At 40.5% G+C, this 72,089-nt stretch overlaps 1 protein-coding gene across 2 annotated transcripts; it reads left to right on the forward strand.

Annotated features, from left to right (window-relative positions):
• The first annotated feature begins 6,251 nt into the window (after positions 1-6,251).
• On the forward strand, positions 6,252-54,479 carry LOC112560705. Of its 2 annotated transcripts, XM_025232718.1 has the most exons (3): positions 6,252-6,576; positions 51,519-51,695; positions 54,234-54,479. In XM_025232718.1, exons 1-3 carry the CDS (start codon positions 6,331-6,333, stop codon positions 54,420-54,422), a joined length of 612 nt encoding a protein of 203 aa, XP_025088503.1. In that variant the 5' UTR covers positions 6,252-6,330; the 3' UTR covers positions 54,423-54,479. The 2 variants fall into 2 exon arrangements, 1 of the variants encoding a protein (XP_025088503.1); XR_003098575.1 differs by lacking the exon at positions 6,252-6,576 and adding an exon at positions 36,942-37,076 and having other exon boundaries at positions 51,519-54,479.
• The last annotated feature ends 17,610 nt before the right edge of the window (positions 54,480-72,089 follow it).

A 72,089-nucleotide genomic window follows, 5' to 3' on the forward strand; every position in this document is an offset into this window, starting at 1 on the left:
TCGAGGATTTTAGTAAACAACTTCCAGTGAACTGCACTCTGCTCACAGCTTTTTATTATCTCCCCCTACTACAGTCTGCTTCAGTAGCAGGAAGCGGTGTACTCAGGTAGTGACTCCAAATGTCTCGAAACTTTACAATAACCGCGGTTGTAATGTTCCCACACCCCACTCCACCCCACCCCACCCCCAACAATCTGACAAAAAAATCAGGTACTTATCGAAAGGGAGGTAATCAGTCCATTTTGTTAATTGTTCCGAGGAAATGGATGCTGCTGCCAGAGTAATGCGGCCACCTCACACTTTGCAATGAAAACCTATCGCTGACATGTTACACCCTTTGTCGAGCCTCCCCTTGTGCCCTGGGGACGCTGTGGTGAGCGGATGCTCTTTAGATATAAAAACCTGGCGAATGTTATGCTTCAACCATCATCGGGCTTTTTGCTTTGGAAAAGTTTTATTTTTATTTACGCCAAGGACTGGGTGGCGGTCTCGGGTGGGTATGGCGATATCACTCAAACGTGTCCATGGGGCTACACTGAGTAGACAGTGACTTATGAGGCTAGAAATACTATGGTAATACCATAATCATAACTGTAAGCAGTTCTCTTCATATGGTTTTAATTTAGTAGGTTGGATAGAGTACAAACAGGAGGACGTGTTGTTACTTTTCATAAGACAAAGAGACACCCATCATGGAGTTAGATAAAATTCAATTCATTACAGTAGAAATTCCGAAAAAAATTTAGTGATACGTAGGTTTGAAATCGACTATAATGTGGGAATAGAGAGATGAAGTTCAAGTTCTCAGTAAAGTAACTCTTAGATGAGATATCTAACTTTCTATTTGACATTATTTCTCGAACTTTGAGGCTGTAAGCAATCTCTAAATACACTAGAGATACTGTTTCTTCGTGAGAACTTTATATTCATTCAATATGTCACTCTTCACTCTATAAGGAATCTGAATAAATAACAAAGTTTAATAATAATAATCGTGTAAGCAATGTATCCGGCAATAAATAGATAACATGTCCGTTATCCTTTGTAATCCTATTGCTCTCGGCGATGTGGCATCGAGACAATGAGCTCATTCATTATCTTCATCAACCCTCTCAGGGGCCTGTTCTCGGTTTAGAATTGATGTTTCAGATATCAACTGTCACAGAAATCGCTTTGCATAATATGAACCCATCATCGTCCTTTCTTGGAGGAGGATTAGTTTCTCCCCTCACCATGATGACAAGAAATAAAAATTTTAAAGAACTCAATGATGATCAAAATGGTCTGAAAATATTGTTTTGCAGTACAAATGAAAAGAAAATTATGCGATTTGGTCTTTTTATATTGTGGATTTAAAAAAGGAGGTTAATATTAGCTTGAATTGCTGGCTATCGTAGCAAGGGCTTTTAAGATGTGTGTGTGTAGGGTGTGGTGTGTATAAATTTATTTATGGATTGCTTATTTAGTACCTCAGATATATATATATATCTAAAATAATATCTATAGTCTATTTTTTATTCAAAAGCAAGCTTTTATTGGACTTGTGTATTGGCGACAACTACACAAAATGTCAGTCACGTGTTGTACAATAACCTTGATAATATTTTTGTATCCTTGTTGGAGACACGGTGTGTAGCATCAAGTTTCAATCAATGTATTTCTCTTTCTCTCTCAGTTCGGTTCTAATTGTTTTGGTCTGTTAGCTTTGTTGGGCAGAAGCCTTGAACTCTGTGTGTGTGTGTGTGGTTTTATTTGGAGATGTATGAATGGTGATTTTATGGGGATGGTGTGAGAGCTGGGAGATGTTAGGATGGAGGAGGATGACGACAATGGCCTTGAGGATTGTTTCTCTTTGTTTCTTTTTATATCTATTTTGTGATGGTGTACAAGTATGAGTCTGTGTTTGTACGAGTGGATATATCCTAGATGCTGTGTTGTGATGCGTATCCATATAGAGAGCTCTTGATGAATGTCAGTTTTAAATTGTTGTTTATAACTGGAGTTTGTTTTAAGATGTGTAGTTATAGTGACAGATGCTCACAGCTTGCTGAAGCAAAAAAGAATCAAGCAAGCAACCAACCAACCATTTCATTTGGTTAATCAAATATTTGTCAGCATCCGTTTGACAGTTGTGTTTCTTTCAAAGAGGTGGAGGACGAGCTTTGTTTTCAGTTCTGAATCAGTAATTACAACATTTACTTGCTAACTAGCTTCTGATATTTTATCTTTGCTATCATGAATTCAACTTTTTACTGGGTATTGTGCTACACTAGGAGTAGCCATCTCCAATTCGGTTGTAGTCCACGAGCCGTGAAGACAGTGACACGGTCTGCTGCACAAACTCCATGTAGTCCTCCATGCTTTAAACCTTTGTCCTCATCATAAGAGACTTGCACTTTTAATGTCGTCTCATCAACAATGATCACACAAACATGTCCCTAGAGAGAGAGTAGTGATTTCACCTTTTTAGATACAGTTGAAACCAGAACTCGCATATGAACATTTTGTAGCAGGTTTTGTGTTTTTTTTCTCCCAAGAAAGGGACAACCCTTTACCTGTTAAGTCTTGCATGACAGAGTGCAGGTCAGAGTTTTCTCATTGTCTGTCCACTTCACACCATGGTTTTGTTTCGTCACAGTATGCTGCTGAGTCTCGATAAACGACACAGTTACTGGATGTAGAACAGTTTTCTTACCAATAGTTGTGCTGACTTTTGATATTTTTCTTTAAAGCCTTGTTTTTCTTCATATTTACACTCTCTTGATACTTTTTGTGGAAGTCTTACTTTTTATTTTTAATTCTCGTTCATTATTATAACACATCATGTGGCTGTGAAACATCAATGAGTTAGTTATGGGTTTCGGATAAAAAATATAAATATCAAATTTCATTGTGCAACAGTACCAACATAGCAGTGCTAGGACATTTGTATTCGGGGTCAAGCAGTATAGATATACATACCCGGCCCCTGACTAAAGATACAACATCAAGAACAATATCTCAGGAGGCATCACATATTCATTTTCGTGTATGACTATTACCTCCTGTTAAGAAGTTCAGAAAAGACATTATTTTCCTAGATGCGCAGTTCCAATGCCACAGTCCTGCATACAAAAAAAGGTAAATCAGTCAGCATTAAAAGCAGGACTTCATTTTTTACGGACTGTCAGTCTGTGTATCTATGTCGCCGGGTGATAAAAACCATTCCAAGTGGCCGAGTGTTTTCTTTTTTCTGACCCAAGCGTTTCCGCTGCTGGGAGCTAATAGGCTTTTCTGTGCATACATCGCAGCAACAAGTATTGTCACTGCAATAACTCTCTCCCCACCCAGACCCTCTGGACAACAGCCAACATGGCGGCTTTTGTTGTTCTTGCCCATTGAGACTCTCCATGTTGTGCGGCATATGAATCGCCCTTGACACGCATCTGGAGAGTTGCACGACAACAAAGGAAAGTTTCTTCGATGACACAGAAGATGGCAGACACAGTGTTCCTTTATGCGATACAGAGAGGAACAGACGAACCCAGATAAGACGATGCATTATTCTTGCGCGACTTGTTTGGGTGAAAACAGTTAGTTTTAATTATTATCGTCGTCGTCGTCGTCATCATCACCATCATCATCATCGTTATCATCATCGTAATCAAATAAATTGTTGTTATGTTCTTAGGGTGTAATTATCTGTATTGACATCAACAGAGGTATCAATGTTTCATTGGTAATATTATCACTATTATCCCTGTTCTTATAAATGTCACCATGAATATCGTTAACGTTATTTATTATCGTATTCATCAATATCAAAATCAATATTCATTAATAAATTCTGTTAAAAGCTGTTCATAGATATGCATGCACACGATAATCCCACTAGCCAGCCTCCCTCGCCGAATGCTGATGATGTGTACACTGAAAGAGGACGCCGGTGATTCGGTTGGCCGGTGTCGGATGACCACAACGAATTCCATCGAACGGCTGTGATGTATAACTACAGAATTCATGGGGTCCCTGGACCATTCCGAAACGAGACACTCCCCTTTTTTGTTTCGTTGCATAAACAAGCAAGAAAACAGCACGAAAAAGTGAGTAATTTCGGACGGTTTGTGGCAGGCCATTTCAATGTGTCGTGAAAATGCATTTTAAAGGTTACAAGATACTCCACTGAGTGATTTTTCAGGTTGTCTTTCTTTCAACATTTATTATCGCAGTCTGTTCTGAAAACTTCATATTAGTCAAATGTTTATTAAATAAAACACTTTCTAGTTAATGCGATGGATTCATTACAATTTTACTTTAGTACCAAAGTCTTCTTACACTTTGATATTACCAATTCGTTATAACCTTTTAATGATTCCGATGTGAATTTCTGAAAATATAAATATTTCCGTATTGTTTCCTGTTTTTAAAGAGTCCTTGGTCTACTAGTATTAGGGTCCTCTACACTTCACAATTCCCGTCTATAATTATTGTTTCATTTTGATTTCTACATTATTATTTCTAGTATAAGTGTCTTACAAATTTAATCAACGAAGGACATTTTTATGTCCATTACCGTATTGCATTTGATAAATTAGTGTTTACACTTAATTACATGTTTCCTGCATGATAATTTTCATGCATAGGAAAATGGAATTTATGACCCAACCAGAAAATAAAAATAAACAACTTAATCTTCGATGACGGGAGTTCATTTATAAAAAGCATGTATTCTGTCCCAGAAGCTTCCAGTTAATAACTGGACACAACATAAACAACAACGCTGGATACAAAACGAGGACACAAAGTTGTCCATCCCCTTTGTCTGAGAAAAACAATGAATAGTCTATTAGAATTCGCAGCAGTCTGAATATTTTTGCTGAATAAACGCGCTGGTCTGCGGAGAAATAGATAACACGAGATTTGGACAGGAAATAGTGAATTCCTGCCGCATGAAAGATTTAGAGAGTAAATAAATAATGAATGGCATTGCTGGCCGTCGGATGGCCTCCTGAATATTCATACAACAGTTCTGTGGATGAGCCCTGGACGTTGCTATGATTGTCTTGTATTTCTTCATCATTGGCGAGGATGGAGTTAATTGCAAATGTCATGACAGAACACAGTGTTACTAGAGTTGCATCTTTGTCGTAAAGCTTGTCAATCAATGAATCAACAACTCAATGAATGAGTCAAACAATCAATCGACCACAGACAACCATCCAACCAACCATCCTCAGTTAGCAATTCAATGGCCTGGAAACCAATCGTGGTGCAGGACACTGGATTCAGTGATGACAGATCCATTGCCCCATTGGCCCTCCGACAAGTCAGGATCATGAAAATTGCAGAAGATGCAGGTGATTGTAGTAATTCCTCTCTCGTCAGCTGCTGGTAAGGATGGATTAAATGTTATAGGCTGGTTATCCAAAGGGCGTGTATTAATTATTAGTAACTTCTCCATGAGCTGATATATTTTAAAGAATTGATATGCACCATCCATTTTGAAAACGGATCGCTTCTGGTATCTGTCTGTCTGTCTGTCTGTCTGTCTGTCTGTCTGTCTGTCTGTCTGTCTGTCTGTCTGTCTGTCTGTCCTAGTAGCCTGCATACTCTTTTCATACTGTTTAATATTGCTACCCTGTAGAGTCGGCACAGTAAAGTGGAATATCGTTGGTAAAATGTTGATTATTTGTTCTGATATTAAATGTATAACGAAAAGACTCACAAAGAAAAATGGTTAATATAAAGTCTCTCTAGGTAGCAAAAAAAAAAAAAAAAAAAAAAAAAAAGAGGGGGTGCTAAACAAAGGTCGAGCCAGCACTGGCACCCTAATTTTGTTAATGTTTATGTCACTTGGGTGAAAATGATATCCATGACCTTTCAGTCAGCTTGTACATCACTGTAGCACGATGCAATGACAGATTTGTTGTTATCAAATTTTCCTTGATGCGAAAACATTGAATACTTCACTTTCCTCTGTTTTTGCCTTTGATGGTTTATTTATAGACATAACGATTTGCTCGTTATGACCTGTGATCATGCCATCTCTGTCAATACGAGGATTCATCAGGGACAACATTTTTTTTCATCTAAAATTAAAAATATGAAATATCTATCAAAAAAGTTTCGCTTAGCCTGACTGTTTGCATAAAACCATTATACTTTTCGCTAAAACAAATTGCAGGATGTTCTGCTGCTTGAACCTCTAAAGCCGATTCTTTCCAGGGAATCTCATTTAGCTTCTCTCTGGACGAAGATCGATGGTTTATGCGACTACATGGGCCCCGCAAAATGGTTTTCATACGCAGGCAGCGCCACTACACGACAAGACACGCTTCAATGTTTAGCTAAATGTCTGTGGACTGCTTTTTCTCGTGTAGCTGCGTGAGACAGGCTACATACCCGGAGACCTGTTCACAGCCGAGGTCAAAGACATCGCCAACCATCTGTCTTCACTCTTCGCAACTTTGTCCAAGAAGACGGAGGCGGGCGAGAGGTGTTCCAAGGCAAAGCAACTCTCCAAACTTCTCGCTAAATGTGGAGTTGTCTTCCCATAAACAAGCATCTTGGGGGCAATCAGACTGGTGGCAATTACAGGTAGGTAATCACAGCAGGGTTCATTTTGACGAAAGAAACGGGCTCCCTGGACCGTTTGGGTGGGAAAAACAACGCAAGAGCCATCATATAAATTCACTGCGTTCGTCCTTTGACGCGTCTGCGCTAATATTTGCATACAGTTTATGCTAAAGAGAAGAACAGCACGCTGGGGACTGACGTTGCATTTTCACAAAACCGTAACCGGAACCTCCAACAGGAATACAGCTGACAGTTTGGAGAGGAACACTCCTTGATGGTCTGGGACCCATCTGGGAAAAACATAACTATGTAAATATGTATCTAGGGTGGAAATGGTTCTGGTTGTTACATATCTCAAAATGATGAGGTCGTTTTTAATCTAAAGAAATTCAGCACATGCACGCACGCACACAAACACACATGCAAACAAACACATACACATAAAAGCACTTTCAGAAACAATCATGCATGTGTGTACATAATCACACGCAGAAACATCAATGGCAAAAAATAGTAGAAAAGTCGATTTATTTATTCTATCACAAGCAACTTGTGTGTGAAGGATCGTTGCTACACTATTTGCAATTGTTGTAAAATAAACCTAAAGCCACAAACACACATCACCGACAAATTAATCTCAAGAACATCTTTACTCTTTATGCAATTGTTTTGAAATAAAATAGACTGAAAGCTGCTGACATGGGAAACGAATATGTTTTCACACAAAGTACCCACCTGTAACAGTTGTTTGACACTTAGTGAGAGTTCAATACAAGGTAGATGCAACAGGCGCCTGAAATGTAGGTAAGTGAGATAATTACAAATTTCGAATATAAAAGACTATCTCTTAGCAACATCTGAAAGAGATCAGTTTCTCAGTGGGAGGTCAGCAGCTGTTCAATGTGTTATACAGATTCAAGAGATGATAAATACACTTTTACTTTGCTATGAGAGTAGAGCTACAACCATCTCCAAGCTTGAGATAGTGGTCTCGGCAATATCAGAGATATTCTTTTTAACACACAAAAAAGATTGGCCAGACACTTACCTAAAATAAATGTTTGATCGTTGTGAACACGAGAAACATTTGTTTTCTTTTAATGTCTTTGATGTCTAATATCTTAATTAACCATCTCTTGTGAACTAGTGGAAACTAGAAATTGGCTTGTTCCTAGAATGTTGTGATTTAATTTTCAGTGGGTTTGCACAGAAACACAATTTTTGTCTCCATAACTGACAAAAACTATATGTAGAACATGATTACCTTCTGATGTGCACAGACCAAGCCACATACACGCGAACACACACACACACACACACACACACACACACACACACACACACACACACACACACACACACACACACACACACACACACATACAGACACGCATCCACATTCATACAGACATACACGCAGACGTACAAACGCATGCATACGCACACGCTGGAGGGCGCGCATGTGTGTACCTGGACCTCGGCGATCAGCTAGGTCTCCAAACAAACAGCCCAGGGGGAGCTGTTTACTCTGTGGAACGCTTGATCAATCCCAGTGAAAGCGTACGCATGTAATCGAACTTAATTGGCTTTGTGTCCGGCGTGCCTCCCTCCTGTGTTTGCCAGTCAGACGGTGAAAGTTGGCCAGTAATCCAAGCACCCAGGTGCTCCATCAACCTGTCCGAGAAGCCCAGGTCAGGACTGGCCGTGAATCTTTTGGGAATGTCAGGCTGCCAGCCTGGAAAAAACTACTTTTCAGTCATAAGAGAGTACTGTCTCAAAATGAATTGGTCTTGGTTGTCTACTTCTGCGTGAGAAGGTATCTGGTATTCCAGGTCCTTATTTCTCTAGTTTCCAGCAACCAATCCTTTCTTGCCTTAATAGCTAAACACGAGACATCCTTACAGTACTTATCCTTATCGATAAAAGCTCACAAAGAGTAAACAAGCAAACAAAACCTCGAACTAATAAACAAAGGAACAAACAAACGAACGGAAAAAACTTTACTTTTAGGCCTTCTGTTATCACAAGGAATATATATGTATAATTTATACAGGCATACAATGTATGTCTAAGTACAATCTTACATACATAAGTTCATTTATACGTTGTTATTTTAAAAATCTGGCTTGTGTCTATGCTGATAAGTAACATTGTTTACTAAAATATTGACGGGCGTCTACAACATTTCGTAGCGATGTTTCTAACTTAGGTAAAAAAAAAAATAATAATGATTGTGAAGGATAGTCGTTATGGTTAAAACTAGCGGTACATCATCTGCGAAAGCAAAGCAAATATTTCATTAATTTCTGTTTACCGCCATTAATTGGATCATTTCCTCACGTGCTGAAAGTGATAATAGAACAGGGTTACACCTGCTTTAAGCCCTAGGTTATAGAAATGTCTGATAGTACTACTAACCGTTATTTTAACATTCACACTGTTATACATTCCTTGGGTGGCATGATACATTTTGTCTCAACTTGTTTTTTTTTATAAATTCACTCAAAGTCTTTCTTGAAAAACTGAACCAACAAATGCTAAGTTTCTTGTGGTTTATGAGATGCTTCTAAGCCATCGTAAAACAAAGTGAAATGGATTGTATTTTTTTAAAACAAGAAAACAAATCTCTCGGGTTGATTCTCGGTCCTCAGTAGTTTGCCTCTTTGTCTTGGCAGAGGTTCTGGTGTAGACGTGGCGTGACTGGTGTTCATCCAGCATGCGGCGCTCCATAAATAATCGCCTCGGCTTTCCTGACATCGAAATCAGCATCATTTGGAGTGTACGAGACTCACCAAACTTACAAACAGCTACCTGCATTGTATTCGATGTGTCAAGATTATTCATTTTATATAGAGGGTCAACTAGATACCTTGCTCAGTGATACATCGCCAGGACATTTTCCACTAAAGGAAAGCGGAGACTGGCATGCGGAGCCTCTACCTGGCACTGAAGTCTCCGAGAATGAAGAACTTTTCAGATGTTAGGACATCTGCAGTAATGGTGTCGCCTTCTTTGTAGAACTTGTCCTTTGTATGATCTGAGTTGGTCATTGTTTGGGCATAGGCATTGACCCATGGGACCAACCTCTGGCTTCCCATTGGTAATTGAAGGATCTCAAGGCGGTCGCTAAGGTTGTCAGGGAAAATTTTTCGGTAGATGAGAGCTGGCAGCAAAGACGACACTGGTCTTATGAAGGTCCTTTCTGCTGTTGGCATTCCAGAAGGTGCAGCCACTGCCAACCTCAGTTAGCTGTTCTTTGTCAATTAACCGTGGTTCACTCAGGACAACATGCTAGCTCCTTCATAACTAATGTCCAATTTTTCTAACATATCTGCTTTGGTATTGCTTTGCAGAGTTCAAACATTTCATGATGAGGGTAAGTGCCGTGAACTATCTACCTTTTGGGGTTCGGACTTCTGTTGAGGATCCCCACCAGTCGGGGTATTCTGGCCAGGGTCAATTAAGCAGGCAAATATTCAGGACACTTTCTAACCCCCTCCTTCTATTTGAAGGTGAGCAGTGTGATCCCAGTTAGGATTGCTAAATCCCCCATAGGGACTACTGAGCTTTAATTTCTAGGTCCAGTAGAATGCAGCCCTGTGCCCTGAGCCACCTGTGTGCAGGTTTGTGAGTGCAGCTTAAGTATATATACCCTAGCTGGCTCGCCATTGCCCCATTGCCACAGGGCTTGGAGGTGGCACTGGGATGAAATCCTCGCTGGCGCTGGACTCAGATTGTGGTGAGGGTTCGGTGAGTGATGTTATCCTCGCTCTAGACAACTTTTGCAGAACATAGGTCTTCTTGTTGCGGAGAAGGTTTCGAAAGATGCATCCTCCCTCCTTGCTACCAAGTCTCACCCAAGCAGCTATTGTCTCTATGTATTCTGTCAGAGCGACTAGAGCCGTACAATAAGCATACAATAGGTTTATTCTCTTGAAGAGACTGTATAAACTGCGATCCCGATACTCTTTTACTGCCTGTTGTATCGTTAAGTCGTCTGCCAATGTAAATTCTTTCTTCTAAATCGCTTTTTCCTCCCGTCAATAGAAGAGTTTTGTGCGGCTACTGAGAGAACTTTATGGTGATAGGTCGCAGGTTGAGGTTGCGTCCAGTTGTCTCTATACTCTGAAACAAGTAGTGTAGATGAATAATGTATGTAAGCGAACATCATTTCTGAGAAATACAGCTCCAAAATATCAATATACGATGTGCACATGTTGAAAACGATTTGTGGTTTCCGGGATGCCAGAGAATTCAGATTATCTCGTTGACATGCCAGTGCTAATCGATTACGTTTGTCATGTAACGGATTCCCTAATTCTTCCAGTTTATTTACTAAGGCATACACTGCAGTCTTGCATTCATGCACTCAGTATGAAATTCATGCAGATCCCCTTCAAGTTTGTGTCCATTAGCCGGCTATGCCTTCACCAACACTAGAAGGAACAGCATGGACTTCCTCCACTTGGCTGAAAATTCGCATCGAGGCTCTTGTATGCGCTGTTAATGGCTTGTAAACATCTACTTTATAATTCGACTGTGTCAGTTCTCAAGGCACAAAGGTGAAAGTGCTCACAACAGGTCAAGAGTTCGTCTCTATATCCCACAAGGACTGGGAAATGAGGCAGGCAATGACAACACCAAGGGCACACATCGTGAATACATTGTCCTCGCCTTGTGTTTGGTCAAGAGGATCCATGCACTCAAACATGAAAGCCCAAAATGTCAACACAAATCGACTACAAAAAAAACCACCATAAAAAGTAGGCATTCCTTATGGTACATATACTTTCAAAAGAAAACTAAATAAATCCATTAGTTTTGTTTAAAGAGGAAAATTAAGTTTAAATCCAACACTTACCAAAAACCTAATGAATACCGCTCGAAAGAAGATCTTACAATCCTATGCCAATAGTATAATTCTATACAGTTAAATAGCATACATCCTGTAACATTAAATAACACAACAATCTATAAAGTTAAATGCAAAATAACGAAAAAGCAGATTATTGTCAGCTTTAAAGTAAGTTGACTGAAGGTTGATAGTAATTGTCCTATATCAGTATTTCTGATTGGTCACTCCACGATTTCTAGTCGGTACCTTGACCAGAACACAAACTATAAAGGATTTCTTCTTTCTAAATTTAAAGAGTTCATGATAATCTTTAGAGCAAAATTACTTTGTTTGGTGTCATTTTAATGACACTCTTTGTTTCATAATTTTGGAGTTCGTCGTCAGTGTTTGCTGCTCTACATTACAAGAGGAATGGTGAGGCGAGAAAGCAAGGACAAAAATAAATAAAAATATTCTAGGAAAAGGTGGAGGACATTAATTCAGTCTAAAAGTGCTGCGAGGTTTTAAGAACATGGAAAATTAGAACAAGAAGGACACAAAAAGTGGAGAGCTATGATAAAGTAGTTTCAAGAAGACTTTAAAAACAAAAGAAGTTATTAAGCCGGAGTGTGCACCCATCGCTCCCTCGTTTGTTCCAGTGCACAGGATTATCACCGTGCTTCGTTCCTCATTATTCTAATGGCACTAGCCATATACACTGTTTGAGTTGGTCTGCTTGAAGCCAAGGCCCAGGAGGCATTCCATCTATAGGAGCTGTAACTACAAAGACAGGATGGGTGGTGCAAACCTCTACAAAGAGGTTGACCGGCACTGCCCTTTCCTGGCGGTAATGATCAGGGTGATGATCATTGCGATGAATCATTTATAAGATCAAAGAGGATTATTTATGGCTTCGTGCCATTACTTCTAATCTCGTCAGAACTAAATGATGACTGCGGTGAGGATAGTTGTTTGCCTATTGCATTTTGTCTGACCAGCTTCCCCTCCTGGCATAATGCACAAGCCCTTTTATTAAAACAAATTGATTTCTGTCGAAAATCAGTCAAACAAATCGTGCAATGGTTTCAGTGGACAAAGCCGAGCTCTCAAGGAAAAAGTGTAAAGATGCAGAGACTAATACTAAAGATACTAAATATTTTTACAGTTTGTCCATCTCTCTCTCTCTCTGAGCGAGTGTTCCCTCTGCCTTTCTCTTTCTAAAAATCAGCCTGAACCTATCCATCTGTTTTTGTTTCTGTCTTCTCGCTCTCATTCAGCCTTTCTTTCTTTTCTGCTTCAGTCCCTGCCTTCATGCTTCCGAATGTGTTTACAAGAAATACTGTGGGAAAGATTGGATAGGAATTTGACCCGATATCACAGTCTATAAAGCCCCAAAACACGATGAAATTTGTATGAGAACAATTTTGGTCTGGGCTTGTATTAGCAGTCACACGTGTCATCTCCTGTATACTGACCCAGTCTATATATCAGTGAGTGTCATGAAATAAAATATTACCAACACTAATCCCTGCTGTGAATAAATTAACGAAAACTACCCATTGAATTATCAAGAAGTTAGGAAAGGAAATGTAACAAATTAATCGACAAGAAAACTTTTTATTTACAGCACAGTAATGATGGCTTTCTGATGATTTGTAGATGGCTCTGTATAGTATTTTTTTCTAATTTCTATTGGTGTAGTTAAAGTATTTAAGTTACAGTTAAACAAGACGCAAACATTACACTTTATAATTTGCGATTATATTATTTCACCTCAATGAACAAAAATAAAGGAGTTGAATCGTGGCCTCACCATATATCCAGAAAAACATTTCAATTCCTGACATTAACTTTAACTGCACAGAAAAATCTCTGGCAGAAACCTTTTTCAACAAAGTAAAAAAAATGAACACTCTATGTCTGAAATCTTTATTGTTTTTGTTTTTGTGGATTTGCTCAATGTTTGGATTTTTTGTGATTATCGTCAGTTTATTTGAATTCTGTTTCCTCTCAAGGTTTGGCTTAAATTTTTCAGCACCATTTGTTTCACGTGGTTTGGCCTGGCTACCGTAATGGCTGCAATTACATCACCCTTAGGCGTCTACAGCTGGCATGCCCGGCCCCCTCAAGGGACGCCACTCCAGCAGCGAAGAAAATGCCGATTAAATGGAACTGGGCGCAAGGCATTAGCCAAGAGGAAACGCCAGCACAGCTAAGCTCGGCCTAATCGTCCAATCATAAGACGGAATCCTGGAAATAAAATCTGTTTTGCGTGCGGCACACGTGCTGCTTTTCCGTCGCAGCTGCTGGCGGAGTGTCAGAGGCATGCTGGGTAAAACGTCCGCGCCAGTCCACCCCGGAGAAACTATCTTTGTTGCCCAGGCAACGAGCAAAACATGTTCATTTCCGACACATTTTCAGCGGAAAGTGTTCCCAGGATGCATCCATCAACCCGACTACCTCGCTGCAAACAAACAAAAAAAAAAACGACTCAAAATATATATATTTTTAAAAATATTGTGGTTGTACATGTGGCCATTATGTCCAGCAAAACTCATTTATTATTGTTTGCTTGGGATATTAATCCTGCTCATAGCACAGCTAATCACAAACGGAAGGGAGCTAGATTTTTGATGGACGACGACGATGTCTGCAATTGTTGACTTTCTTGAATCAGACACCCCCTTAGGACTTTGAGCGGGTGTTTGTGTTTCTATCTGGTCGAAAACAAAACATCCGTTGAAGAAATTGTGGATAGCATCGCCTTAGAAAAAAAAAAAGGCGCGAACACAGATAACATGCAAAACGAGATGGATTCGGTGACAACGATCAAGGGCGTTGGCTTCACCGGCACCATCACTGTTAAATGCTTCAGAGTTTGGCCAAAGCCATAGAAGACATGTTTGTTTATGTGTGCAACTGTGATTTTGTACACTCCTCTTATAGTCGTTGTTTGTGTGTGCGTGTGTGTGGCTGAAGCGACAGAAGTGCGTTCGCATGTTAGTACAGACACGTAGCCAAGACTCTTCCTTCGGTCCAGAAGACCTTCCACACGCGCCCTAATTATTGAGAGCTGTACCTTGTCCAAGAAGAAACTAAGAGAAACAAACATAGCTCTCATGTTTATTTATGAGACCAATTCTGATCAGATCGGGATTCTGTCCTAAACATTTCTAGTTTCTTTTGTCTCTCATTTGAATAAATAATGAACTGGTACTAATAGTTTTTGGCACGCCAGGCTTATGGCCCTTTACTTGTGCAGGTAGAGGAACCTGGTGCTGATTGAAACTCAAATCGAAATCAATGAAAAGTAATGCCATCTTTTTTTTAATATTCGACCTCGTTTCATTAGTATTGGTTATTCGAGTTGGTGCACTCGCTTGCGTGAATAGTTGTGTGCGCGTTTGTGAAGATAAAAAGAATAAGAAAAGAAGAAGCCATAAAAATACAAAAGAAAGCTATAATAGTCTGCAGATTGACTGATTAATTAAAGTTTGTTTTGTTGTGTGCCATTTCTCATGCATAGTCATTAGTTCACATTTTGGCTGTTTTTAAAAATAGAAATAGTGCAATGTATCTTAATGTATAGAATGACAATTTTATTTTATTCCCTCCGGTTGAAATGATGTCAGCTCACCTTCTCGTCTAACGGTAAACTCAGCTCAGCTTCCGCAGCTCGTCCATCCGTCGATTAAAAGTTCTCTTTCAGGAGACGGCTTATCTTGTTAGCAAATTCCAAAGTCGATAAAACGGACTGAGCTTGATGACAAAGTCTTGGCGACCACGACTAAAAATATCCCTATCAGAGCCTGTCACACACCTGTCAGCACTCTCATATGTTTGTCAAGATCATCGAACATCGCTGGTTGCCTTGACGATGCTGATAAAAACTGTGCAGTTTTGAAATATGTGTTAAAGCGCAGCTCGGAGGCAGGAAACAGTTGCAGTCTGGGTAGTTTTAGGAGGGTTTGGGACTTGTTGCGTGGTAGCGTTTGTTTGTCTCGCTGTTGTAAATTATTTGAGGGAAATGTTTCTCCCTGTTTGAGTCTTTGCAGATGCACGAGCCAGGGATCCAGATTTAAATACATACACAATCGCATATCAGAGGAAACCCACTCCCACCCCTTGTCTCGCACACCATCCACCCGTATCTCTTCCTCCCCTGTATCTCACAATCTGTCTGTGTGTTTGTTTATTTTGGGGGGTTTTGGGGGTTGTGCTTGTGTGGGAGTATTTTCTGCACGCTCCTACCAGTGAGTGGATGCTTTCCCACCCAACCAGCTTCCTTTCTTGAAAAATATCAGGTTCGTGCACCTAACTTGGATAGAATTACAAAAATATGTATTTTGTTGTTAAAAAAAAACTTTTCAAATAGCTCATTAGCATAATTGCTAATTCACGTCTGCTCACGTCTGACCGAGGGCACTAGAATACAGCTGTGGGCTGAAGCCGAACAAGTGAGATGGCTGTGATTGCTAATAACCGATTCCAAAGACAGGTGGTAGAACACCGCCCTCGGCCACAACACGACACTTTCTCTGAAGCAAATTGCTTGTTGCTGAAACAAATTGTCGACGAAATGGCCGGCTTCGGGGTGCAAACAAACAGCGATAAGGTGCACAGCAAAACAATGCAAGTTCCTTCTTATCGCCTCATCGTTGTCCGAGGCACTATCGAGAGAGAGAGAAAGGGAAAGAGTCTGCTTGCCATCGTCCAGGCGAGAAAGAGGCAGTTAACGGTTGGAAAACAGCAGTGCTGATGGTGATCTGATGATCAATTTATGTTCTGAGAGAAAAAGAAAAGAAAAAACACAGAGAAAGTGAGGGATGAATGAGCATGCTTCATAACGATCGGGTGTTTTTATCGAAACTTGAAACATCAAACGAAGTCAAGCTGCGCCGCGACTGAAGCGTTTCGCCTCCATCTTTGTTTTGCTTCAGTGCCGACGTGCAAGTTCAACAGAGAAAAAGGGAATCACGGCGACAAATGACTGAGGTGCGACTTTAATATTCCATTTAGAAACCATCAGTTGCTGGGGAAAAAAGATACAAAGCAAAGAATTCACATTGCCAGTGCAGGGGAACCACGAAACACTTCATGCACACTGTTGCTATCTCTCAATCGCCACTCATCCGCGAGGTCCCAGCTCTTAAAAATAATTAAAAAAAAAGAGTCGACGCAGTTTGAAACCCAACGGTTATTAAAAGTTAAAAGAAAGTTGAGGTCATTAGAAAACTTATCACATGTTGTGAAAGAAGTTGACGGAAAATATTGTTTCTGCAGCAGCTGTTGAATTCAGGTATCCCTAGTAGGATAAAAAGTTTCAAAACACTTTTCTTCCATTTTCGATCTCGGCCGTGACCTGTCGTCAACATCATTGTTGATGCAAGTCTGGTCGCATTGACAACGGGTTTATTCTCCCTCAGGCACAGAAAGAAACAACATGTTTCGCTTTAACATAAAATTTTAGCAAATATCTTTATTTTCCCACTAAGTAACAAATACTTTTTCGATCTGTCACTCAGTCGTCTATTTGTGTTTGTCTGTCCACCACCTGTTGTTCTGGATGAAGGGATGAATGAGACTACTTGCTGCCATGGGTCTTTCCTTTTTCTGTCCATCTGTTAGCCCACTTACCCATCCTTCGTCTGTCTAAGATCTGCTTGCTTGGTTCTCTCTGCCTGGCTGTTGACAATCGTTGAACCCGTCTGTAACTAATTAGCTTTTATAAAATATTTTACAGCACACCACACCATTGCACACGACATAACATTAGAGAGAGAAGGAAGAAAGAAAGAAAGGATTAAAACTCGATGATTCAAAAATATATTTAAGAATCACATAGCAGTAGAAAAAAGAAACCAGCCCCCATACATTGCAGCTAAAAATAGAACAATAACAAAACAATCCTCAACTCGGCTTTTTTAAAAGTAACAGATCAAACCGTTATTACAGTCCAGAAAACTGCTGTAATTTATAGAAGATTAAAGCAGCTTTTGTGTTGGCAGACCAGTCAAAGCCGAACACCTCCAGACTTCATGGCGAGTATTTAAAGAATGAAAAGCAGCAGGAGGTGAAAGTTCAAGACTGACGCGGTTGTCTTGCCCCCTTCCCTTACCCCCAACCCAAGCCCCCTTCTCTCCTACAGACAGACCTTGGAGCTTAGAGGCAGTGAATGAAACCCCCGTATCCCTCTCACCCCCCCCCTCTCTCTCTCTCTCTTCCCTAGGGGGCGCTGCGCTGGGGGGAGGGGATTAAGTACCCCAGGGGTACTGTCTTGCCGTCAAGAGTGGCTGCCGCACATGGGACCGGCTATTTTTAGCTCGTTCTCAGCAGTGTCCTGTCCGAGGGTGGGGGCGGAGACTTTTCCTCAGATTTGCAAGCACCTGTGCATCCCGAAGCCAGCCAGCCAGTCAGCCAGCCAGCAGGTCCCAGATAATGAGATGACTACTGCTCGTCATTTAAGCCCTGTCATCAAAATATCTTCAGGTGCCGCAGAACTATTACACTTCTTTTTATAACATCTCCTCCTCCTCCAATGATGATGATGATGATGATGATGATACTTTTTTGATAGTAGCGGTGTGTATTTGAATTGGCAGTAGTAATATCTGCTTCTACTAATTCTTTTTCTCTTACTCATGCAGCTGGCTGGGAACTGAAAATGGAGGGGAGCCATAAGGGGGTGGGGAACCACCAAACTATTTAAGGAATTCGGAAGTTTGACGCTTTGTGACTTTTGATATCTTGCGATTCCTGCGGGTAAAATAAATCTTACTGCAGACAGGAATTAGATTGTCAGAATCGATGCAAGTTTTTTTTTCTCCTTTGCGTTCTTTATACCACCATTGGACTATTGTACATGCTTATGAAATGCTTCTACAACATACCACTAATGCAAACTATCAACAAGTAACCTGATAGTCCTTTTTTCCCAGCTGCATCACATCTGTAAGCAGAAAGTTACTAACTATTCAACAATTCTAACGAAAAAATATTTCAGGGTTATAGACAGTTTTTTTTATTAGTTTGATTGTCAACAGCGTTTACAGTTCGGCACAAGTTCACTTTTATGCCACAACACTATCAGTTACAGTCACTGGAGCCTGATGTTTCACTTGATCCATGAATATATATATTTTCCGCGAATATCTGAAAAATCACTGACTCCTGTAGTAGGTGACAGACGGAAACAAATCGTACTGACTCTTGGGGATGAGTAACCACATTCTCGTCTTTCATGGACGCCGCCTCTAGGGGACAGACTTGTACACCCTGACCCTGCCTCTTGGCAACGAGTGACCACAACTTCTTGCTGTCTTGCTGCTCTTGGTTAGCAAGCTTCTCATACTGGGTAAATGGCTCCTAGCTGGTTACTAGGGTCAAATACTCCAGACAAAATCTACTGTCTTGTCAAATACTCCCAAATACTCCATGGCATCTGCCAGGCCCATCACTTCCATGGCATTAACCAGGCCCAAACACTCCCGGCCGTATGCTCCCTGGCATACTTCCAGCCCTAGACTGCGCCTATTGACAGTTACAAAAAATTATTAATGTATATATAATATATATATACACACACAAGAATATATTCAACTTGTAGAAAATTCTAATTATGAAAGAAATGTGAATACGCGTCTTTCTAGGAAGACGCAGCTTCATCGCAGTGTCTTTCTGGAAAGTGAAGCAAGACAACGCAGCAGCAGCAGCAGCAACAACAACAACAACAACAACAACAACAACAACGACAACGACAACGACAACGACAACAACAACAACAACATATAACTCATTCAATAGGTGCAGCCCGGCCACCCACCTTGTATCGACTCGTTAACTTCATGTTGCCTTCTATTACAAGCTGAAACCCAAAGTGTTTCTAAAAATCCTGTAAATGAGAAGCAATACAGCCGAGACCCAAGTGTTTCTAAAACTGTAGGTAACTATCCAAGTGGCATTAATGTCTTTCGTCGAGATTATTTCGACTGTTCCTTGTAATAAAAAGTGGCTTAAATTTACATAAACATACTCACGATGCCCACTCAGAAAACATAATAACACAGTGATTCAATTTAGACCTGTTTGTTTTTCTTTCTCTCTTTCTCTCTCTCTTTCTCTCTAGCTACGTTCCTTAGATGAACCATTTCTACTTCCCCTCATGTACGTGCTCACACACACTCGCACTTTCTCTCTCTCTCACAGAGGCAAGAAGACAAGCACATGTCGATGCTGTAACACAATGTATGTAAATTCGCAGCATGGAAAAAAAAAACAACAACCAAACAAACACTAAGTCAGAGCCCGCGGCGTGCCTTAAAAATAAAAGCGAGCTTAATAAGTGGAACTGCACGTGCAACACAACGCTTGTAACTCCTAAGCACGGCGGTTAAGGCGCTCCTCGCTTATTCGGCCGTTAAAATAAAAAGACCGTTTACTGCTAATGCCCTTCATGTTGGGCTCCCCCATCGCGACAACCACGCAGTGCATCCCATCGGCTCTGCGAGGCAGAGGGAGGCAGAGGGCATCCTCAACGAAGAAGGAAAGCCTTGGCTCGTGACGCCACCGAGGGGATTGGCCGCGAAATAATGGCGCGTGGTCTGAAGACGAAGACACACGACCGAAGACGAGGCCGCTGGGGATGGAGGCAAAAAGCGGGACTTGGGGGAGGAGCTTGACCTTTCACCCACCCCCCTTCCACCTTCGCTCTCGCATGCATGACATTTAAAGGGGGATGACGGGTGTAATGAATAGGAATCACGGGAAGGATCTGAACAGGAGGTAATGTTGTGAGTCCAGAAATGTGCGCCTTCCTAACCAGGTCCTTATCCACTCTGAAAACATGCATTTTATCTCAAATTTTGTAAGCGGAGATGGTGCTTCAGGATGTGGATGCTTTATGAAGGAAGATTATTTTTCCAGAAAGAAATATCTACTTCTTGTATTTATTCCTTTCGGTAAAAAAAAAAGTCGCTGATGGAATCCACCCTTCAGTATGTTTGACATCACATCGTCTTGTTGGGTGTTTCCTATTTTGAATCGAGTTTCATATTCTCAAGATTGTTGATCTTCAGTTGACTAGAAAAAACGACCATACACGGTGAACGAGGACACAAAGACAACCAGACGCTCGGGAAACGGACGAACAGACAACCAAACACTTCGGTTGCGTGCTCAAATCCATGCATGCCAACCCTTCCTGCTGGCGAAGAAAGCGCTTTTCATCGTATTCACCTAATCTTTGGTTTCACCCTCGTCAAAGTAAAGAGTCAAGACACGATATTAATGGAGAAACCATTGTGCAAGTCGAACAAAATCCGTCCATGCCCCCGGTGCGTGCAATCTGTTCGTGTTATCAAAAAGTTAAAAAGATCTTAGTTCCCCTCCCTCACCACCATACGCTAAATCATCCTCTTTGGATAAAATTACATTAGCGCTCTTTTGATGCAGATGCAAGTACAATCCAATTTCTGCGAGAGCGGTCTGTAGTGTATGAAGGTCGGAGATTAAGCGATGCGGTCTCTGGCTGCCTCCACTCCTTTTGACTGATTTGTATCTCTCTTGGAGACCGAGGACGGGCTACCCTATTGCCTCTGTGTCGCGTACGTCGCGGAAACCAATAAATATTCATGCGAGAGGGCTCAGCAGTTGGGATAGGTTGCTCGGGGTGTAGGCTAAGTCTTGTGGTGCGTTAGAAGCCTAGGAACTGATGCTGGAGGCACCGAGCACAAATAAACTACAAAAAAAGCAAAAATCCTGGATGGTTTTTCTGTAAGGAACAAGACCTTCTTCTTCATCAACAAACAGCACACACAAACGTGGATCGTGAATTTGCGACTCTCAAGAAAAAAATCGTAATTTGAGACAACATTTCCTGATGTTACTTTTATTATTTAATATTAATTATTTAATGGAAAATATACTTGATATTATTATTGATTTAAAAAATATTATTTTACAAATGTCGGTTTACTTGTGTTTTTTCGTGGCTTTTTTTAGTTTGTTTTGTTTTTTGTTTTTGTTTGTTGTTGTTTTTTTTGGGAGGGGGGTTGCTTGATTTGTAATTGTTTGTTTACTTATTTTGACAGTTTCGTTAGTTTATTCGCTGTTACTCTTTAACAACTCTACAGGAATTTTTAGTTGAACATCACCCACCTGATTGAACATTCCCATGCCAACTCAAGCGTGCAGTCGCAACTACACACACCTTCTACGACAGCATCGTCCCTACAGCAGTGCTACCCTCTCCCCTCCATCACACCCACTCCCCTTCTTCAGCGTCACTTATCTTCCCTGACCTGGCTGGCCTAATGTCCAGCATAAATGGCACTCGAGGTTTCCTGAAATGTCTAGAAGTGGGCGCCATTAGCCAGCCAGCGTCGGGCCGAGTTCCACCTTATCAGCTCACCATATGGGACCGTCGCACGAACTGTTTGTTCGCTCTTACATCTCCATCACCGGCACTGCAACAACTGCCGGTGCTGAGAAGTTAACGTTGCCCCCTTTCCCTACCCACCCCTCTTAAAAACAATCCCACTTGACCGCAGGCGGTTGTAAATTCATCCTTGCCATGGTCCGCGTAATTACGCTGGCGCGACCTGAGTGGTTGTAACGTCCTGCTGGATGGCTCGATGGCAGGCTTGCCTTGTTTCTCGCGTCCACCCAGAGATCTGGATCCACCGGTAAACTTGTTCGCACTCATGTCCACTCTGTTCAAAAACACAGATCCCTGTTTACCCTTTGCACCTTGCAATACAAAGGACTTACGATGGAATATCAAAATAGTTCTCATTCAAAATACAGCCTTCACATCAAGATGTTTGTCTCTCCACCAAGAGGATGCTTTTAAGTTTATTCTGTACCAAAAGCTATCCCCGAAAAGATAAAATTACAAACCCTCTGCAAAATCCTCCATTCAGTAAGGGTTAAATAAATCTTTGATATCGTTCTATCAGAAATTCCAAAGGTAGAGTCCAGAGTCGGGTACGTCGTATTGATTAGCAATGACAATTTTTTTCTGTTTGATTCACCTATTCCAAAATTAAATAAATACTTTGCATTGTATGATTTCTTCATTTGTCAATATTAAACAGCTTTAAATCACATTTCTTTTTCCAAGACAGAATGCATAAAACAGTTTAGATATATAAAATATGTTAAAATAGTTAGCAGAAAATTGGAAATTCAAATGCTACTCTTTGCTACGATATTTAAGGTAAATTCACTTTGCACTCTCCGAATTTTTTTTTTAGTTTGCAACACTAGAGGAAAAAATATATAAATGGTACAATGTTGTTTTTTTTATCTCCCTCTTTCTTTCATTTTTTTTGTGGTTGTCCTCTGGTTCAGTCTGGAAAAATCTGGACTAGATGAAGGCGTCTATTTGGCATGTCCTTGGACTAAAGACGGAATTCATGTTTCCCTTCATCCCATTCTTTTGTTGCCAGGGGGGGTACCTACACCCAGACTATTCATTATGGGTGACCACTCACGCCACCTCCCGTCCACGACGAAAGAAGCTTGTCCCGGTGCTAAGTCTGAGGTTCACCGGTTAATCGAACCAGTAGCTGGTGGGCCGGTGACAATGGACAGGTCTGCCTGTGACAGGATACGGAACGGATTAAGTTCTAAGGTGCTTGACGGGAACCGTGGGTGTTTTTGCGGCGCTGTGCGACCCTCAGTCGACCCGCGGACGCAGGAAGCACGCCATCTGCTGCAGCCGTATCTGTAAGGGTCCCTCTCTGCGTCGCCACCATGCCAGCATGGTGAGATAAGGCTGGGTCCTGTAGAACCCCACCCCCACTCCACCTTCCCTTCCACCACCCATCCACCATCCACCCTACCCCGATAAGACAGTTGCGGGATGACGCAGGCGGTGACAGCTTCACCGGGCGTCTTAACAACCGGGGGTTCGTGAGAATGCTCCAGTCGAGGTTTAGAGGTTGATGATCCCCGGTTTGTTTGGCCGTACTGCTCGCCGCTAGACAGCCTGCCGGATTTATGTCGCTCTTCGATGGGCAGACTTTGTTTTCTCGATGTTTTTCAGAGATTACGCTATCTTCCGCCGTAAAACATCGTTCACAGTCGTCGGAAGACACCCTGCTGATCATTGCAGTCGGAAGTTGCAAAAGGAACATTATACTTTGTACAGCACCTCAATGTGGTTGCCTAGACGGCGAGTCTCATCCTGAGGTCATGTCTACATGTTAAAGGTCTAATAGGGTGCAATTGTTTGCCAATGACAGGTGTCGGACTCATTTTCTCAAAATCTCGATGAATACTTCACCTCTGTTCTCGAGATACAGGTAAACGTCCTCAAGCACAGAAAGAGGTTAAGACCAGAGATATCAAGAACACGAGAAATATGTTTTTGGTGTCAGACTTTTAGCCAACGAGAGCTGTAACAGTATGTTAGTAAGACATCTTTTTATGTACATTATGTTAGTAGAAGTGTATGTCAAGAGGAAAAGTATAGGGTGGTGGGGTGTGGGTGGGCAAATATAAAATTTTACCCAGAGATTTGAAATTATAGTCTCTTGCAGCAAACTTTACCAAGTTATTGAAAATAATGCAGACCTTTAAACAAACAAGATGTCCGTGATATTCTTAGCATTTATTCTCTAGTGTTGTACCAATCCTTTACTTTTCTCTACGTAAATGATCGGAGACAAAGCACAGGGTTAATTGTGTCAATAATTCTACCAGAAACATCTAACCCAAAAGAATCTGGTGTTGGTGCATATTCGTGGGGCCAGATTGTGCTGAAATCCACTTTTATTTCCAGATACGATGAGACATTTATTCCTCATATTTGAATTTCATCCATATTCATTGCAGGCTTTGGCGTGGTGAAACAGATGGTAGTCTTTTTTCATAAAGTTCTGGCGGCAGGTTATCGGTTCCTCAGATTTTAAACTTTTTTTTTTTTGGAAGGGGGAAGGGGAAGAGAGAGGGAGGATGAATGTGAAGGGAGAGAGGGGCAAAAATTGCAGGGATGCGAAGCTATAGCCAGTTGCGGAGATGAGGAGCCTCCTTTAGGAATGTCATATGAATATGCGTACTGAAAGCTGAATCCAATTTCCTCATTTCAGTCGAGTCCCGACATCGATCTCTTCATTGTGTTCTGCATTCTGACGCGAGGCCGCCAGACGTTCGTCTCGATGATAATGTCCAGAGAGGAGTCAGCAACTGTGGCCATTATATGTAATAATGCGAGAACTGGATGGATTTAGGGAACTACTCACCGGATTTCTGGATTCCTATCTCTTTTATGCGAAGAACTCACGATAACGAGGGACGGTGCTGTGTGTCATTACAAAGAACAAAGAGGATGCTAGGTTTAGTTTCAGAGTTAGAGGATAGTGGCATGATGACTTTTATTCTAAGGCTGTTCCTTTAATGTTTAATGACATATTAGGGATTCAAATTACTACTCGTACTTGTAAATCATTACACGTTTTCCTAGAAGACCAGTCTATATAAAAGACAACTACATTTAAGGGTGAAAATATTATCGAAAAAAAATTATTCTGAAGTTATAGACTGATGTCCACGTTTCATTTCCTTCATTATTATTGTTTTTGTTATAATTATTATAGTTACTTTTTGGTTCAGTTAAATTTTATATATTTTACTGTTAATCCACATTAAAATAAACTTAATTTTTATTTTTTTCTTTCTTTTTTTTCACTCTTTTACGACGGCTAGGCTAGAGGCAGTTTGACATGATTTTCCCTTTTCCAAAACATTATTAAATAATATTTTCACGGACTTTCAGTCTCTCACAACATAAGACCAACAGGAAGGGTGTATATTTTGTTCAAACGTGAATTTTTAAGCAGTTTGTCTCTGACATGTTAGAATTATAGTTTAAATGAGTTTATTGTGAACACTTTTTTTTCATTAGTTAAAGTGCGCGTGTGCTCGGGACCTAAAACTATAGAACCTGACCTTAAAATAATCCCTGCAATATTGTTTCTGATGATGGGGATCAATGCCTTCTTGACATATCCTTCTGTTTGAGAGAGGGCAATCTCACTAGCATGGTTCCAGCTAGGATGTGTTGAAGACAGCGCCCTTGGCCAGGGGAGGAGATATGGGTGTTGTCGCACAATATAACTTTGGATGCTCCTACGGCTGTTATTGGAAATTTCATATAACGGGAAAAAGTGTGTCCCTCTATGTGTATCTGAATGCTAGTCTGTGTGTGGCCTGTCTGACTTTTGCTTCCAGCCTGTTCGAGTTCTGTGCTTGGGTCTACCAGTCAGGCTGGTCGGCTGGCTGACCAGTCAATTTGTGTCTTCTGTCATAACTGCCTTTCTTTCGCGAGTCGTCTGTCCGTCTACCTAGCTTCATCGGTACTTTGTCTGTTTTAACATTTAAACCAAAGTTGACATTAAACTCAAATTTACCGACAAGTTTGTCATTAATTAGTGTAAAAAACACAGGTTGAGGGAACCACACGTTAAATTAAATTATTCTCGACACTGACGTCAGTTTTTGCCGCAGCCGGTTTAAGAGTTTTAATTATATTTTAATTAGGATTGTCCAGTAAATGAGAAGAGAAAGCAGCGGGGAAATAACTTCTAGTCCTTTCTTCAAAACAGAGGTGGACACTGCTCATTTCAGAGGTCTGTACCTTACAGACTGAAATTCTTCGCTAAAATGTTGCAATTTAGTATCTTCTATTGAATTAAAACAAAATGCTTTCAAAAATATCTTTTTACTCGGGTTTGCAGATACAGTTTGTTTTCGAATCTTTGAATAATTTGAGCAAATTACACAAAAGTAAAAATGCTTGTTTACATTTGAAGTCGGCATCCCTACATTGGCCTCGTTTTTGAAACCTACTTTGAATTAAATATTTTGTTCCACTTTTTAATAAAAGCCTGTTTGCCCTAAATAGTATGCAAGAACAAAAATAACTATGTAAAGTAGTGTTGTTATGAACAATGTCAGGACTTGATTGTTTTGTCGTTTACTATAACATATCTGGCAAGGATCGTGACCGTTCTCAACCAGGGAAGCATTTCGTTTAACTAGACCCGGACTTCCATGGCATGACTGCAAAAAAAGCCTTCATGTGTCGAGATTTCTCGAGTAATCTAGAGAGCGAATGCCTCCTCGAATCTTTTTGCAGAAGTCAAGCGGGTTCTACCGTTCTGTTGCCAGTGAATTCAGAAGCAATATAAATGCTGTAAATTGAGTTTCATTCACTGCGTAATCGATATTGCCAGTGGTGACCAACACGTGGTCAAAAAACCGGAAGAGGCAAAGGACTGACATCGAACGAAACAAAAATAATAATTAAAAAATGAGAGAACGCGAATCATGAAAGGAGGTAGCGGTAAAGAGGGGATGGATGCGTTGCAAAGCTTGCTGGACATCGTAGAGGGAGGGGAAATGAAAGGAAGAAGTATGGGAGCAATTTGTTACGTGAGTCCCGCACCATAACGGTGTCATTGCAGAGGCCCTGAGGTGTCGTACGAAACAGATCACCCGCTTAAACCTGGCCTCCCCCCGGGCGACAACGGGAATGCTTCCCTAGTCCAAAGCCCAATACTCTCCACCCCTTTCCCCACCTTTCGCAAAAAAGTGAGACCAAACAGATGGAAAGTAGATGCAGATGGTATGGTAATAAATTGCGCGGGCTGACCCTACTCGTCCGCAGGCTCGCGGCCCGTAGAGAAGCGTGTCACGTGGGGTCATCAGAGTCACGTGGTCGCGGCGAATCTGTGTTGATCCTGGCTGGCCTTCCGCGGACTGCAGAGACGTTCGTGAGGACGCGGTGAAGAATCGTGCGTTTTGATTGGTTAGTCTTGACAATCTGATGCTGCTTTGCATATTTCGTGTGATCTCGATTGATTATGCAGAAGTGAAAGTGAACATATATTTGTGCTTATCTTCCCGAACCCACTTGGCGATAAGGTTACTCGCAATTGCAATGTGTTTGCAGCTGTCTGTCGCATGTTTATTTATCGATTTATTTATTGTTTTGATGTCTTCAATATCCATACAAAATATATTTATTTATTGCTCTGTCGTTAGTGTTACCTTTTTGGTTCTGGTCTTGATATTCCCAATGACCTATCAGGCATGTTGTTTCTGTGGCTTATATCTATGATCCTAACATTGAGAATTGTACACTTGGAAGCGAACAACTACTCTCCAACTGAACAACAGTCGTGGGTCAACCTGGTCATGACCATGGAGGCACTGGACACTACTGGAAACTTACAGGAATTAAATTAGTAAACGTATTTACAGTATTCTTGGATGTAGAGAAGGCATATGATATTCTGCCAAATTCAAAAACTGTGTGAAGCAGGCGCTCCTAACAAGATACTGAACTTAAAAAATCTTTTTGACAGGCAGCAAAATATTTGTGAAGGATGAGGAACAAACATCCAAAGAAGCCCCAAATTGTAAGAACCGTTTAAATTCCGGAAGTCCTCCAGCAAAATAAAAAATATGGTTTCAAAATAATGGGTTTAAACATTCTCCAACCAAAACACTGGTAATAATCTTCATCAAACCAATCCAAGAAATAAAGTATCCTAAACTAACATTAAGCCAGGCAACTAGAAAAAAACTGGTCAGCTTACATACACAAAATAATTAAAGCTGCAGAATAAAAATAAGAAAGGAATAAACTGAATGACGGCAATCACTGTAAAGAATTGGGGCATGAAACTTATATCAATCTTATTTATTATCTAAAATATTGTAACCTTATTTTCCCTTGGGACAACTGGAGTAGCAATCGGTCTAAAATTGTACTAGGAGTACCATTGTTTACTCGAAACCTGGCAGTGCTGGCAGAGACAGTTCAAAGGCTTCTGTGAGTAATTATTAAGGAAAGGGCTTCTACTATTACAAAACACAAAGTCACCCTTCAGACCGCCAACTTAATTAAATCCATACTTAATCTCACAGACCCATCTTTCAATAACATACCCTAGAAAACTAAGTGGACAGAATCAAACATAATAGCCCACACAATCATCACATCACAAAAACCTCCTTGGACGCAGATAAACAAGTACCTCGACTAAAATATAACAAATAAAACATCATTAGATAATCATTGCGAAATTCCACAATTGCAGATACAAATTTACAATGACATACACAGGCCCCTGGCCGATACACACGAATCTGATGATCCTCACCCACTCACATAGACGGTCTGGGTGTTTACTCAACCAACAATATAACTGTCTCAGCCAGACTCCCAAACCATGTGTCAATAAGTACAGATGAACTAACTTCTATATAAACAGCACTACAGACAATCCTACACACAGTTCAACAGACGAAGGACTGAGAGTATCTTGTAGCATCCAACTTGCTGTCAGCATTCCACACCCCACTAAAACCAAGCCTCCTAGAATAGACAGAGTGTGTAAAATATTAACTCTCATACCTGTGAAATTAAGGAAAAAGGATAAACTATCTGAATTTGCAATAAAACGAAACCTTAACCTAACATTATAAAACTCAACGTTCATTTTTCTCCGTGAAAGTGAAAAAAAAAATCTTAAGCAAGTATAAACTTACATTTCACCTACATAGCTTTCTCAACCAATGAACTCAACTAAAAAAAAAATCTATGGCCCATTGTACTTGTCTTTAACTGTAAATATGATCATCCGAAGTCTGGATGCCGAGGAATAGCAATTGGAAGAAGACAACAACAGCAGTAACCAACACCTGCGACATCACGGAACAGCAACTCACACCACCTACCCCCCAAACACACACACACACACAATACCCATATCACATTATTCGTTAGGTGATAAAGATCTAGGGTATGGAACAATGAGGGAAATAAAAAGACGAGGGAAGTAGATTACAAGTAGAAGCTTTTTTCCCACCCAGCAACAAGGAGACAGCAGACCTGTTGGTGATCTGTTCGATGACACACAGAAAGAAAAAAAAGAGAGAAATTTTTTCACTCGTTAGTAGACGATGAAATTTTGCTGTGGAGAAAACGCATCCCCGCGGCATTTGTTGAAGACCATTCTAATAAAAGTATTGGGTTTGCTGGCTCCCTCTGCCTCTTAGTAGTTGAGTGTGTGGCAAAAAAAAGTTGTTCTTACTTGCACCATATCTCCACCGCTCGGTAACAGCTACATTTGAAAAAGTCTCCAAAGAGCTAGCTCTTGGTTTATCTGAATTTTCAAATATAACTTTGGAGATGCTTGATACACATGACTACAGTAGCAAGCAAAAAACCTAGAATAAACTTTGAGAAGAGTTAGTGGAGAAGTGGAGAGAGGCTGAAATATTTTTTGCGCTGGATTTTTCCGAGTAAGTTATGTTTTCCTTTCAAACGCTAGTATCATGAAGCGATCATTTGAGCCTGTATCATTCACAACACTGTGAACAGCCTGTAGACAGACGGTTTCTGTGGTGGTTAAGGGTAGAGGTGAGACAGCAATGGTAGAAATTGTGCTGTGTGAATGGACTATGCCTTTGAGAAGTCTGTTAAGACTAGAGAATGGTTGTTGTGGTTACCAGGTACAGCAACGAAATCGGTGAAGGAATCTGCATTCAGACATTTTCACTTGTCGCATCCGATTGCCTTCTCGGAATCCCAAGGGAGATAATTAAACGCAAAGAACTTTCCTCCATCTGCAGCAATTTTCACGCCCCCAGCTGGCCTCCCCTAATTTGTACTCAAAGCCGTAATTGCGAGTGATAATATTTGCAATTTCCGGTTTCGATCAAGAGATCGGTGAGTCAGCTGCTGCATCGCACCCTCTCTCTTTTTCTCTCTCCCCCTTCTCTCTCTCTCTCTGCTTCGATCACTCTTATGCTCGCTCTCAGGCCGTCGGGGGAAAAGAATGCATGTAACCAGACTTGAAAGAACTATAAATCATGTACTGAAATTTTATATGACTGTCTCTCTTTCCAGAACGATTGCAGTAGGGTTAACGGTTCTTTCGTGATTCTTTGTTTGTGTTTATTTTTCTTTCTCTGTGTGCTTCTCTCTTCTTTTCTTTCTTTTGATGGGGGAACGTGATAATACTTTCCTATTTTTTTTATAGCAGAGAAAGTTCATATTTTTGTCTGATTGTTATGTAGAATTTATGGATTAATGTGTAATTGTAGTAGTTATAAGTTGGTCTTGCGTATATAAGTACACACGTGTGTATTCACCTGTATGTGAATGTGTGTGCGCGCGCGTGTGGGGATTTCCTTCATTTCTTATTAGCATTGATATTTTTGTTTACAGAATCAATCCTGAGTTGTCTAGACGGTTGATGCACAAATGAAAATTTAAAATGGCTTTCTCAAAAGGCCTGGGTGGCTGATGCAGATTTAGTGTCAACAGGAGGCTTGTGGGGGATTACTCCCCTCCATTTAAGCTACTACATTCCGCTCCACTGACCCCAGTGAATAGGGCTAAAAAACCAAAACAACTTGGGAACCACATGTTTTTATTGATAAGAATTGCATGAAAGTGTTCAGGAGGAAGTTGAAAATGAATAACCACGAAGACATTTCACTTGAAGCATGAACAGTTGACCTTCTGGAGCTGGAAGGCGTTATAAAAAAAAGGAGAAATGAAAGTGTGTGCAAGTGCGAGAGCGAATATATGTGTGTGTGTGTGCTCGTGTATGTGTGTATGTTAAAGTGCAAAAATGTTCACATGTATTCTATTATTAATAAATTTTAACAAAGCATAAACTTAGTGAACGTCACTACTAATCTCAGTTAGTAAGCTGTGCGGGTATTAACTTCGGTTGTAAAGTAGGCTTTGTGAAGTAATATTTGTGTTTTAAGCTTTTTCTTAAATCTTTTCTAGGTATACTTAAAGTGGGAATAAAATATCATGTAACATACACTCTCTGTTTCCTTCTAAAGTTTTGTTGATTGCTATAGTCAGTTCTTGACTAAAGACTGGCATCTGAAGAATTCTTGGTCAAGCTGCACGAGCGCTCATCATCTGGAGAGCTGACACTCAGTCCAGTCGTATTTGTCTCTGGGTCATGATAAATATATATACATGTTTAATTTAAAATCTTATTTTTAAAATGAATTGGTGTTGATGTTCTTCTTTTCTGTATTTGGTGAGGTCAAAGCATATGTGGTTTTGGTAGAGTCCAAGGTTGTGTTTGTATGTTGGTATGTAGGTAAGGTATTGTAATGTTTACTTCTACTACCTTAGTGTTGTAAATAAATCAAATTTTCTGCTTCAATTTGTGAAAGCCAGCGACGATTTAGAGAGGGGAGAGAAAGGAGTGGGGCGAGACCATCAAATAAACGTATTTTCACTATATTTTATGAATATATATTTTTCTTTTTTTTATTTTTATTATTATGATTTCTTTCACGTTAGAATTATTTAGCAGATGATTTTAGCAGGATGCGTGAGTAAAGGATATAAGTTGTCCCTCATTTTCAGTCTTTACGAGGTCAGAGGTCCATTTCCACCAAATATACTCGGTATGTGAATGTGATTTGTGACAGTGCTGTAACTTTGATGCCCATAATTTGTGTGGTGTAGTATGTATTAGTGCGTGTGAGTGCATGTGTGCGTGCGTGCGTGCGTGACGTTTTCGTGAGTGCATGTGTTTTTCGTGTTTGATTGCTTGTGTGCGTGCTTGCGTGTCTGCGAGTGCGGTTACAGAAAGTGCGTGTATTTGGTGTGTGAGTAAAGCCTTGCACATCTGCATGCTATCAGTCTGCGAATTCAGAAAATAATGCCTATACCAGTCAGAAGAAACAATAAAAAATGGCAGTTATGGAGTACAGCGAAATTTGATTAGTAGTGCGAGGTCCCGGCAGGAACATTTCTCCTGTCGCGCGAACCCAGACAGCCATGAGATCGCACTGATAGTGATAGGCAGGTTCAGACCAAATCGACAGTGTATTCCTACGTTTACCCAAACTTGATGCATCCTATTTTACAGACAACAACCAGATCAAACACTTTGGGTTCTCTCTCTATCTCCTTCCCTCTATCTTTGTATGTATGTACGCGTGCCTGCATGTGCATAGGTGTGTACGTGAGAGCGCGTGTGCATGCATTGTTACTGTATGTGAAGATATTTTCAGCCAACACATCTTCATTTTTTCTGTATCAAGGCGTTTGAGTTCGTAAAATTTATTACAAAGATTCAGTTTGTTTTTTTTAGCTTGACAAATGCAATCATTTTTCTCGGCTACAGACATTCTGGTGACAAATATCAGAATAAGCTGTTTGCGGCATCAAGTTTCAATAAAATTGGACCTGCTATATATATATCTAAAAGACACCCTGACAATCTCAGATTAATAATTTTCAGAGAATAATGCTGAAAGATTCGGGTAAGCCTTCCTGCTCATCATCTTCGTAAGCAGAAAAATATTGTTGTAGTGATGTTCATCTGTTTAAAGATTGTTTGAAATCACTAAGGCGTGAAGCGAATGGTCCTCGTGTACTCGTACATAGAGTTGTTTAGACATTGTTTGCTTGTAAATACGTGGTTGGGAATAAAACTTTGAACCATATTTTGGATGCGCAATTTGTTTTGAATTCAGAAAATTGTAATTCTACCATTGAGGAGACAATTAGAAAAGACACTGATAGACAACTTGCCGGCAGAATTTACTCCTCACAGTCTGGCTTCGACATCGCGATCTACATTGTTAGGGCAAGTCGTTCTGTGTCCCCATCATTTTGTCAGTCTCTTCATAATCTTCGTAAATGCACTTACGCCAGGGACAACAAGATTTTTTCAACTGTCTTTGAAGCTAGGAGATTCTCATTTTAAATCATTAGGACATGCTGGCTTCTAGACATTTTCACGGAGCTCCACCAGGCAGACATTTGCAAGATTTGAGCACTACGTCACAGATTTTCAAGACTTGAGCACTACGTAAATATTCTCAGATCGAATGACGTCAAAGTGAACCTTCAATGACGTCATAAACTGATATCCAGACATTTGACGAAAGTCCTTAAAAAAGAAAAGAAAAGCCTCAACCAAATGAATGTGAAAATGTTTCCAACTTCTCCATGAATTCTTCTAAGAAGTTTCGTTAACATGCTGGTAACGATTGGAATGATTAGTGTCCAGTACGCTCACTTCGACAGAAACTTCACGACAATGGAGAAATAAAGCACCGAGCTCTAAACAAGATTAAGTTGCTCAGAGCTCAACCACGTTTTCCAGCTCGGAATCTCGCTCACGTCTTGGGAACTTTTCTCCCAGAAGAATGATCGCCCCTGAAGGCAGGTTTATGAAGATGGTTTGTCGAGAACAGTTCAGATTTTTTTTTTCATTCGCCAAACGTACATGCAATAAATAAATAAAATTAAAAAGTTTTTTTGGTTTATTTAAAAAAATAATTAGAATTTTCTTAATTATAAAATGTAATAAGCCATGGACACAAACACGGATTTGTCTCAATATGAGCGTGTGCGTGTGTGTGTTTTTTTTATAAGCCCAAGATTTCCCCAAAAAGCAGGAAGACATCCTATCGCATTCAGCAAAGCATACCTCTAACAGCAGTTCATTCGCCATGTTGACGGACCCGCACTGAAATTGTTATGACCTCCATAAACCGCGTCCTCAATCAACGGACAGCGTGAGGGGCGATATTTCAATTCTTCGCACGTGCAAATCTAAGGCACCGTGGCAGAAATAACAGCGCCACCACGCAATCCGGCACGCACGCAGGCATCGGAGTCCTAACGAAGCCGCCTGTCGGGCCAAGGATTCTGGCGCCGCTCCGCCATATAGTCCCCCTCGCGTATTGATCCTTGTTGGCCCTTCATTTCCGTATGAAATCATATTGGTACATGTGCAGACTGAAGCGTTGATCCACAAAGCTTCCTTAACTAATTACCGCCTCTGCTGCTAAACACCGTCGACCTGCAGCGTCAGAGTGTCATGGTTCGCACGTGCGTCCTGCTGGGCCTGGGTGTGAGCACACGAGCTGGCCATCGCGTTCCTGAAGGTGAATATTCATCCTTTGACCCGCAACCATGTGGTTTCAATATGTTTGTTTAAATGTCCTGATGGCGGAGATGTTTTTGGGCCTTGCCATGCCGGGTTATGGTGATGTAATTGTTGAGATTAAACCAGTTCATTTCGTATTTCCATTAGCCACATGTTAGTGTCCCCTCCTTGCGTCATGATGCTGTATAACGGAATGCTGCAGGAACAACATGGCTGAAATATTAAAGATTAAAAAATGGACTTTGGTTTGTATAATTCATACGGATCAGACACTAAAAGTTTGATAAACGATGCATATAAGAAATAAGATGCAGACGTGACTGATTTGAAAGAATTTTTTATCAGTATTACTTTTTTAGTAAATCGTTACACAGTCTTTATTTCCGACAACTTTCACTCACCCTCGCACTGGCTGCACCCCACGCTTTGGGCTTGAGGTAACAAAAATCATTTAGCCAGACATTGACCTCCAGCAATCCCATAAATAACATCATCATAAATGAAGTTACTACGTACATACCTATAACAGACACAGCTCTTAATGACCCACCCCTTCCTTTTTTTTATCTTCTTTTGGAAAGGCTCAATCGTTTCGCTTCGACATCTGGAGATCACATCACAGCCTTTTTCTATTTCCAGACAAAATGTGAGTTGAGGCATAACTAACGTAAAACAACACAGACATTTTTGTGTCTATTGTCCCATTTACAAATTTTGTTGTCTAGCAGTATATCATATCACCGATCCAGCAAAATACATGGTAGACCAACAGTAGCAATATACTCATGTTTAATCTCAAAGGTGTTCTACATTCCCTCATTCGTATATTTGCATCATTTCTGGATTGTCTCCGTCACTGGGGAATACAGAAACACAAATTCCGGTTAACACCAACAAAAATAAAATAGAAAATACACTAACCCAATGAGTACTTTGTACTTACTTTTTATCACCAATCCTGGCATCGAACGGTGAAGTCGTCCCTAGAAGTCTTAAAGTTGTTGCGCTTACATTAGCCAAGCGATGCTTATAATTTCACTTTGTCGATCTGAAAAAAAAATAAATATAACATAGATATGCCAACTTTTAACCTTATCGAAAACACAAATCACAAATACTGCCAAAATTTTTTTTTAAATCCCAGATGACTAACGCCTTATAAAATACTAGCTGCGTCATGCTTCACCTGTTAGGCAACGTTCGCGGAGTGATGGTGACTAATTATGGATTGTGATAGCTGAAACGAGAATGCCAAGTCATCACTAATAGCTGTGGCGACAGTGAAATGATGAAGGAGATATTGGCAGGCGGCATCACAAGGCATGCGGCACCAGGAGGCAGATGATTGGCGGGCTTATGGAAACCGACTCGTCACTCGCTGGTAGACCATAAATGATTCTGAGGCAATGAAAGGTATTATGTGCAAAGGATCAATAGAAAACCCGCACTCAGACTCATGATAGTAAAAAAATCAAACTGTTAGTAAGCGAGAGAGAAAATAAATTAAAGACTATTTCCAAACATCACAGATGAACTTTAACCTTTAGATTTTCCCCACCCATCATTGGCAACATAGCGATGCTCTCATGAGGATCAGTCATGTCATTCTTCTTCTATACCGTGAGAGTATTTCATTAGATTAACATTTATTTCCCTGTCCAAGGAGAGCAAATGTCTTAAAGCGTGGGACACTAGACAACACAGAATTAGATATAAAAAAAGACATAATTACTTTAGGAAACGTTTGCATATGTTTCACAGAAAAGTTGCGTTTACAAATTGGAAAATATTCCCAAACATTTTGAAATCATCTTTTTATTTTTAATTTATGGTTTCCCATATTCATTGCGGGAAATTGTAAGAATTACAGGAATTACCACAAAGGCCAAAACATCCCGGTTGTTTGATCTGCGACCGATACAATGCAGTAAAATGAGATTACAGGTTTTTTTGAAGTTAATTGCTTTTTTTTTTTTTTTTTGAGGGGGAGGGAATTATTATTGGTAGATCATTCTAAAGATAAACACAGATATGAAGTATATTTGAGTAACAAGGCAACTTGCTTTGCAGGAAAGTATTTCTAAAAGCAAGATTATTCCAGAAAGAGAACAAACTGTGTTTGTGTGTGTGTGTTTTCGCGTGCATGTATGTAAGACCAGAACCTTGCTGTCCCTACATCAACGCACTCGCTTAGCGGTTCATTTAGCGCCATTTCGTCGGCGTCTACATTTCAGAAGGACGGCCATTTCCACTTTCCCGTCCAGCAGCAGATGTGGCGTGAAGACTTCAGACGCCGTAGTTATCAATCTGTGGTACATCCGTTGCTTTCCCTCCGCTCAATATCTACAAGCCTAGCAAAGTCCGCTGTAACCATAGCTGTGGACCGTATGCAGGACGGCGTTCTCTAAACAATCAGCCAATCGACCTCCTAGGCACGCGCCTGTTTCCAATTACAGGATCCTGCACAACTTCCGCCCGGTGCGTAGCTAACCTGGAGGTAACGCTATACCTCTGCTTCATAACTATGTCACACAGTCTCCGTATCGTGGCGTCCTCTGCTATCGCCGGGGATGCTGCAGTGATGGGCTGTCTACAGATATCGTCAGCAGCCAGTCTAAGGTTAGACGGTCATGTATCGGAAATCGATACATTTATTTCATTCTGCAAAGAAAGAGGTTTTTCTGGTGGAAGAAAAGGATAAATAGGAAGTAACAGACAATTAAGAAAAGGTAAGAGGAATGAAATGAGAGAAGAAGAAAAAAAGTATTACGTTAGTTTTGAGCATTTTAAATTTCACAGCGACCGTGCAAGTATTCACTTCATTTATAGGTGTGAATTATTTATTATGTATTGTTTAAGCATGTGGCTTTATCATACTACCTTTTAATGATACTAAAATCAAAATAATTTCGAGCTATAAATATTACTATTACCCGAGACTTTTCTTTCAACTATGCTGGTGGTATAGCTACTGGCTAACTGTTCAAGCATGTGATACTTTTTCTTTTTTATTTTTTTATGAATCCCGTAATTTCAGAAGAGAGACATTTATAAGACTCTTCTTCTCCTTCTCTGGACCCACTATTTTGTAATTTTTTGTCCTTGTAAAACTGTGTCTCCGTTCGAATCTGTCAAGTTTGGCCTTACAACCCATCTCTTTCAGAGAATTTCTTACATAAGTAAGCAAAACTCTTCTGCTCACTTCTCAGTTCTTCATCTTCATCCATGCACTTAGTTTGTGTTGTGTCATTTGTTTTCTTTTGTTGGATGATTGACTGTCTTTCGTGTACAGCGCAAATTTTAGTGTGTAGTGTTTTTATTTTTATTATTATTATTATTATTATTATTATTATTATTATTATTATTATTATTATTATTATAAACTTTTTACCGTTCTACTAATCAAGAAATGTAAGGGGTAGGGTGGGTGTGAGTGGATGGAGATTAGTAACAACAGATTCGATGAGAAAGGGGCAGAGAATTCCACTATTCTGATATTACACTGTTATTAATACACTTACAGTCAAAACAAAAAGCAGCATGATGTACTCTGTTCTAGAATTCATCACACACACAAAAAATCGCTTGTCTTTCGTAGGCATAGTGGAACACAAAAGCCCTTCTGTGCGTCTCGATCACATTATCTTAAAATTTGTGATAGCCATGTTGAAGCTAAAAGCCAAACTATGTAGAAAGACTGGGTTACTTCCCCTGAGAGGTCTCCCCTTGATTTTGCTCTGGAAAACGGAGCAGTTTGCCGGCTCCTTATTACTGGTGGAAGGAAGCTGCCTTGAGTTTGTTTTCGGGTTCATTTAGTTTGTTCTCCGAGGACAATAGCCGCGAGTGTTCGGAGTTCAAAAAACAAGCGCCAAGAACAAAGGGGAAAATATTACAACCAGGATGAGTTATGGGCAGCGTAAGTCACACGCTCTCGTAAACTCCAGCGTTTTGAAGGGAGCAAACTTTCCAGTGGTACAAATCACTCCATGTTATTTAGACATCATGAAAGGACATTCATCAAAGTCTTCATTTAAAAAATGCTGCGATATATGCGTATATGTTAGGACAAGTATGTGCGTGCGTGCGTCAGTGACTTTCTTCTTTCTCCTGGTTTTTGTCGTCGTATTTAGTTTACTGTACGAAATGTCGATGTCTTCATCTAGTTTATAGATCCTCTTCCTGCTTAGTGATTTTTCATTACAAAGCTTTTCTCTTGTGTTATTTTTTTTTTTTTTTTGTAGAAACAAACATAAAGGCTAGCACGCATTCTCTCTACAAACCGTAGACACATCCCTCCTCATTCAATTTTCCCAACAACACGTCACTCTTGAAAAAGCCTTCAAACGATCCCTGGCGTCGCCTTTCATATTGTCCCCCGACAGGTGACACCAAAACACACACACACTGATATTTCTCTCACATGACTGCAGGTTTTATTCGCCATTATAGGAGTGACGAAGATATGTCCTCCCTGCTTATGACTGGTATTAATCTGACATCCAGCTTGTGTGTTCCCCCTTATCTCTAAGCTGTTTCCGAGAGTCTTTTTCTGATCTGTGGCAGGTACTAGTCATGTAGTCCATCCCCTTCCACCCCTCCTAAAAGCTCGGTCTGGAAACGGTCAATAACAAGTGTTGGAGGCTAATGATCGCCGGGCCTCGTAAAAGCATATTTGCGTCAATAATTGCACGATGTACTGGGCCTAATTGCCAGTAGCTGGCGGAGCCTCCTTTAACCCTATACTTTGGCATTTAAAACGCCAGGATGTCAGTTACGCGCACCCAACCCTATGTCTCCTTCCAACAGCCCACCCGACTATCATGTTCACTGCTTTCCCCTTTACTCCCTCACCCCCATCCACCCAATCCCTAAAGACAGCACAGTCCACGTAAATGTTCCCTAAAAGAATTTCTTTCTTCCTTCCTTCCTGTCCAGCGTTCTCTGAAGGTTAAACACTTTGCGAATCTTGCTTTGGATCCTTAAAGGATAACACGAGATAAATATTTTTGTTCTTTATAATCGATTAAGTTCATTATAAAATAATAATCCCGAAAATATTAATTCATAATTATGCTTCAAGATATAAGCATTCGAACATCAGAATTCTCACCTGCCAAAGCAATTGAAGGGATGAAGGTGTGTTTGTTTGTTTGTTTGTTTGTTTGTTTGTTTGTTTGTTTGTTTGTTTGTTTGTTTGTTTGTTTGTTTGTATTGGGGGATAGACCCTTTGGTAGCCTGGAAGGATAGGTAGCTGATCCCACATCTGCAGGACAGCCCGCATTTCTAGAGTAATTTTAGGCTTTAGTGGTCTATATATAAAGAGACAAACATTTATTTTCCATAATCTGCAGAGATTTGTGAAACTGTTGACAACCATTAAACAATTCTTATTAAAGTTCTTTACGTCAACACTAAGGGAGGAGGATATGTGGGCGGGAAGGCGGTTAGCTTCTTATTGAACACAGCAGGTTAAACGAGCGAGATACGGAGAGGTCTGTATGCAACAAAGAAATAGAGGAAGCACGTGAAAGAAAGAAAAAATTAAAAAGAAGGTATGAATGAATACATGAAAAAGAAATAAAAAAAGAAATAAAATATGAGAAGAAAATAAGAGAAACAAAACAAATAAATATTTTTAAAAAATAAAAAACGAAGAAAGAAAGATCACGGAGTTAAACAATTTTGAAAGATGAAAGCGGAATGAAGAATGCTCAAGGGCGCAAAAGAAGTTAACTTGACAAAAGCAGCCTAAGACAAACAACAGAAACACTGCAGCCACGAAATAAAAGGAAAACAAAAAAATTATAATCTTCATGTCCACCAATTTTTCAAATGCTGGTCACTTGAAGTTTCTGCGCTCTTTTTTGAAACTTTTTTCCCGTGACACAAGAGAGGTGAATTACGCTGTGGAGAAAGAAGGGCGCTCGCCGGGTGATCAATAAAAGAGAGGAGAACACTTTAATCTCCGCCATTGACAGATACCGAGGAAATGTGACTAGACAACGCATTGATCATTTCCTCGTCTGCGACATTTCAACTCTTTTCTAATTCCTGTCCCTGATGATATCGATATTGGTTAGCTGTGTATTACTTCCCTTGTGTCCACCCACACTTTCATCTAACCAAAACACACACACACACACATATCATCATCATCATCATATTCATCACAGTAGTGGTCACCGATCATAATCACAACATATGGTCGGTGATTTGTAAAGTTTAGATTATCTCCCCTGATCTCATTTACTGACACTAAGGTGGATAACTCTAACAATTTTAATAGTATGCAAATTGTTTGGTGGTTTGTCTGATTTTAACTGAAATTTTTGTTACGCAAAGAAGTCATCAATTTTGGTTATAAAGAGACTAAATTTTCAGTTGCATGAAAATGTTTGTGTGTTTGCGCGCCTAGAGAGAGACACGTGTACTGACTTTAAACCTTTTTTTCTATCATAGATTACTTTATACTCATTAATTCTATGATAACTGTTGTAATACCGTCTAACACATCTCATGTCCCTGTCTGAGATTTTATTATTATTTTCAGTTTTCTCTTGAACTAATAGGTCTTCTCGACTTGTCAAGGGAAGAACTCCCTCTTATCATTGAGACCTTTGTGATGACAGCTGTGACCACTTCCCGATGTACAAAGCGACAGTAAAATAGGATGTATGAAATTCAGAAATAAGACTTCTTTGCGAGACATGTCTCCGGACAGACGGACAGAGACTGCAAGCCAGGAAACCGAAAACAATGCAAGCCTAGTTTTGATGATTTATATCATATTTTGTTCTTTAAACGTTGTAAATTATTTTTCACTCCGTTTTTGTTTCGTTTTTATTTCATCTGTCTTTCTCCTCATGTCTGTCTGTCTCTCTGTCTGTCTGTCAGTCTGTGTGCATGCGTGAGTGCGAGCCTGTTTGCGGGTGAGCTTGTCTCCAAAGAAAGCTCTCTATAAAGTATTGGAAAATCCAGTCTTAAAATCTGAAATAAAAGAGACAAAACAGGTTTTATTTCTGGTTGACGTTTGACCATGCTGTGAAGGCTTGAGCTAAGAATAGCAGGTAGCTGCCACACCGGAGGCTGAGACAATGGCGGGAGGGCAACCCTGGTGCGGAAGAGGTAGCATCTCGCCTTTTGTCAAGGGCACCGAGACTGTGGAGGACGCGTCACGTGATCGGACCGTGACTTGGAGAAAGACACCCCGCGCCTCTCACTAGCAGATACATTAGGACCTGTCGATTTCCATTAAACCTGACGCCTCTTCTCATTCTAGACTTCTACCACTCCATCTGCGCACACTCGCCACTTCTCGCTGGATCTCTCGCTCTGTTGCTCGCTTGCTCCCTTTTTCTCTCTTTCTCTCCATTTCTACTCTTTCTTCTTCCCTTTCTTCTCCCCCATCTCGCCCTACCATCCCTGGTAACGACCATACGGGCGACTTTTTGTGGCTTGTGGTGGGATAATAGCTAAACAAGACTACCAGTGCGCGACATCATTACATCCAGAGCACCCACAACAAAAAAATATTAAAAAACTCCCATTCGTTCACATTACGGAAATGACGACATCACTCGACTGCATACAACTACCGTGGGGACGTTACACCCGACCTCATCGGAGTAGGCGTTCCACTTTGAAGATCAACCAACCTTGGTAAAATATTCAGAGGCAGTTCAGCGACACTTCTGAAATGAAAATTTTACTTTTCACAATATTCTGTCTGACACATCTCATGTCCTTTTCTGATATTCCCGTTCAGTGCTCTTCGGCATCTGTTTTACATTTTGAAACTCCTTTACTCGACTTAAAAAATTAGCTTTCCTTACACCAGTCACGTGTTGCCGGGTTTCTACAGACTCTGTTGATGCTAACAATACACTGAGTTTAGATAAATTTGGCTGAGTACAAAATCTCCTATGTAAATATTGAATTCTGTGCAGGTATTCTTCACAGCATAATACAAAAGGTAGTTCATCATCGTAAGTAACTTTACATAAGGGGCACATTAAGTCCTGTACATTGTATTATTTATGTCGAAAATAATGAACAGCAATACTTGGCATGACCATTCTAAATTTTGTCTCAATACTCTGCAAATGAAAGTGTGAATTCATTAATAAATAACTTTTAACACTGCTCCACATGCCACATGTAGGATAGAAGGAGAATCTGTCATTTCTGTTAATATGACTTTTCCAATCTTGCCCCCTACACATAATTTCTTTCAACTCCTTACTGAAAAATATTTATACTTTCAACGCAAAAAAAAACAGATCTTAAGAGAAAAGATTTGCTTTAATAATAGATACCCACTTTAATTTGCCCCCACCATCTAAATCGTGCAATATCTTATATATTTTCTGGGAGAGTCTATCCTTGTAATTGTGAACCAGTACACATTAACAACCGGAATAACAGTACCCCGGTAAGACCAGTTTTCTGGGGATAGGGGAGAGATAGAGAGAATGCTTTATTTTCGAGAATGATAAGCAAAACAGAAATTGGAAAGAGAAGTATACATTTTAGAGCTACAGAGGTTACGAACACAAAAACTCCCCATGAATCCCCTGCCATTGAAAGCTGAGATAATGCTGGCTCTGTGATCCTGAGTGACTAGGCAAAAACCTTTTCTCCCCAAGCCATGATTGTTTCTAGCCAAAAATCCCCAGAGACACCGTTTTGTAGGAGCCCTGTCATAATTTAATATACAGATTTAAGAATTATAGAATATATAGAATTTTATTGTGCTAGTAGGTACGTGGAATGGTTTATACATATACACTGGAAATTCTCACTGGATGTGATTTTCACTATAACAATCCTTAAAACATCCCGAAAATTGTGAGTGATCCACGGGACTAGGAGGCCGCATCGCCAGAGCCAGAAGATGCAATGATCATCTTCCGCATCCAGAGCAGCTGTTGCATGTATTCAACATCATATAATCCACGATTATGCCGAGGATTACTTTCATGCTGATTGCAAAGTTGATATCACAAGGCAGCTGCATTCTTCAGCCCAGCTTCGTATCAGGTGTGACATACTTCATTGTCAGAATGAGCTGGAAAATCTGCACACGAGCCACCCCAGACCTCAAAGAACTCACAGAGGTGTTGATCTTACAAAAGGCTTTCGTGATTTTGCTAGAAGTATCAGAGACTGCTGCCCATACAGCACATTAGCTTGTTTGTGTGATTTGTGCTCGTTTCTACATCATAACTTAATTGTTGTCCGAAAAAACAAGGAACACGTGATGGTTTCAATAAAACGTTGGGTCTTAATTCCAGAAGCGGTTCATTTTCAGCCCATGGCGCGCTTTGCGAGCAATCGTTTTACTTGCCGCCAAGGCAGAAACAGTCGTGAAGAAAAACAGGAAAAATCCTTCTTTGCAAACAGCAAACTGATTGTTCAAATTCTTCACACCTACGTTTGAAGAACAAAACTACGCAAGCAAACGGCTGAAGTTCGTGCAAAGATGCCGAAGCCTTGATATTTGCAGGAGAGCGTTTCGTGTTAAAATTTGGTTTCCCCATCTGTGAAGTCCGTGTTCTTCACGTTTTTCATGCTTTAAACAGTACTTGGGAGTGCTTGGGAGTGTTGGATGCTGTTGTTCATCCAAGTTTTGTACTGACAGACTGAAAAGGTTTTTTTTATTTTTGGCATTCTATGTTATTTACCTCTTTGCTGTTCTTGAAAAAAAAAAACCAACAGGAAAACGACCAATCAATAGCTAGAATTTCTGAGCAGCTTCGGTGAATTAGGTTCAAGGCTTTAATCCCCGTTCTCAGTCAAGCAAGTGACTTTACAACAGCGGACTAAGTTACGGAGGTTTTGATTATTTGCCCCGTGGTTTTTTTTTCCAACACTGAACAGACTCCTATTTAGTCCAGATGCGTGGCCTCTTGACTACATTATTTTCGAGTTTAGTGTTGGCCATATTGACTGCACTCTCTCTGAAAGAGCCTGCTGCAGGATTTTGTTGTTGTTGTTCCTTAGTCTCACAGTTAATTTTTACACTCCCATGTCTGTACCAGTAACAAAAGAAGTACACCATCCCCACCCTCCATCTTACACGCTTAACCCCCAACCCCACGCCCACGTTTTTTGTCTGAAGACAAAACAAAGCCTACAACAAAGTCAGGGATGAAATAACATGTCCGTAAGAAAGTCTCAAACGGACTTCCGGGACGTCTAAGCGGTGATGGGAGTGGTCTGACTGTGAAAAGGGAATCATAACGATTTGGCACAAGAATAGAAACAGTGAGTTGTGAAAGCTTTGCTGTCCTCTTGTCCAGGACTTTTCCACTTATTGACACATCATTTCTCCCACACAATGTTTAATGATGGAAGTCAAAACAACAACAGATGTTGCAAGTACCATCTGACCGCTTACCTCCCTTTCTGAAACGGTCTCCCTCCCTCCTCCTCCACCAATCTTTACTCGCCCCACCCGTCCACCTACCGCGCTTGGCGCAGCCTTCTTTCCTCCAGACGTTAAGCGGCTGATGCAAATGTCGGACCGCACGCAAAAGGGACATCACTTTGAAAATTACAGCTAACGGCAGAGCGTTGCTTCCCCTTGGTGCGTCGCTTTTCACAAAGGTGCAGGGAACTGGCGTAATGGAGACGCGTGCTAAAGGGACAATATTTTAAATCGCTGACAGCCAATCACCACGCGGTCATTTTTGGACACGAGCGGCCGCTTGTAAATTGGGGCGAACGTCGACTTGGGCAGAAAGACCACTTGTTCCGAGGCCAGCACTCATCAAGGGACGCTACTCTGCGGTTTAGGGCTTGCGAAAGGCCATGGCGAACGACTGCACGGAGCCTCTCCGGCTAGTTTATTTCACCACCCATTTTCATTACTGTCAAACTTTTTTTTTTTTTCTTTACCACGTTGCAACATCTCAAGAAATATTTCTCTCGCATCCTTTACAATTTTTTTTCTTTTCACCGCAGCAACACTGTCCACGACACTGGCTAGTGTCCACCCTGTAAGACAATGAAACAACAGACCTCTCACTTTTCCAGAGTAAAAATGGACATAAGCAGTAGTTGTACAGGGCCAGGAGGCTCGGAACTGTATTCAGGTAGGTGTAAGGGCATTAATTTTTTAATAATTTTAAACCAAATAATACTTTGGCATATTATTTCAGAATGTGTCGTTATTGCAATGGCGGATGTCCCATTATGCCGGATGTCACGTACACTCCTACACATTCCCTGCAGTTCTTGCCAAAGAAGTGTGTGTAGGTGGGCCGGGTGCTGCTGGTAGGGGAGTTAATATATCACAATACTTATCTGCCCTCAACAATCTAGCTGTTACAGTAGGCTTTCGCTCCAGCTTTTACAAGCTACCACTTTTTACCACTTTCTTAATTTTTTTCCTTCCAGCAGATTTTTTTCTTTAAAATGACTGAGAACTTGATCGAGATTAAAGACAGTATGGCTCTGAAGATGATGGGGGCGAAGGTCTTCTGAAGTACAGATAATCAACCAAGTGCTTTCTTTTGGCAGCATCTCTGCCCGGGACTAGGTTGGTTGTCCTCTCTAAGCAATATTAGAAAGACCTTTGCAAGTAACTTACAGCTCCTTTGAGTCATTTGCCTGCCTCTCTTTCTGTCTGTGCACACATGTTACACACGGTAACATGTGAGTGAATAATAATGAGAGAGCATGTGTGTGTGTGCATGTATGGGGTTTCTCCTGTGAATATGAGTTGGCTTTTCTCTAGTATGAGTAACTACCCTAGTGTAACTAAAAGTTTCATTTTGTGAAAGTTGAATTTTTTTATGCAGTACACTCGGAAAAGTCATGCTATAATAAACTATATTGTAATTGTTGCACAACATCATAGCCTAGGACTATTGAAGCTGGTCCACCATTTTACAGAAAGTCGACTGAACGTATTTTTTTCCCAACTACATCATTCGTAGAAACTTGGAGGCCTTGTGGTGAGTCGGTAATCCTGTCTTCATTCTGCTCAAATCTCTCCTCGTCCCAGGTTTCTTTTGGTATGCATGGAGCAGCCATGATTCGGATTAAAACAGTCACCTTCACTATTTATTGCTGATTGATTCCGCGATTCAAATCCCCCTGCGCCGGCGCAGTCAGCAACGCGCCTATTGGCTCCAGGTCTCCAGGCGCTTCCGCTTCCGGCTTTTTAGCTTGCGTTCATTCTGTGCATGTGTAGATTCAACTACAGAAAAAACTGCAAGTCAAACAAAACAGAACTGCCAAAGTTTCTGATTGATCAGATAAGGTGAAATGGTATAAAGAAAACATATTTTTGCTTGATTCGCTGTTTCCGAAGAATGTTAGCTTTGAGTATGAGGGATGGCAAGATGATATTGCTCTGCAAACATTATGAATTATGCCATTTTTTTTTCTAATGTTACAGAAAGGAGGAATGCAGAAAAAGGGAACAAAAAATAGAAAACAGGAAAATACAATTAAAGATAATATAAAAAACATTTTAAAAACAGATTTGTCTTTTAATCTTTTATTTGCATCGCTTTCGTTGTATTTATTAATTAATCAACAGTCTACTTTTCGCAAATACTGTGTAGACATAAAGTTATGTACACGTATGTCTTTAGATCTTGATCAATAGGCTGACAGACACGGAAAAGAATGAGAAAACGACCTTGATGGAATGAAATAATTTTAATAAAATCAATTATCATATTGATACAGAGAGAATGTTCGTCGTCCACCTGTTAAACCTGAGCATTTGGCTGCTTAGGAGGATGAGGGTAGGTGAGCTTTAAACTCCAAAGACAGCCTCAACGGTTAAATAAGGAATGCTTTGTTTTTCTTGAAACAATCTCGCCAGAGCCTTCTTCATAAGACGAGGAACAAAACGTTCAAAAGAAAAGACGGTTGCTGATAAGGTCGCGACTAACCGACAAGTAGTTGATGCTGAAAATATCTCCAGCGGACATGATCACGGCCTGGCAAGGTTTGCAGACTCCACAAACACACACATGAAAACACACACACACACACACACACACACACGCAAAAAGAGTGAGGGAGAAAAAAAGATTGAGGGAAAAAGAGACAAAGAATGGCGAGCACATATATAGCGGTAACAACTATTCTCCCCTCCCTCGTCTTAGCCAGGTCACAGCCCCACCCTGTTATGCCGAGTATCGATCCCCCAGTCCCTATTTGCATTTCATCCTTGCCTGCCAGCAAGACCATGTACAGTGCTGGTCTGCTTGGCAGACATTGTTCGCCTCCTCACTACTCCCGCAGAATGAAAGACAGTGGAAATGCAGTCATCACAACTGACCTGCGTGGCAGGCATGAAACATGCTCTGACATTTTCTGAGATACCCTGAAATATCCTGCAATACTCTAAATTAGGGATCTTAGCGCTCAGAACATGACATTAAACTTGTGGTAGAGTATACAAATAAACATTAGTAGTATTATCAGTATCATTATTATTAGAATATCATTAGATACCCGCAAATATCCTTCTCAGTTGACAAAGTTCAGCGGGAAAGCCTTTCTATACTTTGATTACAATTTAGACATTATATTTGAGGCTTGTATATTTTATATTGGTGTTAAAATATATGTTTACTCAATAATAGGCCAAATAAAAAAAAATCACGGATTTTCTAAATTGTCAGGCGCTAGTTCATTACACCCGCCTTCGACAACAAACAACCCTGTCAGCAGGGTGAAATACGATAATTCAGGGTACAGAAAAGTCAGGCAGCAGGAAATGTTCTTGTGATCATGACAAGAAGAATGACATTTGTCTAAGCTCATTCTGGAAGAGCTCGGGCATACGTATGTTAATAGATCGAATGAATAAACAATGGCGATGGAAGGCAAGACTAATACGCTTTCGTGCTAAAATGTAACTTTTTTTAAAAGCGAATTATCTCTCTGGTTTTCTTCTAGTTCGCTACGAGGAGACCCCCTAAACACTGATTGGTGCCGGGTGGTACAGCGAAAGACAGAGATAAAAGGAAATAAATGGAAAGGAAGACAATTGGTTTCTGGGGAGGACCCAGCGAATGAATGTACTCTGTGGTCTCTACGGGCTGTTTCCGGTCGGGTCTTATCTCGGAAGAGGAGAGAATAGCAGTAGTTCAGGGGAAAGTAATTTACAGCTACAATCGTCCACCTATTGTACAGGGGTACCGATCCTCTGTATTTGTTTGTCTTCTTTATTTTTTTTTTTTTTCTTTGTCTGGCGAACGATTTAAGGGACACTTGAATCGATGTTTTGGACGATTCTGAAAGAAATTGCGTCTGCCCTGTCAATCTGACTATTGCAATCGGAGGTGTGATTATGTTGTCATCAAGAATTAGATGTTGGTAGAAAATGAATGCATCAGGTGTTTGTGTGTGTGTTTGTGTGTGTGAATATTCTGTCATGTGTGTCGACCCGTGCAATACACGTGTCTGGTGCTGTTGAGCGAAGATTTTGCTCCACCCTCTTCAGTCCCACACCCACCTCTCTATCTTTACAACCTTGATCGTTAATCCATCCAGTGATCCACGAGTGTCATAAATAGGTGCACTACCTACTGGCAATCAAACGAATCTAGATACCCCCTGTGTCCCACTTAATTTTCCTTTAGATGTAATGTTCTTGGAAGGTAGCTCTCAGAGGGCCCCATACCAGCACAAAGCAACAAAGACAATAGCGGCCCCTGGTGATCACGGAGGCAATTTATGCAAAGGTGCTCCGTCTCTTCAGAGGTGGAGGGGTTCATCACCCTCGACACCAGTCACCCTGCGGCGCACACTAACTGTTGTCGGCGAGCCACTGTGAAACGGTTTGTGATCAAAACTTTCGAGGGTGATTTTTAACCTCTTGTGACTTGTGATGGAACCAGTTGTCCCCCTGTTTTCCATCTTAAGAGCTGTATTGGAAATTGTTTCTGTACTTATTTGTATATTAACTCGCTTGGTGGCTGTCTGGCTGTCTCGAGCGACGTCTTCATTAAATGTCGCTTATGACAAATACATTTTTGTCTTACATTCCGTTAACTGGACTTTCTCTCGTTCTCTCATTCGTAGACAAAAGATTTTCTTGTCATTATTCATTATTTCTTTATTTTTCTCTCTCTCTCTCTCATTTACACACAGAGAGAGAAACATAGAGTGACTCACTGACACAAGATCCTACACGATGCAGGCACCAAAACAAGCAAGCTCACCAACCGAGACATCTATTGGCATGTAAACTCAGAGAGAGTATTAATAGAAAAAAACACGAACGATAGAAAATTCACGAACTTATATTGATCTCCTAATAAACTGATAAATCAAGATAAGACTTACTTTGGGGTTCCTTTTGCGCGCGCGCGCGCACACACACACACAGAAAGACATGCACAGACACACAAAAATATGTGTAAGAGCCTGTGTGAGCGCGCAAAGAAATTAAATTCAATTGGAATCTATATATATATATATACATTCAAAAAAATTAGAAATATAAAAGTAGTTTTTTTTGTTTTTTGGGTTTTTTTTAAGTTCTGACCTATTCAAAACATCTCTTTAGAAAACCCGGATGTCGTGATTGATTTTATAATCTCATTTCTCTAAATTTTCTTTGCTTTTTGATCTCCAAGATTTTCCAGTAAAAAGTACTCTCTCCTTTTTAACAACGCACTTGTTAACCATCTGATGGATTTTCATTAATCATGCATATATGACTGCATTTTCTCAAAAAGCAACTTTTTTTACAAATACAATCTGTTTTCACTCGGCAGATTTCATTAATTTTGACGCCTTATTGTTTGTTTTCTTTGTTTACTTGAAACATGTCTTAATTTACATTTCATTACCAGAAATATTTTTTTCTTTTTCAAACGTGGTCCAGTCGTTATGCTTACACATTTACGTGTTTACACAAAATATTTGTTCACAGTTCAGTTTGTGTAAACCAAGGTTTACTTGCTCAGCCAGCCTTCTTGGAAAACTGGGTTGCCATGCGCAGCCAAACATGGAAAATAAGTCACCGGAAGAGGAAAGAAGAACAAAAGAAAGATCGATGAGAAAGTATCCTATTTCTAGAACCCTCTCAAGCGTTGCGCCGCTCAGAAGCGATTCCCATGCGCGCGCATGTCTGCGCATGCGCTGTGGAGATTGCAGGACCACGCGCGGTGCCGTGCGTGCTGGCTGTGAATTACGTTGGTGGCAGCAACAGTGGAGTCATTAATTTCAAATGGTGCTTTAACAACTTGTTCGGAGTTTAGCAGTAGAATTTGTCCACTAACCGGTCCCTTACTTTCTTCAGGTTTGGGAAAAAAAACAACCATTTAATTTATTTGACCGAACAAGTCTAGATAAAAATAAAAAAATAAAATAAAATAAAAGGTTGGATCAACGGCCATTTCGAATCGTAGCAAACTATTGTTGTTACCTTGGCTTCACTGCTATGTAAATTTACACGTGCAATGAAGAAATTTGCATTGTAATGTTTCTGATCCATTAATTTCTTTTCTTGTGCTTTTTGTGCAGAAGCAGTAATTCTCAAAGGCACGTTTTTGGTTGAAAAACTAAATTTGCATACTACTCCCATTTAAAGGCCCGATGCTGATTTGTTTTGCGTCGCTACACTAACCGCTCCAACGCTCCCAACACATCCCTTGTACACACGCACGCGCTCTTAAACAAAAGGCAAGCATGGACATGCTCGCGCAACTGGCCTGCACACACACTCACACGAACAAACAAACACACACACACACACACAAACACACACACACGTGCACAATCATTCATATTTTTTTTTTTTATCAATTTTCTTGGAATCACAGAGCTACAGCTAGATAAGAGATGATTTTTTTTTTCCTTTTACACATCACACTATATGATTATAAGATAGTACTGGTGCAAAGATGCTTTTATTGTAAACTTACAAATACAATTGTGAGTTTTTTCTTCCTTTTAATAAGATTACACAGGCTGTCTGCAAGCAACCATCTTAGTGTCGAAACCACACCTAGTGAAAGATGACCTTTGCTGAATACCTTTCCCTCCCCTAAGCCCCTTCCCCTCCATCCCTGTTATTAGGTCTATTGTTTTCTGTTGCCTTGTCTGACTTCCCGTCACCATTTCATCGGCCTTACATTCGCGCCGCTGTAAGTATGCCATTCCAAGTCATAGTCTGTGGATTCTTTGTGCAGATCATGCGAGTCCAAAGCCTTGCAGTCCTGCCAACTCTTGGGAGCAGACGAGCAGCGGAAACGTCGTCATGGCAACCGTTCGCGTGGAAACGTCTTGCACACCCAGAAACACCGGTCCCAAGCCCACATGAAAAGAAAACTAATGGGAACCTGAGAATCTACACCATACAACTACAGGTCTGGTGGACTAAGGGTTTTGTAAAATTTAATTCGTCTTGCTTGCTTCCTGGACGGAAGCATGCATATGGAGCAGACGGAATCGCTAGTAAGTCCTGGAGAGAGTTGCTCCTTTTTCCGTTTCAGAAGTAAAATAATTGACTTGTTGGCCTAAAGGTACGAAACTAACGGTCACACTGTCCGACAGCTGTTGCCTCTCCTGTCTCCAGGGAAGCTGTTTCAGTTTCCGACAGTAACACCTCCAGCAAAGTAAGCAGCCATCTGGAAGGCACATGAAAGGACATTCTTAGAAGTTTCTTAGATGTCTAAAATCTTGTGCAGTTCAAACTCCATGCCTCCCGTTTATTGCAGCATTTAGTGAAGATGAGCAGCCACGGAAGCATCATCGTTTCGAGGATAGCAGATCATCTTGTCCCTTGACCTGAACTGGGGGTCAAGGGGTGGGTGGAACTGGACAGCGGCAGCAGGTGACATGATCTGTGGCTTTTACTTAGAAAGTGTTGGGCTACTCCCAAGAAACCACTATCGTTTCTCTCCATTGTTGATACCAATATTAGCCAATCTTTCGCAGGCTCTTTACAAGATCGTCCAGTTACTTTAATCATCATGTGTCCAGGCAGCAGCTATCAGAAGATGTCTTTGATGTGATTGCTGTTGTGTTCTCTAGTTATGTCTAGTATTCTTGGACTTTCTGACTCCATGTTAGAACATCAACCTGGAGAATGGTTGTGCCGCGAAGCGTGGATGAGACGGGGATGGAAATCATTCTGCTTCAGATGGTTTTTGCATCTGATGACGGCTCCGGCCACTTCTTCGTGGAAAATGAAGGTTCGTGCTTGGTGTCTTCGCCACACTAGCAGATCGTGGAGCCATCTGTTTATGTCTCCCTAAAGCTTGCCTCTCGAGACTTCCGGGAGTCTCAATCACTTCCCAATAGTAAGGCGCCAGCTCATGGGTGAGTTATCTCCCCTTGACTCACTAGCTGAGTGTGTGAAAACGTTTCACGTTCAGTCAGTCGGTTCTTGTTTTGACATCTTGATGGTGGTGTTGGCTCCAACGGCGCAGATGCCAGATTGAAAATGCTATCGTCGTCTTTTCGTCGTGTCTTTCTGGTGAACTTTTCATATGTTGTGATATTCCAAGTGTGATCTCTCTACTGCCCAACAACAATGTCTATCCTCATCCTCATCCTCCTCATCATCATCAACAAAATTTACCCAGCACGTTTCTAAACTTTACAAATGTTCTGTGTGCTTACTCTTGACTTTTTTTTCGTTTGTTCGGCGCTGATTTTGGAGTCGTGGTTGTTTGGCATTCAAATCATAACTCCCATTACCTTCATTTACATGTTCAGCACATGCGGTGACAGCCGTGTGCCGTCCTCTCCCTCCCTCCACACATCCCTGCCCATGCTTCACGAGGAATCAACTGCTTGACATTCACTCCCATTTTCCATCCGTACCCAGAAGACTGCCGAGCTCTGAGACCAGGGTGTTATACGATGCCCGTGTAAGAAATAGTCTAACCCTGCTGGAAGAAAGACCCCATACACACCGGGGTTGTCGTGCAGCTTAACCAAAGCTTCGAGCAGATTTCAGGGGAAAATCATTTTTGTGTGTGCAAAGTACAATTTGTTTCGGCTGTCGCACTTCTAGTAGAAGTCAGATGGTCTCCTGTCTACAGTGATTCCAGAAGCGACTTGTCAGCAGTCCCAGTGCCATCAGTTAATAAACAAACGTTGGACAGAGTATTTTGTCAAGTCTTATTGAACATTAGTCATCGCTTTATTAGCGGGGCTTGAACTCACGAATCACTTGGCGGTAGTGCGTGGTGTAGCAGTTCCTTTATGTGTCACATGTGGCCACCCGCTTATAATAACTCAATATCACATACAATGACACCACGACCACTAACCTTTCAACTTTCCTAGCCTTCGTGACAGTTTATGTGATACCTTTGTTACATATCTTTACTACAACAAGTCTTTGATTATAATGTATACCGGCAAGTTGGCATTCACAAAGACAGCGTAGGCAAAATATTTACGAGTATATCTTTGACAGTTATCGGTGTGAAAGACGATAATTTCAGTCTCTTCGTGAGGCTCCAAGGGTTTCGGAGGGTAGGTTTCAGAGGATGGGGCTCAGGGGACAGTCGCAAGGAATGGTTCGCTTGAGATGGGCCTGAGACGGGGGGTCTCTAGACACTCGGGGGGCTGTCTGCAAGGTCTTCGCCATTGGCGTATGCGACGATTGTTGGTGAGGACAAAATGACCATCATTTTATTTTTATTTTTTTTATTTTTTTTTAATCAGGATGAGATAAACAAGTGTCGAAGGAATTTTAACGTTGATTGGTTGATCTATTCTGGACACACATGTGATCGTGTTCTGTGTGCATATATGTGGTTATTAGATGAATAGGTGGAATGTGTGTGTATGTGGCCTGTGTATGTGTGTATCCCTGTGTGTGTGTATATATATATAATGACAGGGGGTGAGTGTGAGTTTGAGCAGTAACCATACATCGTTTGCGACAGGACGGAAACTGCACGTGGGAGGCTGACGTCACGAGTCGCGGAGAACTTGACCCTCGCGTGCAAGCCTGTGGTCTGCCTGCCCACCCGCCGCCGCCATCACCACCATCACTCCTCTACAGTTCCAAGCTGCCTCCTGTGAGACCACTGCTTCTCTTGGCAGATAACCCTGATTTTTATCTCCCCCTCTAAGTACCCTGACGATAAAGGTGGCGACTGTTTTTCGCAGGTTCTGATACAAGACTGGCGAGTGTCATACAGAGAGATGAGAATGATGTGCACAGAGAGAGAGAGAAGAAATAATACATAAAAAAATAACCACACAATTACACATACATACATAAATAAAGGCACACAGAAGTACACGCAAATGCACACGTGCACAAATACACAAAACACACAAATAAATACAACACTACAACACAGACACGGGTACACCCAAAGGTAAGCATACACAAACGCAGAGAGGAACATTGATGCAGAGAAAGGCTCTGTACAATCTTTTTTTTTACAGAGGACAGACTTGCTGTAAACCAGACAAGCAGTAGTGCTTTATATATCATGAAAGATTCAATGTACTACATATATATATATATCACTATTTTCAAAACTGCACAAAATCCGACACAAACACGAAAGAAAACATTACTGAGGGCAAATGTCTCACACTCACCCAAAAGCTCACAAAGGTACAACATGTTTGGTGGACGGACGAATGAAAGGATAGATGGGTCCAGCGCAGAGTCATTATGGACAGACTGATAGCACAGATAGATCGAGCGACAGAAGGACGATAAAGAGTGTCGTGCTCTGGCTGTTGGCGGGCACCATTGTCACCTCAGTCGGCAGGAAAAAAAGTTAGTTCAGACGTGTAGACTCCAATGATGGAAGACTTTTGACTCGCCGGCTACCGGGCAGGTCAGCAATTTTACAGCAGGGAGGAAGGAAGGTAGTGGAAGGTGGGGTACAAGGTGGGGTACCATAATAAACGGATGGGCACAGGAGGCTAGTCGGTCTGGACCAATCATTTTCATCCTGTACAAAGTCTACTCTCCATTCCCCCCAATCTCTGATTATCCCAGGCTGCCCTTGGTACTTGGCCAGCAGTGCCCGCCGTCTTTGGTGGTGGTGGTGGTGGTGGTGGAGAGAGAAGGTGGAGGGTTCTCTTGGTAGCAGGTTGAGTCCCGACTGTATAATCAATCTCCTCACCAGCTTATGGCGTCTTGGCACCGTCCTCCGAGTCTGGACGGGGGATACCTGCCACCAAATCAGTCTGCACACTTCCCCGTGGTTTTCTGCATTTCGCAGTTTCAGAAATCTGAAACACTGGTGTTGTAAGTCTTTCTCCGGGGCTGTGAGGTGAGGAAGGATAAATACATGGTTATTGTGGACAGCTACAAACTATGCCACAAAAGGCGGTCTAGACTGTAGGCCAACCAATCAGCGAAACTGTGAGTATTGGTATGGGGCATACGAGATTTGCCATCAGAACACTGCGAGAGACGTCTGCCCCAATCAGTTGCTTTAAAAAAAAATCCAGAAGGACCCTGCCCCTTGCAGAAGCTTGTGGTTGACATGGGAACAACGTGATAAAACGGTTTTTGCATCAGACAAGACCCTCCATTCATCACACTCGTGGTCTACGCTTCCTTCTCCCCTCCCTCCTGCCCACTTCCCGTGCGCCCCAGTTCTACAGCTTTCCCCTCCACCATTCCATTTTCCCTCTCTGTCCTTCGTCTTGCGTGTCTTGCAATTGAAAGATCTGGTGTACTTGTCCAGCTGAGATTCTAACAGATTTAACATGTCTGCTCCTCGAGTAGGAACAAGATGGAACTACACCGGGAAATGGGAGGGGGGATTGAGCGGGGATATAGCATGAGCCCGTGACAACAACCCTCAGACAGAATATATTTTTCCTACGATAAACGCTAAACACGAGAGTAATAAATCACTAAAAATAAAATAAAATAAATTATAGTGTACAGTCACAGCAGACCTATCAGGTTAAAGCAAAAGCAATCAAAACAAGTAGAAAATAAAATACAAATACAAATAAACAAATAAAAAATAAGAATAAACAAATACAATTAAAATAAAATAAACAAATACAAATAAACAAATTCAAATAATAAAATATAAATAAATAGGGTGGAAGGTGTTTATAAGGACAAGAAAAACGTGGTAGTGAGAAGGTAATGTATTTATTTTGACGCTGACTTGGTCCCTCGTTGGTAACTACGAAGAATAGAATGCTTCGGATATATCAGTAAATATAAAAAGTGTGTGTGTGTGTGGTTTTTTTTTCTCGGATCTTCCACAGAGAACAAAAGACAAGCAACATGGTACCCAGCCTACTCACCTGCCTGGTGGGTCCCCAGGAGTCTCTGCTTGCTAGCGCCAAGCGACAGACACAGAGATGGTTTGGTCCTGTCGTCTAACATGACACCTTCCCCAAGATGTCCTCCAAGGTTAATCAGAATAAAAGCTGGGTGACTATCGTGAAGGACTGGACAGGCTGTTCACTGGGGGATCTTCTCAGGCTGACGGAAGACCGGTCCTGATGGCCTGAGCTCACCTCTGCTGTGCTCCATCAGATCTTTACGACTGGAAGCTAAAATAAAAGTGCCTTGACCAATTTCTGAATGAACTTGATTGAACTCTGTGTAGGTTTTCTCTCTCTCTCTCTGTGTTTTTTTCTTTGCAGAGTTTGTCTATACTTAACATTTATCTAAAGACAGTCGAAAAACAAAAATGTTAAATATGTATAAATATATCTCTGCTCTTTCTTCTTTTTTCTTCTCTCTGTACTTTAAGAAAAAAGCAGGTACAAAGAAACAGCTCCAGCGGTGACCTTTCAGATGTTTGTAGTTCTAATTACCTACTTCAGTCTTTTCCAGAGTCTTCCAGTAGCTTTGAACCCTTACCTTTGCATTTCCGTAGCCTCCCATTGGCTCTCATTGGTGTGGGTAGCTTCAGTGTCATGTCAGATGCCATGTCATGTAGAGAGTCAAGTGAATCTTTTCCCTCCACGAGCCTCTACTTATCGTCAGCAGGAACGGATTTATCACAAAATGTCGGAGCTATTTTCATTGTAAATAGACTAACAACAGAGTAAGAAAAAATTCGGTTTATGATAAATCCATGGAATACAATCTCACAGATTTTTTTAACAACACTTTCTTTCTCTCTCTCCTTCTCTCTCTCTTGTCTCTCTCTCTCTCGCTGTGCAGGATGGGCAATAAACCAGGGGAGAGCACTTTTGAACAACAGACCAGCCCCAATGTGCTGGCAGTTTATTATATTTTCCATCATTAGCACTTTGTCATTGTGCCACCCAGCCATCCCGCACGGATGCTTTATGAATCGTGTGTTGCGGTTATTGCTCTTGCTTGAGGCAAAATGTCTCTACCATTCCTTTCTCCAAGACTTTTTTTTTCCTAAAGAAGGTCATTCCACTTTTAGTGTCTTTTTATTTCCCCTTCCTTCCTGCTCCTCATTTTTGTAATTTCCTTTTTTCCTGCATTCTGCATTCTGTTTTCTTTTCTCTCCTTGTGATTCATTTAATGACATTTTATCACTGATGTCTTACTTTCATGACTTGTCACTTTGCCTTTTCAGGAGTGCGGGACATGTTGACTTATTTCTGTACAGTAAATTGTTCCCTTCTGTCTACAAAAATTGTATCTATAAAAAGATTATTTGAGATTTTGCAAATGACAATAATGTGAGAATTAAGCCCTAAGCAGAATTTATTATTTATTTATTCCTCTCATTTTCACAAACTATTAGAACTATTTCTGGAGTCCTACTCTCAAGCTTTCAACTTCACCAGATTTCGGAACCAAACCATTCTTCCAGCCATCCGAGACTGGCAGTGTTGTGGGAATGGTGCCTAGTACACAAGTCAGTGGTGTGTGCTAGATCAACATCAGGACACGAACTCAGCCCGTGAGTAGCACTCAACAGAGCTCGTGTCTGACTTCTGGCCATACCTGGGCCTCCGGCGGGTGGGGATTGCTTACATTGATCTAGTATTCTCGACCCCATCTAATCAACCGTTCACCGACACCGCCCCCGAGATGGCCAAAAGTCAGACACGAGCTTCTATCGGCAATCAACTCTGCAACAAGCACTTTGCAAACTTCAAAGGTGCTTGATGAGACGCATGAGAAACTGGTGTCCCAGAAACCCCTGCGGTCTGAAGAGAAGGCGCTCTGGACATGCATCGAGAATCTACGCACCTGGAAAAAGAGGGAAAGAAAGAATAAATGGATGAATGACAAGAAAGAAAATATAGAAAAGAAAATAAACAAAATAAAAAATCAAAGACATGAATAAATGAAGGAAAAACTAAAAGAATAGAAAAAGAAAATGGAAGAAAGGACCAAAAAAATAAATTACTAAATATATAGAAAAACGTGAAACAAATAAAAAAATTAATGAATGAAACAGATCAATAAACAAAACAAAACAAAAATAAAAAAAATAGACGAGTCAGGGAAAGAAGAATAGAAAGGAAGCAAAGAAAAATCTTGAAGAAAAAATCAAGGAAGAAAATAAATTAATTAAAAGGATGAATAAACGACAGAAAGACAGTAAAAGGACGAGAAGGACAGAACAAAATTGTTCTTACATTCCATACACGAAATTGGTCTTTTTCGCTGAGACCGAATTTAAACTGGAACTTCGCTCCTGCAGACCACACTCAGTCTAATGGAATAAGACTGCATGTCAGCTCCAGGATGCAGATTAGCAACTGTACCAAAGGAGGTTAATGCACACACCCCAATCCTATTTGCTGCCCTCCCTAGGCGGGTCATCTGGTACAGAACTATTCGAAACAGCTATTGATTGGACGAGGTAATGTGACGTATGTGAACGAGAGAGAGAGAGTGAAGTACACTCATCTCCTCTCCTTCCTTGCCTTCTTCAAGCCGGTAAGGGGCTAACTGATGCATAGTAGACAGAGCTTGTCACCTCGAAAATCAGATGTCCGCGGGTCGAATCTCTGTTCCGTCATGCTTTTCTCTGTATGTGACAGCCGTTCGTCGGTTGGGTTTTAACCCAGGTAATTCAGTTTCCTCCACCTAGATGCTTATGCACAGTTGTGCTCTTGCATTCACCGTCCGAGTTTTACCTACTCAGCTACAAAGCAGAATGGACAGAAAAAATACAACAATTAAATCCCTACTTTCTTTATCAACCTTTCCAAACCAGAATTCCACGAAAATGAATGAATATTATTCAGCAAGCAAGAGCTCAGCATAAATGGGAGCCAATCAGCAAAGCTTCAATTTTTTTTTTTTATAGTAACCTAAGAGTGGGGTAGAAAAGTATACAGGTCTCCAGGGTTATCTTCTAGACCTTATTGTTAGACACAAAAATCACATTCTTATAAAAATTGTGTTGAGGGCTCGTGTTCCTAGACATCGGCAATTTACACATCGGCAAAATTGCTCTAACCTGAAACTGGCTGATTACATTAACCCGACATTCTAACTAACGCCTGGCATTACCTGTCCGACAAGCACCGCCAGAAAAGTGGCATTCGTCTTAAAGTCAGATGGTGAAGACAGAGACAACGAAAACAAACGACAACTAAAATTATCGAAAAATCAAGTTGTAAGCTATAGGAGGACACATCTGATAACACAGCTGGTGGTTAGACAATTATGGTAGACCTACTCGTGGAGATGGAGATGGGATTTCAGACTAGCTCGGGTGAGGTACAGGTTGGGTAAACATACACAGATATACCAATGAATCTATAACATGTAGATAGAAAATAATTAAATAGATATAAAGTAGATTTTGAGTATACATACAGGCGATATGAAATATATAAGCATATACAAAGTAGTCGTTGGTCACTGAGAAATATCGAAGAAAGATTCTCTAAGCGTTGCCTGGCAACCAGCTCCATCAACCTTGCTAGGACATGAGACAATTACTACAAGGATTATTTCTAATTATCTTACTTTATATTGCTACTATCTTCAGTTTTATTTATTTTTGAAACTTCATTATTCGGACTGCATTTTTTTAAGTGGCTACATTCTTACAACACTAACAACATATATGAACAGAAATATAACAAGCTTGGGAATTATAACCAAATGCTGTGGGAATATTAACATAGTTAACATTAAAGGTGGGAGGGGTAGGTGGGTGGAAGGGTGTGAATTTCATTGAAATTTATGGAATGCACAAGACCTACAGAGCTATGCTGGGGTACTTTGGTTGAAATAATCAACCCGTTGTAAGAAAGCTGATCAGTTCGACTCGCCTCCACAAGGTCAATCCGCGGGGTTATGACCCAGGCGTGAACCCCAATTACCTCCAGGGTCAGCCATGGAAACGTCACGAAGAGCGCTTGCAAATACGCAATTAGTGTGACTGTCTTGTCGGTGTATTGTCTTTCGTCAGCGAGACAAAGGGTTACTAAAAGTCTTCCTTTTATGCAGCTTCCTTCCTTCCATTGAACGTTACCCACTGAAAGAGCTTTCTTTAACAGATCCCTCACGATAGTAAGGAGTATGCTTAAAGAGAATAATTAAATACAACACAGGTTGCCGATAAAAATGTGAGAAGGAACCTTGTTAGCAGCCATCTAGCCGTCCCTTTGTTACGATTTGTACGTCCACTTTATTTATCCATCACTCATTCATTTAACGAATCAATTTTTTTAAATATAAAATCTCATCTGCAATACAGATGGGACGTCAAGCCAGCGACTGCCCGCGGTCACGAAAGGAAACGTGTTTCTATGGAAATGCCTCTACACGACTCTGGCAATCTGTTCTGACCAGGAACCAAATGAAAGAACGGTCTACGGGGCCAGATATCGCAATCAGGGATCGAGCACTGTCCAGGATTTAGCATGAAAACGCCGATTCTCTGTTCAATAAATAATTCACATGGCATATTGCTACAGGAAAGTATAGTTTGGACAGAGACTGAGCTGGAAGAACATTACATGTGTCGGCAGCGGAAAACCCTCATTATGGAAATGTAGTTGTTTGCCCCCGCTTTTATGCAGTGGGGTCCAGCCGCTCATACCACATCCTCGTCCTGGCCAGGGAAGGACATGACACAAAGGGAGAACAGCCAGACCAGGCCATATGTCTCTTTTGTTGTGTTTGCTCGCTGCGTCTATAAAGTCACACTGTTATTCATCCCGTACACCGTCTGTCAGAGGTCACTTATGATTCTGCGATTGGCTGAGGTCTACGGATTGGTGCGTGCACTCACTTACTCATTCACTCACTCACTCTCCCTCCTACTCACTCTTCCACTCACTCTTCCACTCTCCCACTCACTCAACTCACCTACCCACCCATCCACTCCCTCGCTCACTCCTCAACCCACCCAACCTAGACACAGAACCAGAGAACGAAGGTAATCGGGAAGACGGATCACTTGTTCAGAAGCAGGTTGACAAGTGGTGATAATTATTCGTATTCTGTTAAAAATAAAGCATTAATTGCCTTTTTTAAGTCTTCATGATTAAAATTGTTGTGTATGGCACTTGTAATGAATAAATGCTTTGCAACTTTTTCGGGATGTGTACAACAGTTCAGTTTATTTCTGTAATGTATATGCAACGGGAACACAAAACTTTTACTGGGATCATGTCTTTAAATTACCGCCTCAAAGTGCAATAAATCTGAGACATTTGTTAAGGAGATACATGATGGTATAGGTTCCTCCTTATGGAATGTCTGGTGTCAGAGGGCAATTATTTGACACATTTTGTTAAGGAGACACGTGACCTACAGCTGCCTTTATGTAAGTGTACTTCATTGGATCTGCTAGTTATGGCTTTGAATCCTTTGATATCCATCACAAGTAATTGGTTAGACGGCGCTTTTCGCTTCAGATCTTTGAGATGTTTTCCTATGAAACCAAAATAAGATATGGCTACTTTTATCCAGACTTAATTACACAATATCTCTCTCCACGACCACGACCGCTCTCAAACAGTTACCCAGTACTTTTTTCTCGTAATTTCTACACGAAATGAGAGTAAATAACGGACACTGGATTTTTTACGCATTAATAAATCTTTGATGGATGCATGTCTGTCGTGGTCCACTGCATTGATAACTTTAACTTACACCTTTAAATTCTCCTCAGCCTCTAGGAAACAGAAGGACAAAGGCAGCTCATCATGTCACGTGACTCTGATCTACGTTCGTCAATGATGACAGTAAGAGATAGAGACAAGACGCCGGATCACGAATCGCTGTCATCGTCATCGCAGTCATGACAATGTCATTATAAGATGACTGTAATCAATCACCTTTGTGTCTGTTAAAGCGATATTTCACACATCACCCACTACTATCCCAAGCGGACTGATTGTGAAGCGACAAAAAAATTGTTTACAGCTGACAGCCGAGGAAAATTAATTTCGATCACCATCAAGAAACTGCATAAAATAAATATGTAAATAAAATAATAATTTATTTTTTTTCTATTTGTTCTTCATCGTCCAAAGTCTAGCAAAACAGGGACCAGTGTGATCAGAATAGTGTCATCTCTAATTTTGTGTTTTCCACACTTATGTTGATACATAGTTATTCTCAAGATCAGGAATTAAACCTTTAATAAACTACCATAACTTGAAGTCGAGAAACTTGAGAGGATGCTAATGAAGCCATGGAGATAATGGAAAGGGGAGGGAGATCCTCCCAACGATTCTCTTTTTATTTTCTCTTCTTTTTTTTTTTCTCTCTCTCTCTCTCTGCGCCGCGAAGACAAAGCAACAGGCAAGACACTCTCCTTACAATGCAGACGATCTGAACGAAAAGACATGGAACTCAATGCACGACTCTAGAGACTCGGAACGTATTCATACGAAGGGAAATCAAAGAAATCCAGAACAGCAGCGGGGGTCAAAGGTGAGATCTCATGTGAAATGTAGTCTAATAAGTGTCAAGACAAATGCCACAGAATAGCTTAAGACAGATAGTACTGTACACAATAGCTAAGCATCTCTCTGGGGAGAAGAAAACAAAGTGGTTAGTCTTTTACGATTTGACACAAGGACTGCAGAGGCACCGGTGGTGGTGGGGTATGGGGATGGCGGGGGATGGCACTGGGGTATGGGGATGCTGGGGGCTGGCACCAACAGTGGAGGAGTATGAGGATGCTGGGGGCTGCGTTGCTGTTTCTGGTGTACATTGATTAGTCGGGTCCGGTCAAGCGTGCAGACTGCAGACCAGTTTCCTGTCTACTAGACACCTTAACTTCAGACCAGACTTACTCGTCCTGTTCACATGATGAAAGAGCGCCACCTACCACAGGCACGCATAAAGTTGTCACCACTGTCATTAAGACCGCTCTTAGCCACTCAACGTACCTAAACGTTAAACATTCGAAGAGACCTAAAGTCTCAATGTATTGACAAATGCATTTGTTAATGTATTGAAAAATCTATTGGACAGTACATTTATATAGTTATATTTTAACAATTATTTTTAGGTGGTGATGGTTGAAAGTTTGAGTGAGAGCTCTAGTCGATTTGATATTAATTTTGTACAATAACTAGTTTTGATTGATGATAACAATACAACAGATGCCGAACAGACATAATTCAAATCTGCTGTCATATATGTCCAATATCAAAATGCTTTCTTACAATGTATGTAACGATATAAGATCTGTAAGCAATAATATAACGGAGCACATACATACATAAATACATACAGAGACTAATACAACTGAATATAAAAACATGAAATCATTTTTTTTTTTTAATTCTAGCATGCAAAACCTCTGCAATAAGATAAGCTTGGTTGTCGATGAATGAGAAACATGCGGGGATTTGTTGTCTTCAAGTCGAATCCCAGTGACGTTTGGAAGGCAGTGGATTTGATCACGTGATTAACAGGCCTTGTAGCAGCTGCATATGTCCTCTTGCACCACCACCACCACCACCACCACCACCAGCAGCAGCAGCAGCAGACATCCGCTCGGACATAAGTGGATCAGGTCACTGGTAACCTTGGCCAACCACCAGCCTCCTGCAGCTCAAGCCAGCCGCGTGCGAAGGGACATAACTCTCAGGTCACAAAGGCAATGGCGGCGTGGTGCATGCTGGGCACGTGAAACAGTTTGGCGGGGCGTGCTGCGCGTGTGGCCATGCTGTCTCTTCTTGAAATGCACGCACGAGCGTTCCCCCGGGGCAGGAGGCGGGAATGGGGTCCCAACATTACGTAGGCAGGCATGTGACTAAAAATGTGTCGCAGAAAAGAAAGAAAAAAAAACACACTCATTTTTTTTTAATTTTTTTTTTTACATCCTTTTGATCAGCCTTAAAGGGTTTGCTAGGATATCCACAAAACTTTTTGAACGGGTTCACGGTGACGACCGTGGCGTGGTCCCCCTCTCTCGTGTGACTTGATGCGGCAACTGGTGAGATCCTGTTTTCTCGTAGTGGTTCTCCATGGTTTTGTGGAAATGGCTAGAGCTTTTAGTCGCAGTCACGGCAGTGTCGGAGAGTTCTCAGGCGGAACTTCCGTTAAGGGGAATCGGAGAGCGAGACTACACGACAAGAGAGCGCCTCGGTTGTCGGCTGGAATGCTTCCTCCCGCCTAGACACCCAGTCGTCCGGTCGGTCTGTCTGCCACTCACACATCAAGAACAATGAGGATAAGGCACTCAACGTTGAAAAAAAAAAATTTCATGCTGGACATTCAGCTTGTTAGTGTGGGGTTGGTAACATTGTCGTGACAGCAAAGGGAAAGTTAAAAAAAAACAAAACAAAAAAACAAAACAGGAAGTCAAAAGAATACTTATCAAATATCACAATAACTGCACAACATGATGCATTAAAATCCAGTTCCCATAAATAATTTCGCACAGACAGTACTGTGTCTAGTGCAATGGCTTTCTAGTTGCATCATCATTTAGCACTTTCTGTCTTTAAATGCATTGTAAATGAACATGAGTTTCACTGCAAAAAGGAAGTTCTTGATTATCAGTAGACGTAGAGAGAATACAGGTTTATCGCTTATTTCGAAGGATATTTAAGTCCAACTGTTAGTGATGATGATTTGAAAGTAATGAATAGACTTTCGTTGGCTCTGTTTGAAGTCGATAAGCCACTAATACTAGTATTTGTAAAGTGATATAGGGGATGGCCTGCCAGTCATTTTCAACTTTTCTAAACTGTTAACTTTGGATATTTTTTTCTTTTCTAGAACTGTTTTAATTCTTTGCTTTCAAAATTGAGAAGATATGTGTCAGTTTGTTCATGTTTCAATACTGGTTTCTGAGATATTATTACCCGTATCAACCTTTCTTCCGAGCGACTTTTTTTGCAGAGCAAGGGAGGTAACCGTAAAACAGCTGAAAACTATGTTTCTTTACCGAATTAACTCCCATGTTGACCCTCGGCGCTACTTTTTAAAGCACGGTAGAATGTGATGTGACTTACGTAGGTGTTGTCGTTCCATGGAGGTATTCCTATCAGACATCCAGGATTTTGAGGAGACAGGAACTGACAAAAGTTCAGGATCCGGTACAGGGAGGGGAAGTAAACATGAGCATTGCGAAGACTTCCTCGTTTAAAATTGTGTCACCAATGTTCACATTCGAACTTCAACGAACGGAAACGATGAAGCAGATGAATTCTACGATCACCTGAATCAGGTTATAAAGTCAGCACCGAGGAAAGACACATGGTGATTTGAATTCCAAAGTCGAGCCACACGCTTACTAACTATGGGGCAGGAACAGTAGGTAAGTAATATGACTTAGGTGAAACCAGCGACCTCTATTCCATTACTCATTTCCCCTTTTTCTCTTTTTTCTCTCTGTCTCTTCATTCCCATTTTACTCCACATGACCGCAAAATAAGTGCGGATTGAATTGGTATCGAAGGAAGACTCAGGGGAATGGATTTCTTTTTTTATTATGAACGGAAATTTACATTTCATATTTTTTCCCTTTGAAATAAAGCCATAAATTTTTTAAGCAAACAAGCTTAAAAAATAAACTTACTTTTTTATCCTTTAAAAAATGAATTTAAATCATGAATCTGTATTAAAGGTTGCCTGCCTGTGAGTGTGTATGCCTTCATTCGTTATAACATTCTGGATTTATTTCCAAACTTATTGATAATGTCAACATTATAGCCAGACGAGAGTTAAGTAGCGCCTCACAGGCGCCACATGTTTGCAATCAACCAAAAACTTTTGTATAATCTCGTATTTTGTTTCTGTTGTGGTTTTTGGTGGGATGGGGTGGGTGTTGGCAGACGTGTACCCAGGTGGCTGTGTGTGTGTGGAGAGAGAAATTCGCTTTTTGTAATGTCTTCCAAGCAATAGTTCGTAATTATTTCTAGTTGGTTCCATGATGTTGGCAGCCTTGTAGATTAACACTTGATGGTCTGCCATTTTCTAGACAGCTCACGAGATGAAAATAGCGAAGAGCAAACGCTTGTGTACTCGCTTCATCTTATCAGTCCACTGATATCTGTACATGAACCTCTCTCTCCCTGTGTACACTGGCAGAACTAACACACACACACAATTAGTATTAATATATAAATTGTATTCAATAATGCACGAATGACACACCAAATCTGGCATCAAATGTAAATAAATTATATCCACAGGAAAAGTGTTGGCATCCTGAAAGACTGGAAACATGATTATTCATTCCCCTGTCGTTTTCGTTAATCTCCTCCTCGTCTCGTCTCCGTATCTTTCATCCAAATCGTTAGAAATATCTCCTGCCGGTTTCTGTACAATTTTTCTTTAAAATTAAAGGTGGTTAACAACTTCTACACGAACTGTGATGATTTATCCAGTCACATGCCACAATGGACATTGTACACCAGCGAATGGCTTATCTTTGAAAGCTCGGGCTTCGTCGGCATTTGGTAATTCAGCAAATTAAACATTGTGTTGTGTACATGTCTCCTAGGTGCACTAATGCATCACTATCAACTCTCAATGACCCGATAATTGCAACTAGGTGCTAAAGCACTGAAAATCACATTGATGTTTCAAGGCAATTTCGAACGTCAATGGAATAAACGAGTAACTGCTGTGTGATGAACCTTCACCAACATCTGACACCGCTAGAAAAAAAAAAATGTTACTGAAATCTAAAGCACATATCAGCGACCCATTACCTGGCAAGTACTGCTTTGAATTGTGTGAAAAACTAGTCAATTACTAAGAGACTGGAACATTTATGATGAAAAAAATTTCTATCGCATAGTTCCATGAGATGGAAACAGTTTCTACTAACTTTTCACAATTTTTAGAAATTAAAAGTTCATTAATGTTTTTTGGCCTCGTATATTGTAGACTTCAGAAATAAAATACGGACGAAAAACAATTAAGAGCACGAAATAGCAGGAAGAAAGAAGTGAAATCCTCTAAACGTAAAAATAAATATCTGACACATCAATACACGGTATCAAAAATAAATAAATTAATGATAAAAAACATTGCTAGTTGTTAAAGAGAAATGCGAACGACAAACACTCAGAAAAGGACATTCTTCCTCTGTCAATATTGCTAACTCCATGGATTTATTTTTGTATTGATCAAATATGAAACTCTGGAGGTAACGGTGGGTAAATGTTTTCCTTGGAAAAAGTGGACAGACGTTGTTGCCTTGGTTGTCTTCTTTCCAAACGTTGAAGGACAAAAACCTAGCTAATCAGTCTGAGACAATACCAAATGCATTTGCAACTTAATTTTAGATTAAATCGATTGTTCTTTATGAAACTAAATAGTAAATATTTTCCCATGCGGGCAGGAAAATAGATAAAAGTGCAGACAGATTAAAAGCACGTGCATCATCCAGATGGCTCAAGAAATGATAACGGTTAAACAAATCAACTACAAACATAGAAAACAGAAGATAAGCCCTAATAAAAAAGGAAGTTAATAGATGATAAGGAAGATATTTCAGAGACTGTATGATGCAGGTTATGATAACGATTCCGTGTTGACCGCTTTTGCACCAAGAAGTGCATCCATGTTTATTCCAAGCTTAAATAAATAAATTGGAATTATTCTGAATGACAGTGACAGAAGTTAACATCTTTGTTAAGACCTCTATCCATACCATAGGCGAGGAGGAGGAAGAGGAGGAGGAGGAGGAAAAATGAAAAATAAACAGGTAATAAACGGATGAAAGAAGACCAAGCATGCAAGAGAAAAGAGGGGTTCACAGAGAAAATCTACCAGAAAACAAAATATAAAAAAAACAAGCTGATGAAAGACCGATTTAAAAACTTTTTTATTTAAATTTGGAAGTAAAGTCTTCGTAGACTTTCCTTCTAAGACTTTGTTTCCAGAATTTACAAAATTAGCATGACTCATAAAAGAAAACAAACGGTGCCCAAACTTTTTTCCAAACGTTCAAACTTTTACTGGAGTTTGGGAGGGGGGAGGATTTAGCAGATCAGCACATAAAGAACGAAGAAACTGTTTACAGAAAAGAAGGACGTGGTATCGGGACAGGACTGTGAAGGTAGCAGTCACTTTTGCATTATTACTAAGCAACTAAATGAGTTATCATCATCTAAATTTATTATAATAATTATTATTATCATAATAACCATCGTCAGCAGCAAAATGAAAAGACAAACAAGTTTTTGTAACTACAGACATTCAGACCGAGAATTACAGACCATTTGGGTAGTTCCACACAAGCAAACCACCCACACCAACACACGCTGCAACTGCAGGCGATGAAAGCAGAATGAGAAGGGGGACAACTCGCTGCTGAGTAAGTTGATTGGAAGAGTTATCTCATCCTGTAGCTGTCGCTCTTGCCAACCGTTATATACGTGTAAGGTATATGAAGCTGGTTAACTGTTGTCGTCTGCCAAGTGCATGCGTTTGGAGATAAGTTAATTGCTTCATCTGTGACTGTTGTAATAATCTGTCAGTGTGGTTACAGCTCTGACTGTGTCAATGTCCAACTACACTTTGTAAGTCTTTTGTTTTGCAATGCTGACAGGTGCCAGTGACTAATGGCCTCCAATCTGATTTTTGGTTTTTGTGCTGGCTGACTGCCAAAGACACCCCCCCCCCTCCAACCTGGTTCTCTACCCGAACATGGCTGTAAGTAATTTACCAGTAATGTGATATAATGTATAGAGTTTATTAATTCATTCCTGTAAAGAAACTTTCTAATTTTTGTTCTGTGTAACATTTTGTAATGATCTCAAGCTGAATTTTTAAATTACGTATCTCACTTTCACTGTTAACTCTTGTAGTGTGTAAGATTTAAAATGACGATAAGACATGAAGAAATGTTTGAATATTGTTTAATGACGGTGGCCTTACATGGACGAGGAGTAATAAAAGTGCAGACAATAGAGAGCGAAAGGGGGACAAGAAGAGACGAAGTACCTCTACAGCTCGTGAGCCCACGTTTGTCGTGAAGCCAGTCCATGTGATATTTCTGGCTGATAACATGCAGGGCTTCTTGCTTGTGCTGTTTACGTCCAATGTGATTGGTCAACACAGGTTTTTTTCAAACCCTCCATCGCCACCATGAGGTGTAACTCTTTTCTCTTGTGTTGCAGGTGGTATCAGAGTCTTGTTTAACTTGGCTATCCAGTACCATCAGATTTATCGCTCACTCGTTCGTTAGTTCGTTCGTTCGTTCGTTCGTTTGTTTGTTCGTTCGTTCGTTCGTTAGTTCGTTCGTATTTATCATTCGTTCGTTCGTTCTTCCTCTCCTTCAATTTTCGTTGTTTCTTTACTTTCTTTTTCTATTTCTCCTTTTGTCCCTTCGTACCAATGCAAAAGAAATAAGTAAATACAAATAAGTAATAGCACGTATTTTTATTTACACGCCTACACAACAACACACACACATGTAATCACGCCAGCAATCTTAAAAATCGTTTGCTCTCCTGGTGTGCACAAGCGAACTTAAACATGAACTTAAGCTTAAGTTGGCTGACTCAACTTTAAGTACAGTAATTCGGTGTGCACAAGACAACTCAAGTCCGCTAAGTACAAAATTTCTTACTCAACTTTAAGACTGCCCTCCCCTGGTATAAACCCTTACTTAGCCGAGTCGGCGACTTAATTAGCACATTTCTGATTCTTCGCGTGAAGAGTGACAGAAGATGGCAGCGAGATGACTGTGCTTTAGAATGATGACAAGAGCATTTGAGGAGGGAATGTGTGTTTCGTGACAGACACAATCCTTTTGACCTGTATGATCCGTGATATAGCCCTAGTTGCTGGCACGGCATAAAACACAAACAATGTGACCTGTATGACGACGTTGAACTCTACGCTCGATTTCGATATCTTGTACCTGTGCGATTTAATACAGGAGGACATCGACCACCCTGGCTTTTAAATTTGACCATTTTTTAAAATTTTGGGCCCATTCCCGTTTTTGCTCTCCACGAGCACTGATGGCAACTGCTATGTCTTTCCACAGCTGATTTTTTTTCTTTGCGGTCAATACATAAACAAAACATAACAAAAACTACCGCACATATCAATTTACATAAATAGATCAACAAACATATCTCTGACAATCTACACAAATCTTTCCTCCATCTCATCATGCCCTACCCTATGAAAGGACCAGCTGACGCTAGTAACAGTATATATAGGTTGTAGTGGTTTGTCTTTTAGTTGTAGCCTACAGAAATACCGATAGCTTTCAACATACATCAATAAATAACACATATTTCAGGCAGTTCGCACATTTCAACTGTACACTGAACTTATACTTATCTATACATTTATGACATTAGCTACATCTGAGGCATAGCTCACCCATATATTATCTTCACGTATACAAATACCAAATCAGGGAAGGAAAACATGTCTATTCACACACATTTTCAAATAGGTATAGGGTATCCAGACTACGAGGAGACATAAGGGATACATGATTTTTTACAGATACATAACAATATATGTATGCATAACTAACAAGCAATATTTTACAATATACCAACATAAAAAACAAACATATACACATAATTAACAAACATTTTAAGAATACATACATCTGCCCAGAGAAGCCACACAAATAAAGCAATCATCATAGAATGCACCTTGGAGCCATGTGTCATAGGATGACAGCACAATATTAATGTATATCAAGACATATGTAGTTTTTGATAATCAAGATCAGATAAATGTATATAATCAGTATTTAGTTTAGTTAACAAGTTGTTCACAGGATAGCCAGTGTTTAGCAAACTTTTCTTTGGTTAATTGTAAACATGCATTAATTTTTCAATTCAATATCTGTGTTTCAATATTTGGATATAGGTTCTAACTGGGGATAACTTTTTTAAATATACAAGAATATATGTATGCTTTTGCCAGCAATAAAATTAAATCAAGTGCAACATCTGTCTCAAAGTTATTATTGCATCCAAATAAAATCAAATGTTCACTAAAAGTTATCTTAGGTGCATTGTACATTTGTCTAATATACAATTTTGTAAGTTTTTCCAAAAAAATTAACAAATTTACACTTCCAAAAAAATATGCTGAATATTTTCTTTATCATCTCTGCAAAGGCTGCAGACATAATCCTCTTCTAGTCTATGTGGAATAATATTACTCTTGTCGCCCAGATTCTATGTAACACTCTGATTTGAAGCCGTTTTAATTTAATATCTTTTATATTAGCCATTGCTTTTAAATATAACATGCCAATCAACATTTCTATTTATCCTTTTTATCCCAGTGAAAGCAACAGTTTGGTATACATGCGTTAGATAATATTTTATCATAATTGTCTTGCTCCATTCTGTATTATTCGAATTATTCTCAGAGTTTTGTTTGTGTCATATGTAGAAGGAGATAAATCGTTTTATTCCTTCTATTTAAGTTT

Source organism: Pomacea canaliculata, linkage group LG3, assembly GCF_003073045.1.
Source record: "Pomacea canaliculata isolate SZHN2017 linkage group LG3, ASM307304v1, whole genome shotgun sequence".
NCBI lineage: Eukaryota > Metazoa > Mollusca > Gastropoda > Architaenioglossa > Ampullariidae > Pomacea > Pomacea canaliculata.

Bases quoted from the DNA above. Each gene is read 5' to 3' on its own strand.
- LOC112560705 (XM_025232718.1), top strand. From the start codon at position 6,331: ATGTCTGTGGACTGCTTTTTCTCGTGTAGCTGCGTGAGACAGGCTACA. The intron at 6,577-51,518 runs GTAGGTAATCAC...TTCTTTGTGCAG, and splicing joins CAGACTGGTGGCAATTACAG to ATCATGCGAGTCCAAAGCCT. The intron at 51,696-54,233 runs GTCTGGTGGACT...CGTTTGCGACAG, and splicing joins TCTACACCATACAACTACAG to GACGGAAACTGCACGTGGGA.